Here is a 67486-nt window from a genome sequence, read left to right as displayed (position 1 = left end):
GGAGACATTTCTTCAGCCAGAGAGTGGTGGGTCTGTGGAATTCATTGCCACAGAGTACAGTGGAGGGCGGGATGCTGAATGTCATCAAGACAGAGATTGATAAATTCTTGATGTCACAAGGAATTAAGGGCTACGGGGAGAATGCGGGTAAGTGGAGTTGAAATGCCCATCAGCCATGATTGAATGGCGGAGTGGACTCGATGGGCCAAATGGCCTTACTTCCACTCCTATGTCTTATGGTCTTATTTTACTGAAGGCCATCTCTGCACCTTAATCTACAGACCCAAAGGATAGCACGGGTATTACTGCTCTAAATACAATGCCCTAGGATGGTACCTATGTTTTATATTTAAAAAGCTTCATCAAGAGACAGATATCAGAACAAAAATACTCTCACCCTACTCACTATTATGGATTTACAAAAAATAAAATAAAATTTTGAAGTTTTATTAGTATTAAAAACCACCACTTAGCTGCTTCGGCTCTGAAATCTTGACACTCCCAGCTATGAGCAGTTCCACTCATAAGGTGTCTCCACATTTCACTGTCTGCTTTTCTTGGATTCAACTCTGATTTCCAGAGATGTTTGCACTTACACAGTCAGTCATCTTTCTTTTTATGTTGAACCCCAGAGCTTTCTCAAGCCTCCCATGTGGTCTGTCCCCAAACTCCTGCTCTCTCTTTCCTCCTGTTTAAAGTATTGCTGGTTTTTGTTTAAAGACCGAAACGCAACACAAGAACTTATTAAAACTGCACAGGTATTTACTGCTCCAAGATATCATGGAACTCAGCTCCAGCACTGAAAGATACCGCAAAAAAGGACCAACTTTTGCAGTCATAATTCTCTCCCTTCCACCTTTCTTTTTCTTCTCCCTCAACATTTTCAAGAGGTACCAGGCCTCCAGTTGTAGATTAAGTGACATCATCCAAAGAATTCTCAACAGGCAGCAGGTCCCTGCTCTTGCCATAGAAGCCAGCCAGAGGTGGTGACCGATCCATCAGTGTATGGTGCTTTGGCATTTTCTGCAGAATATCAATCTGATTACAACAAGGTGGGGATTGTAAAATTGTTGTCATGTATTGTGAGTGGGTGTTTTGAAGATCCAGAATTTGGAGCGAGGAGCAAATAAATAATACTTTTACACTTGTAAAAAAACTTGTTACGCTTTTTTTGCAAAGAAAGTTGTTTCTTTTGTTGTCTAGCTCTGTATTAGTGTCTGGCATCAGCACTTCAATGAGATTATTTGGCGTTCTCCTGGAAAGACTCCACTGACACTGTGGTGAGAAGACTTTGTGTCCACCTGGAAAGATTTCACTTGAGCCCACTCTGAGAACCACTGACTGATTCATCTCAAACACCGTGAATGTGTGTAGATGGGACATGTTGCCCACATTGCAAAATGACACTTGCATACCCACATAGTCCAGGAAAACCCCAATTTTCTGGGGATTCACACCCAGGCTGATGGATGTCTGTAAGGGTGAGGGAGAGGCAAGATAGCCTCTTCTGGAGATCAACCCCAAAACCCAGTATCCGGTTGCTAACCCCTTTCTTCAGACCCTCAGCCCATTTCCAGAATCTACTCAGTCTTCTTCCCCACCTCCACCTCTCTGTAATGTCACCCTGATATAAATTTCTCTGATCTGTGGATATATAGCGAGGAATCAAATCTCTCCAGGAAGTCTGGGAGTGGTTGTGGTTTGTCTCCAAGTCTCACACTAGTCTGGTCCTCAGACAGGAGGAGTCAGGGATCCGCTGTGTTGGGATTCTGAGTTAGAGAGGCTGGAGCTGGGTGAGAGATAAAAAAACCCATCAGAGATTTACAGATAATCTGTAGGAAATGCATAGAGTTCAGTAAGCATTTCTGTAAGCAGAGTAGGAAAGATGGGCAGATGAGGGAACAGAGGGGGAGGGAGATTGAGGGGGAAGGGAGGTGAGGATAGGAGGGATGGAGAATAATAACCAATTGTTATGTCAAGGGGTAAACCCCTCAGCTAATTTAAACCAGCAACACAGAAAAGATTCACCCCATGCTGTAATAGGCGGTACGATGGTTAGCACTGCTACCTCACAGCGCCAGAGACCCGGGTTCAAATCCTGCCACAGGTGACTGACTGTGTGGAGTTTGCACATTCTCCCCGTGTCTGCGTGGGTTTCCTTCAGGTGCTCCAGTTTCCTCCCACAGTCCAAAGATGTGCAGGTTAGGTGAATTGGCCATGATAAATTGCCCATAGTGTGAGGTGCAGGGGTAAACATAGGGGTCTGGGTGGGTATGCTTCGGCAGGTCAGTGTGGACTAGTTGGGCCGAAGGGCCTGTTTCCACATTGTAAATAAGTAAGTAAGTAATCTGTTAAAATTCAAGAGGCAAAGACCTATCCCAGTGGTCCCTATTAAAAGTAAAAATTAACAACTTTATTCTTTAAGTCCAAACAGAGAATATTAAAACCAACAACTAGTTACAACACCTTTCTTTTAAGCCTATCTTTTCCTTCCCACTCTACAATACTCATCCATTAAAAAATCCCAGTCACTGTCGAATCTTCTCTTTTTATCTTCCTCTGCAGATTTTCCTTTGTTGTCTTTTTGATGTTGTTCATCATGTAGATAGGTACCTTTCAGAGAGCTGTTCTGCTGGCCGTCTGTACTTGTTGGTGGCTTGGCAGTTCTCTTAATAGTTGTTCAAAATGTCTGGTTTTATACCCCAAAACATCAGATCATTTAATATTATCAAACTAATTATTTTAAATTTGGTTGGACTTTGGTATCTTGGGGCATAATTTAAACTGATTAGCTGAATTTGAAGTTGTTCATGTTTCATGGCAACCCAGATGCTGCTATTTGTTTTGACCAAGTGTTACATTATTACCTTGTTCCAGACACTCTGTGCTTTGTCCTTGCTAGCTTTTCAACTCTCTTAAAGTTACAGTACCTCTACACCTTCATAGCACAATAGATTTAAAGAGACAGCTAAATGGGAGCAAGAGTGAATGTTGGAGCAGTGGAACGAGATTGAGAGTGGGAAAGTTGAGAGAGCATGAGAGGAAGGAGAGAAGAATGAGCTGAAAGGGGAGACTGAGTGTAGAGGATTATGATGGGTACAGGACAGGTGCCAAGTTGAAAAGGTAGAAGATAGATGGCAAATGGAGGGATTAAGAAATAAGTCAAAAATGATGACTCAGAGGAAAAAAAGTTTGGGAGTTGAGAGTGAGAGGTGAAGAAAAGAAAGGCTGTAATGGAGAGTGAGTGGGAAAGTAAGTAGAGGAGGAATGGAGACAGAAAAAGTAGGGGGAGGCCATATGTATAATAGGCGCAATGGAATGAGTGAGAATGTTTGGCTGAATTATAGCAACTACACATGTAAACATTTGCAACAGAGATGGATCAGAGCATGTGGGTGGATCTGTGGAGACAGAATGGCAGAGGAAGTGAAATGAAATAAGAAGTTCTGGAATAACTAGACAGAAGAACTGGAAAAGGATAGGTAGTAAATGAGAGTGAGGAGTGACATTGAGTACAGAGAGACAGTGTGCTCATGAACTGGTGATATAGAGTGAGCAAAGGTAGGAGATTTCTTGAGGAAGGTTTTATAGGGACCCTAACAATAGTTACACTGTAGAATAGAGCTTTCAGGAAGAAATAAATGGGGCAATTAAGAAATGCGCCACAATAATCAGGAGCGACTTTATGTGTAAGTTTTGGAGAATTAGTTTGTCATACATAGCCTGGAAAATTTGATCATTTAGTGATTTGATACAATGTCTTCGAGCAGTAATTTCTAGTGTCAATTAGGAGCAGGCTGTCCTACAACTGGAACTCTGCAACAAGACAGTACACTAAGTGGCAACAATTACAATGTGGTTTCATTTCATGTTGAGATTGAAAGGCAGAATTGTGGGTCAATGACGCGTGTTTTAAGTTAAAGGGAAATATGAGGGGTTTTTAAATTCATTTGAAGAATACAGGCATTGTTAGCTGGCCTGCATTTATTGCACACCCCTAGTTGCCCTTGAGAAGGTGAGGGTGAGCTGCCTTCTTGAACCAGTGTGGTCCACATGTTGTAGACTGATCCACAATGCTGTTAGGGAGGGAATTCCAGGATTTCAACCTTGAGATAGTAAAGGAATGGTGTTATATTCCGAAGTCAGGATGATGAGTGGCTTGGAGGGGAGCTTGCACATATTGGTGTACCTAGGTATCTGCTGCCCTTGTCCTTCTAGGCAGGAAGTGGTTATAGGTCTGGTAGGTGTCATTTAAGTACCTTTGGTAAATTTCTGCAGCTCATCTTGTGGATAGTGCAAGCTAATAAACATTGGAGGAAGTTGATGTTTATGGAAATGGTGGCTATCAATTGCACTGCTTTGTTGTGGGTGGTGTCAAGCTTTTTGAGTGTTGTAGGAGCTCCATCCATCCAGTCATGTGGGGAAAATTCCATCACATTCCTGAATTGTGTCTTGTGGACAAAGGTCAGGTTTTGGGAAGTCAGGGGCTAAGTTAACTCATCTACCTATTCCTAGCCTCTGACCTGCTCTTGTGATAATTGTGTTTAGTGATGAGTCTAGTTGAATTTATAGTCAATGGCAATTCCTAGGATCTTAATAGTGTTGGTAACGACATTGAATGCCAAGGAATAACAGTTAAGTTATCTCTTATTGGAGTGAAATTGTGATAAGCCAGAGTTGGTTTAAGTGAATTGGGAAACTAGTATAAAAAGCAGGTTAGCAAAATTGCATTGGTAGATGTTTAAGAAGATGTTTAATAATACTCAGAGAATTGGTCTTTATAAATTGGGTATCACACCCTTCAATCAGTACTTTGATCTGTTGATTATACAGATTCCTTCCCTGCATTGATATTCAATTGTCTTTGGGGTCAGCCATTTACCAGTTATGGGGCAAAAGTCAGGACTGCGGATGCTGGAAATCAGAGTCTAGATTAGAGTGGTGCTGGAAAAGCACAGCAGGTCAGGCAGCATCCGAGGAGCAGGAAAATCAATGTTTCAGGCAAAAGCCCTTCATCAAGTCCTTCATGAATGGCTTTTGCCTGGAATGTCAATTTTCCTGCTCCTCAGATGCTGCCTGACCTGCTGTGCTTTTCCAGCACCACTCTGATCTAGATAGAAAGCAAAATATGAGAATGTAGAGGTTCCTGGGATTAATAGTTAGCAATTTGAGTTTTAACCAAATAACTTGTACTCCCTTTAGTCCCTTCTCAACTAGCTTGATAATGAGAAATACTCATAACTGGAATTTTACTTGAGTTAATGATGTTTATCATTTCTCTCTACATTGTGTACTGTAAAGAATTGTTGAACTTTCTGACAGGTAAAATGGCATCAGCAATTGAGAATAGGTGAGAGTCCTCACTGAATCTGCAAATATTAAATTGTTTAATATAAATTCATTCTTTTATATGATTAAATAAACACACAGGCCAACATTCCTAACTTCCAGCACTTCCTGTTAGAACATTTGTCATAAAAAGAGAAATATTAATCTTTTTTCTATAACCGAAAAACATGTTGCTTGAAAGTGAAAGGACAGAGAATGTAAATGCAATTATGAAAATCAAGGCCCAAGGCCTGATAACAAATTAATTCTTGAGAAATTGACACAGCAGAGGAAAGGATAAACTTTTAACTATACATTTACCATTTTGTAAACAGATCTTGTAGAACAATGGCAAGGGCCAAAAATATTGGAAGCTGTATAAGTGTTAAAAAATCTGTGCAGCAACTTAATGTCAATTTACATGACAATGACTTTGATGAGGGGAGCAAGGGCACGGAAGCTAAATTCACAGAGGATACCAGATTTGGTTGGAAACTATGTTGTGAAGGAGGAACCAAGTGGTTGGAGATTGACATAGGTAGTTTGAATGGGAGGGTAAAGTCAGGCAGATAAAATATAATGTTGTAATTAGTGACTTCGTTCACTTTGACATGAAGATTGAAAAAAATATATATTAAATTAATGGAAAATGTCTACAGATTTCTGAGATGGTGATGGATTAAGATGCTGTCGTGCTTGAATTACAAAGTTACTATGCATGTACAGGATAAATACAGTAATGAAGAGGGTTAATGGAATGCCAGTTTTTTTTTACATGATGAATTAAACATGGATATAAAGATGTTATACTTCAGTTATATAAGACATTGTTGAGACCATATCTAAAATTATTTGTGCAATTGTAGCTCCTTAATTAAAAGAAGGATGCAACCCTACTGAGACAATTCAAAGAAGGTTAACTACATTGATGTTTGGAATGAATGGAGTTTCTAATAAGGATGGTTTGGGCAGGCTGTGCCTTCTTCCACTGGAGTTTAATAGAGTGTATGGTTAACTTTATTGAGTGTATTGAACTATTTACGTTTCTGACTTGCTTTGACAATGTGCATGTGGGAAGGATGTTTCCTCTTCTGGGGTCAATTCAAAGCAAAGTTTAAAGTTTGGTGTGGCCATTTCAGGACAGAGATAAAATCATACAGAATGGAAACAGATCCTTCTCTTCAACTTGTCTGCACCAAACCAAATACGCTAAACTGATTGAATCCAATTTGCCAGCATTTGGCTCATATCCCTCTAAACCCTTCCTATGCGTATACCCATCCAGATGTCCTTTAAAAATGTTGTAATTATACCCATCTCCATCCTTGAGAATGGAGGCCTGTGACCAGTAGTGTGCCACAAGGACTGGTGCTGGGTTGACTGTTTTTTTGCCATTTATATAAATAATTTGGATGTGAATATCAGAGGATTGATTAGTAAGTTTGCAGATGACATCAACATCAGTGATGTAGTGGAGGGTGAAGAAGGTTATCTCAGAGCACTTTGATCAGTTGGGCCAATGGGCTCAGGTGTGGCAGATGGTATTTAGTTTAGACAAATGTGAGATGTTGCATTTTGATAGGGCAAGCACAGGGCAGAACTTATAAGTTAATGATAGGCTCCTGGGGAGTGTTGCTGAACAAAGATTCCTTGAGATGCAGATTCCTGGTTCCTTGCATGTGGAGTCGCATGTAGACAGGGTAGTGAAGAAGGTGTTTGGTACTCTTGCCTTTACTGGTCAGCGCATTGAGTATATTAGTTGGGGTGTCATTTTGTGGCTGTACAAGAATGTGAGGTTTTGCGTTTTGGGAAAGCAAATATTAGCAGGACTTATAATCTTAATGGTAAGGTCCTAGGGAGTGTTGCTAAACAAGGAGACCTTGAAGTGCAGGATCATAGCTCCTTGAAAGTGGAGTCACAGGTAGATAGGATAGTGAAGAAGACGTTTGGTATGCTTTCTTTTATTGGTCAGAGTATTGAGTACAGGAGTTGGGAGGTCATGTTGCTGTACAGGACATTGATTAGGCCACTGTTGGAATATTGCATGCAATTCTGGTCTCCTTCCTATCGGAAAGATGTTGTGAAACTTGAAAGGGTTCAGGAAAGATTTACAAGGATGTTGCCAGGGTTGGAGGATTTGAGCTATAGGGAGAGACTGAACAGGCTGGGGCTGTTTTCCCTGGACCATCGGAGGCTGTGGGGTGACCTTATAGAGGTTTACAAAATGATGACAGGCATGGATAGGATAAATAGGCAAAATGTTTTCCCTGGAATCAGGGAGTCCAGAACTAGAGGGCATAGTTTTAGAGTGAGAGGGGAAAGATATAAAAGAGACCTAAGGGGCAACTTTTTCACACAGAGGGTGGTATGTGTATGGAATGAGCTACCAGACAAAGTGGTGGAGGCTAGTACAATTGCAACATGTAAGAGGCATTTGGGTGGGTATATGAATAGGAAGGGTTTGGAGGGATATGGGCTGGGTGCTGGCAAGTGGGACTAGATTGGTTTGGAATATCTGGTCGGCATGGACGAGTTGGACTAAAGGGTCTGTTTCCATGCTGTACATCTCTATGACTCTATGACATTGGTTAGACCAATTTTGGAATATCGTGTTTGATTCCTGCTATAGGATAGGTATTGTTAAACTTGAAAAGGTGCAGAAAAGATTTACAAGGATGTTGCTGGGGATGGAAGGATTGAGCTGTAGGGAGAGGCTGAATAGGCTGGGGCTATCATCCCTGCAATATCTGAAGCTGTTGGGTGACCTTATAAAGGTTTATAACATCGTGATGCTCATGGATAGGGGTAATCCACCTAACCTACATGTCTTTAGACGGTGGTAGGAAACCCATGCAGACACAGAAGGACCATTAATAGCTACGGTCTTTTCCCAGGTTAAAGGAGATGGTCCAAAACTAGAAGGCATACATTTAAGGTGAGAGGGGAAAGCTTTAAAAGGGACCCAAGGGGCAACCTTTTCATGTGGAAGGTGGCGTATGGAATAAGCTGCCAGAAGAAATCGTAAAGACTGGTACAACTACAACATTTAAATGGCATCTTGATGGTTACATGAACAGGAAGGCCATAGAGGGATATGGGCCAAATACTGGCAAATGGAACTACATTAATTTCGGACATGTGGTCAGTATGAATGAGTTGGACCAAAGTGTCAGTTTCCATGCAGTTCAACTCTATGAATCTATGACTTCCTCTGAATTATTCTTGGGTTAAAAGGACCAATGAGTACAGGCTGAAAGTGGGAACAAGATACTGAAGTGGAACATTAGTCATGATAATGTTAAATGGTGAAGCAGGTTTAGGAGCTGAATGTGCTACTCCTGCTGCTATTTTCAATGTTTCTATGATCTTCATTTGGGAGAACACTGTCTCACTGAGGGGGCATTTTTTTCTCTTGGAGGTTTTTGTGAACCTGGAACTTTCTGCCTCAGAAGACAAAGGTGGGTAGGTTCTTGGTGGACAAGACAGACAAATGTTATCACAGGTTGCTGGGAATCTGAAACAGATCAACTGTGATTTCATGGAATGATAGAACAGGCTCAAGGAGACAAATGATTCACTTTGGCTCCTATTTCTTACATTGGTATGTTAATTCAATGTTATGACATGTAACTAGAAAATAAATCTACCAATGACCATAAGAAGGCTTTTCTGAGATATTTTACCAAATGCTATGGAGACTTAGTAAATAGCATGACTTACCGTCTCTTCTGATGAAAGAAAGAAGTAAAGAAAGAGAGAAAGAGGGAAAGAGGGAAAGGGAAAGAGAGAAAGAGGGAAAGAGGGAAAGGAAAGAGGGAAAGAGGGAAAGAGAGAAATAAAAAAAGAAAGAAACAGTACTGCCACCAATCATCCTCCTCTATTATTCTCAGGGGCTATTCATTATAGAGTCATTGATACGTAAAACATGAAAATAGACCCTTCGGTCCCAATCGTCCATGCCGAACAGATATAATAATCTCATCTAGATTCATTTGGCAGCACTTGGCCCATATCCCTCGAAAACCTTCCTATTCACATACCCATCCAGATGCCTTTTAAATGTTGTAATTGTACCAGCCTCAGGTCCAGAAATAATTCACAGCAAAATAAGCTCTTCTCTAAGTGTTTTTTAAATTGCATATCAATAACTATATAAAAGTTACATTAACTCTTAAGCCGAGTCCCTGGTCCTCTACTCAAGGCTATGTGATGAGCCAGAGTTCACTGTAGTTTGAACAGTTACTCTTTCAGAACCATTAGTTTACTCAATAATAGTAACAGAATTCAGGGGCCATAGACTAATGCAATGTGAAAACGCAGGGATGGATCGGGTGGGAGTGCTCTGTTAATGATTGAACAGGCTGTGTGAAGTGTTGCACTTTGTAAGGAAGATTGTGAAGGAGCAAGACAAACTGGAATCACAATTTCCCTTCCAGGCACAATGACTCGCCCTCCAACAGACACAGTCCCAGACACACCCGCACAATCACAAAACGTCAAATTGTAATTCGAGCACAATGGAGGTTTGTGAAGAAAATTAAATTTGAGAAATGTGGAACTACTCACATGACATAAGCAAGGTTATAGCAACTAATTGCCTGCAAGTTTATACACTCTGGACAGCATAGTTTTCCTCCTCTCTCTACAAGACAGAGGAGTCTCTCTAGCTTATCTCTCCACGCTTCAGTCTCTCTGCCTTTATTCCTGATGAAGGGCTTTTGCCCGAAACGTCGATTTTGCCTGTCCTCGGATGCTGCCTGAATTGCTGTGCTCTTCCAGCATCACTGATCCAGAATCTGGTTTCTAGCATCTGCAGTCATTGTTTTTACCTCGTTGATTTTAACCCTACTGCGAATCCTCTTGCAAGGATGCCTGCCTTGAAGAAGTTTTCCTCCTCTCTCTACAAGAATCTCAGGGAGTCTCTCTAGCTTATCTCTCCACGCTTCAGTCTCTCTGCCTTTATTCCTGATGAAGGGCTTTTGCCCGAAACGTCGATTTTGCCTGTCCTCGGATGCTGCCTGAATTGCTGTGCTCTTCCAGCACCACTGATCCAGAATCTGGTTTCCAGCATCTGCAGTCATTATTTTTACCTTGTTGATTTTAACCCTACTGCGAATCCTCTTGCAAGGATGCCTGCCTTGAAGAAGTTTTCCTCCTCTCTCTACAAGAATCTCAGGGAGTCTCTCTAGCTTATCTCTCCACGCTTCAGTCTCTCTGCCTTTATTCCTGGTGAAGGGCTTTTGCCCGAAACGTCGATTTTGCCTGTCCTCGGATGCTGCCTGAATTGCTGTGCTCTTCCAGCACCACTGATCCAGAAGCATAGCAGCAGACCACTCGGCCCTCCGAGGAGCATCCCACCCCTTTCCTCTCATAATTCCCAGCGGTAATTCACCTGGTCCACACGACTTTGGACTGAGACAGGAAACCCACGGAGACACGGGAAGAGCATGCAAACTCCACAGTGACAATCACCCAAAGCTGCAATTGAACCCAAGACCCTAGCGCTGTGAGGCAGCAGTGCTAACTACTAAGCCACCTTTGGCGGCAGACAGCTTTGACCCTGTAGATCGAGTAAAAGCCGGATCATTCAGTGACAACAGAAACTCCTGAGAATACACAAAATTCTACTTCTATTCTCATAAATTGTAAAACTTTTCCCAGTAACTGCCGGTCATTTTATGGCTGAATGTTCAATGAACTAATCCACAATTCACCTTCAAAAATATCAGTTCATTTTCTTGCTCCATCTGTTTCTGTAACTTTGAGAGTTCCTCCTCAATAGAATTTAAATTCTCTTGAATCTCTCGAAGGTTTCTCTCCATTGGTTCTACAATCCTCTCCTCTTCTTCCCTGAGATCTCTGAGTAAACGCTGCTCTTTCTCAGTGAGAATCTGGTGCATTTTAGTGAACTCGGATGTGATGTGGGTCTGCAGACTGCTCGCCTGTTCCTACCAAATGAAATGTGAAACCTCATTAATGTCCCGCGATAAAGGAAACAAAACTAACCGAGATCCCAGAAAACCAGCACAGGGAGAGCTCACCCTCACTTCGGAAATCTTCCGTTTCTGCTTCAGTTTTGTCTCTAGAACTGCCGATTTTCTCTTGCTGTGAGAATCGAAGGAAGATTTCAGCTGACGCTGAAAATGGGAGAGAAAATTACAAAATAAAAGTCTGAATCCGTAAGGATGTGATCACATAATTAGCTGGTTCAGTCTTGATTTGGAGATGCCAGTGTTGGACTGGGGTGTACAAAGTTAAAAATCACACAACACCAGGTTATAGTCCAACAGGTTTAATTGGAAGCACACTAGCTTTTGGAGCGACGCTCCTTCTTCACGTGGTTGATGATGAAGGAGCAGCGCTCCGAAAGCTAGAGCTTCCAATTAAACCTGTTGGGACTATAACCTGGTGTTGTGTGTGATTTTTAACCTGCTTCAGTCTGTCTCCTTTTACCTAGGACATTTCAACAGCCTCTTTAATCGTGATGACGCGGTTTTCAGTGCGTTCCCGGGAATCTTTACAAATCACACAGAGCAATTTTTTGTCAGTTTCACAAAACAGCTTCAGATCTTCCTAATGTTCATCATAGCCGTCATCATGTTCCTTCTCTTTCAGCTTTAAGGTTCGGGTTTATTTTTGCCAGATTCGCTGAGGCCCGATTCACTCTGAAGTTTCTTTCCGTAAACTCCTCTCTACATTCCGGGCAGGAGTTTATCTCCTTTTTTTCCCAACTCTGGGTAACACAGGAGCGGCAGAAGTTGTGTCCACAGTCTAGTGTAACCGAATCGATGAAGAAATCCAAACAAATGGGACAAACTGTCTCCTCGGCAGAAGTAGGTACTGTAATGCTAGAGATCAGAGTCAAGATTAGAGTGATTCTGGAAAAGCACAGCAGGTCAGGCAGAATCCAAGGAGCAGGAAAATCGACATTTTAGGTAAAAGCCCTTCATCAAGAATGTGATCAAATTATCTCCTCAGTCATAGAGTCATAGAGATGTACAGCATGGAAACAGACCCTTTGGTCCAACCCGTCCATGCCGACCAGTTATCCCAACCCAATCTAGTCCCACCTGCCAGCACCCAGCCCCATATACCCATCCAAATGCCTCTTAAATGTTGCAATTGTACTAGCCTCCACCACTTCCTCTGGAAGCTCATTCCATACACGTACCACCCTCTGTGTGAAAAAGTTGCCCCTTAGGTCTCTTTTATATCTTTCCCCTCTCACCCTAAACCTATGCCCTCTAGTTCTAGACTCCCCGACCCCAGGGAAAAGACTTTGTCTATTTAGCCTATCCATGCCTCTCATGATTTTAAAACACTAAAGCTGCTGTTTGGAAGCCATTCAGCACTTCGTGACTCAACCCGGTTTACTTAGTGGTTACTGAGTTGCCGAACACCTTCAAAGTCTTGCTCACCACCCACTGCATTTTGTTACTTGGATGGCTGAATTGTCGGTTGCAGAGCAGTGTGATGCTAGCATCGTGGATTCAATTCCCATCACCGATTTGAGGTTACCATGAAAGACTCTCCTTCTTGACCTCTTCCCTCGCCTGAGATCTGGTGGCCCTCAGGTTAAATCACCGCTTGTCGCTTCTCTCAAATGAGAGAGCAGCCCCTTTGGTCTGGTAAGACTATGGTGACACAGTACAACAACTAGGGAGTGGGGTTGACATCGCAGTAATGTGTCTATGGGTTTGACATTTGGAGCACAGACTAAGATTCTGTGACATGGGACTGGATGGGAATGAAACTCAATTAATTAGTCTGGAATATATTTAGCCCCAATAATGGTGACCCAAACACTAATATTGTTTTTTTAAAGAAACACATCTGATTCACTGATATCTAAATGGTCGCAACACACACAATAATGTGGTTGACTCTGAACCCCTCGGACAATACTCCTCTTTGGATCAGCCAAAGGGAAGTTTGATACGGAGCAGGGAGGGAGGAGGTAGGAATTGAGATCTCATTGAAAACAACAAATGCTGGAGATCACAGTTTGTCAGACAGCATCCATGGAGAAAGAGCAGGCTAATGTTTCGAGTCACCGTGCCTCTTCATCAGTGCTGGAGTGAAGTGTGGAGGGGGCAGCATTTATGGTATATTTGAGGGGTGTGGAGATAATGGGGTGCCAGGTGCTGGTGGAGAAACAGATTCAGTGATTGGAATGTTATGACAGAACAATTATCTATCTCCTGCCAGGCTTGAAATGGAGCAGACTGGGGTGGGGAGAGGGGTAAGAGGACATGTTGACAGAGAATGTAACAAGTAAAACTAAAAGGGAAGAAATGGGAGTTGGTTCATGATTTGAAGGTGTTAAACTCAATATTATGTCCAGAAGGCTGTAGAGTCTGAAGATGAGATGTTGTTCCTCCAGTTTGCGCTGTGACTCACTGCAGCATACCGAGGACAGTCAAGTGGGGATGTGAACAGGAGACTGTGTTAAAATGACTGGCCATGGGTAGACTCGAAACATTAGCTTGCTCTCTCTCCATGGATGCTGTCTGACCCGCTGTGATCTCCAGCATTTGTTGTTTTCAGTACATATTCCAGCATCTGCAGTAATTTGCTCTGACATTGGGGTCCCTTTGCATGTTCCTCCATAGACTGCGCACTACTGATTACAGACTCCCTGGTTAAACACACTGATCTGGATCCATAAACTGAATTGTTTAATTCGAAGCGCCCCACCTGAACCACAAAGTATAAACATCAAAATAATTTTGAAAGGTATTTACAAAGAAGATGCTTACAGCAATGGGAGGAGTGACACTCGGTTTTTGTCCGCTCCAAAAAAAAGACCGAAATGCTTAGAAATTCCAAATCATAGAAATTTCACAGCACGTTTCCAAAGCCCGTCATTGTATTTTGTAAAACAAAATTTGAAAATTTGGCTCAATGGAATCATAGCCATCATGTCTGCAAATAAAACAAGTCAGGTGAAATATTCAAAGAAATTCACACTGGCAGAACAGCAATTTCTAACATTACTAATGAGTACATGCACATGCTTTTTTAAATTTCAAAATATACTTTATTCATTAAAAAAATCTCTTTGCATTTATATATTGTCACAACCACAGTTCAGTTCTGTATGGAGGCATATCAAGTAAACAAATATTTGAGTTTGACTCTATCCCAACAAACCAAACCTCCATACAGCAGCCATCCAAGGGTGGGATCAAACCCCGGCCCTAGCATTCTGAAGCAACCCTGTTAACCATGTTGTCTGTAATCTTTATGGGTTTGTGATTGGATTGATCTAGGGTGCAGTGAATTGGAGGTGAGGTGAATCAATAAAATTGTGTTGCAGATCAGTGAACATTTATATAATTCCAACAAATCACTAAATAATAGAATTGTAACAACAGAGAAAGACTGAGTGAAGTGAAAATTCTGAAGACAATTGTTAGATGTGTTTATAATTCTCAGGTGTCTGACCAGAATAGCGAGAGAGTGAGGATCTGTTCTGTTGGCAGAGAATCCATGACCAGAAGTGATTGGCAATATAATCAAAAGTGACAGGAAGAAATACATTTCTTAAACAAAGTTAAAAATCACACAACACCAGATTATAGTCCACAGGTTTATTTGGAAGCATTAAAATAAACAATATGGTGTTAAGTGATTTTTAACTTTTTACACCCCAGTCCAACACCAGCATCTCCAAATCATTTCTTAAACAGGTAGCATTATGATTCTGAAATCCACAGTCTGCTGCATGTAGATTTAATCAGAATGGTCTAAAAAGGACTGGATCATTATCTCAAGACAAAATGAAACAAAATCAGAACTGAAATGTTAGTAATGCAAATAAAACATTACACAGAGATATCCTATTGAGCATCTGCAAAGGTGCTACTGGAATAACTGTAAGAAAAAGAGAAATTGCTTGTGGGATGGCAGCATCTGTGAGAACTCTGAGGAGTTCTAAAGAAGGGTCTCTAGTTTGGAAGAGTTAACTCTGCTTTCTTCCCACAGATGCTGCAGACCCAGCTGAGTTTCACCAACAATTTCTGTTTTAGTTTCAGGTCTCCAACATGAACAGGCCTTTGTTTTATTAAACATAAATAACTGCTAATATCAGAATGTAAAGGAAGAGTTTACTGGGCTTACTGAGAATCAGATAATAGTTCCTCTTTGAGAAGTTAAAGACAGCGATGCAGCAGATTCGGAGCAGGAACAGCCTCCAAAATGCGGTGCAGCCATCCAGCATGCAGAATCAATATCGGACAGAGTCCACGAGGGTAGAAAATGCTAATGGATAGATCAAACCAAAATGATTTGCAATAGAAATGTCAGACCAGTGAGACTGGGTGAATTGTATCTGCATTTAGTCAAAACATACATTCCAAAGTGGATTGCTCAGAATTGGATTCATACCCCAATGGAGAGTAAATCAATTTTTTGGGGAATTCCAACGTAACGTCCTTGATCTTAGGCCTTTATTCAGATTTAAGACTCCATATATTTTCTAAATATATACCCACTGTGCCCTACCACCTTCACATCCAAATATTTTGCTTCCTCCATATATGTTTTCTTAATAATTGTACCATTTTGTTCATATTGCTTTTCTCTAGTCTTGACAAAATATATCACTTCACGCTTCCCTGCATTAAATTTCAGCTGTCACATTTCAGTTCAGTCCACCAAAATTTTTTAGGTCATCTTAGTTCATCACGTTTCTTTTCATTTTTAAAGTAAATCCAAATTTTACAGCATCTGTGTAATTTATAATTATGGACACTACACCATCAATACATGTGAGAAAAGCAATGATCCTGGAACTGTCTTCTACATAACATCATGGTGAATCTTATCCCCATCAAAAAAATAAAAATTCTCTGCAACTGTTTTATATCATCCAGCCAAATATATATTCAAGTCATCACTGTCATTCTTATTCTGTGGGCTGTGAAAACCTTTTTTTTGTGTGACACTTTTGTTAAATGTCTTTTGTAAGTCAATTAACAATTTATCCTAAAAATCCTAATGGTCAATTCAATTCTGTTATTTTAATATAAATTGTTTTTATCATACCATCTAGGTTCCCTAAATTAATCCACACTTGTATAACTGCATCTAAGATTATCCTAAAGTTTTCCCACCAAGTTAAACTCACTGGCCTGTCATTAATGAGTTTATTTGGCCAAAGGGCCTGTTTCCACACTGTAGGGATTTTATGATTCTATTCTTACATTTCTTTTGAACAAGTCAAAATATTTGCAATTGCCTAGGCTTCTGGCAGCTACTTTTAAGAGGGAATTGGATAAACACCTCAATGTAACAAAGAAATTGCAGCCCTATAGTGTGAAAGGCCCTGAATCTTCAATAGCTGAATAGCTTTACCCAGGCACCTCTCCAGCCTCAAGAGCTAACATAAGTGTATGTTCTGACTGTCTACAGCATACCTTATCTACACTGGCAATTATGGAAGTCCTGGAGTAGATCTTAGTATAATTTTGGAGCAACACCTTCTCTATTCATCCAAGCCAGAGGCATTTGGAATCAACCAGTTCTAAGAATAAAGAACAAAACCAAACAGGAACAGGCCCTTTGGCCCTCAAAGCTTGCACTGACAAATTTTGCCTAAGGATCCACAATCTAGAACGATTTATGAACCAAACAGGCAACATACTTTCATTTTTGCTTCGAAGACTTAACAATGAAATTTGTCATTTTTGTTAGAAGTTTCATCTGTTCCAGTGATTCTTGGATTGTACTGTTTGTAGAACCTATTTCCAAATGTAATCATAAACTCCAATATGAATTATAATTATAGCTATAATCTGAGCAGGTTACACACAAGTGTTGAATCATGCTTTTAATTGAAGAAAAGTCCTTTGCATTGTAGTGATTTAAGAATCATTTCAGGAACATGCAGAGTGTTAAAAAAAACTAAATCAGGAATAAATGACAAATCCAAGTTCACTTATATTCTAGTGTATGCAAATTGAGCTGTTTTAAAAGTGGTTAGAAATTATGTATCAATGATGTGGATGTGCAGGTGTTGGACTATGGTGGACAAAGTTAAAAATCACACAACACCAGGTTATATTCCCACAGGTTTATCTGGAAGTACAAGCTTTTGGAGTACTGTTCCTTCTTCAGGTAGCTAGTGGGTCAGGACCCAGAATTTACAGTAATATTTTGAACAAACCTAGATTGCTATTAAGTCTTTAATCACATAGAATGGGGGCACAGTTTTGATTGATTAATAGGTAAATCCTACCTATTAAGTAGGATTTCAAGTCACAATTCTGAGATAACAAAGTATTAATTTTTAAAAAAGGTGGCATCTCAGCTCAGACAATGCAGTAAAGATGTGAAGTTAGAGTCTGTCTATATCCTAATGTTGAGTCAGGTTCTATTTTCGAAGTAGGAATTTATAAAATGCAACATTGACTGACTGCATGCAGGTGGTGTGCTTTTTGAACAGAATAGAATGTATCTGCAAGTATATGTCTGCAAATGCAAATTTATTCCACATACTTATGTGTGTGTGTGCGCGTAGACGGAGGAGAGAGGTTGCCAGTGTGTGGGGGGAAGGGAGGGACATAGTGTGTGAGTGTGTGCATGTGAGTCTCATAAATTCTCTGGGGCAAATTTCCATTTGCAGATTTGTTTTCACAGAAACATTCACATTTGTTCAAAAAGCAATCTGTCAGAAGTCAATGTAACATTTTATAAATTCCTACTTTGGAAATAAAACCAAATGTTAGGACACAGACCTGTTCTAACCTCACATCTCTAATGCATTGGTTAAGCTGAGGTTTTTATAACACTTTAAGTTATCCCGGGACTGTGACTTGAAAGAAGGTCTGGGATTTACATAACAATCAATCAAAACCTCCATCCCTATTCTAAGTGATTAAAGACTCAACAGCAGTTACGTTTGTGGATACATCGCATCACCTTTTCCTCCGCTACATCGATGACTGTATTGGCGCTGCCTCGTGCTCCCACGAGGAGGTTGAACAGTTCATCCACTTTACTAACACCTTCCACCCCGACCTCAAATTTACCTGGACCGTCTCAGACTCCTCCCTCCCCTTCCTAGACCTCTCCATTTCTACCTCGGATGACCGAATCAACACGGACATTTACTATAAACCGACCGACTCCCACAGCTACCTCAACTACACCTCCTCCCACCCTGCCCCCTGTAAAAACACCATCCCATATTCCAAATTCCTTTGTCTCCGCCGCATCTGCTCCCAGGAGGACCAGTTCCAATACCAAACAACCCAGATGGCCTCCTTCTTCAAAGACCGCAATTTCCCCCCAGACGTGATCTTCGATGCCCTCCACCACGTCCCCGCTCCTCCGCCCTTGAGCCCCGCCCCTCCAATCACCACCAGGACAGAACCCCACTGGTCCTCACCTACCACCCCTCCAACCTCCATATACATCATATCATCCATCGTCATTCCTGCCACCTCCAAATGGACCCCACCACCAGGATATATTTCCCTCCCCTCCCCTATCAGTGTTCCGAAAAGACCACTCCCTCCGTGACTCCCTCGTCAGGTCAATACCCCCCACCAACCCAACCTCCACTCCTGGCACCTTCCCCTGCAACCGCAAGAAATGCAAAACTTGTGCCCACATCTCCCCCCTTACTTCCCTCCAAGGCCCCAAGGGATCCTTCCATATCTGCCACAAATTCACCTGCGCCTCCACACACATTATTTACTGTATCCGCTGCACCCGATGTGGCCTCCTCTATATTGGGGAGATAGGCCGCCTACTTGCGGAACGTTTCAGAGAACACCTCTGGGACACCCGGACCAATCAACCCAACCACCCCGTGGCTCAACACATCAACTACCCTTCCCACTCCACCAAGGACATGCAGGACCTTGGACTCCTCCATCGCCAGACCATATCAACACGACGGCTGGAGGAAGAGCGCCTCATCTTCCGCCGAGGAACCCTCCAACCACAAGGGATGAACTCAGATTTCTCCAGTTTCCTCATTTCCCCTCCCCCCACCTTGTCTCAGTCCCAACCCTCAAACTCAGCACCGCCTTCCTAACCTGCAATCTTCTTCCTGACCTCTCCGCCCCCACCCCCACTCCGGCCTATCACCCTCACTTTAACCTCCTTCAACCTATCGCATTTCCAACGCCCCTCCCCCAAGTCCCTCCTCCCTACTTTTTATCTTAGCCTGCTTGGCACACTCTCCTCATTCCTGAAGAAGGGCTCATGCCCGAAACGTCGATTCTCCTGCTCCTTGGATGCTGCCTGACCTGCTGCGCTTTTCCAACAACACATTTTCAGCTCTGATCTCCAGCATCTGCAGTCCTCACTTTCTCCTATAAATTCCGTGTCCTGTGATCCTGCCCACTAGCTACCTGACGAAGGAGCAGCGCTCCGAAAGCTTGCACTTCAAAATAAACCTGCTGGACTATCACCTGGTGTGTGATTTGGAACTTTGTCCATCCCAATCCAACACCGGTACCTCCACATCATGTAGGATTGACACTAACTGCTGATAATATAAACTTTGATGCTAGCTACTTTTTTTCCCGTCACTTCCACTCCCCACACACTTAATTCTATAGTGATCTGATCTGGTGTCTCCCTGGATAGACGCCAAGTGCACCGGCGGTGAAATGATTCGGTGTCCCCTTGGAAAGACTCCCCTGAGCCCAGTCTGAGACCCACTGACTGATTCATCTCCAACACCGTCTGGCAGCGCCACCTCCCGCCTGTGGAGCAACATTACAGGCAGGAAGGTCCCCGGGTTCCTGCAGCTCACAGCTCATTCTACCCAGTCAGTCCCTCACTGCAATTGAGCTTCTATTTGTTTCTTCTCTCCCCTGTCCTTCTTTCCCCTAACTCTACACAGCTCTTTGCAATTCTTTCAGTTCCCAGTTCTGATACAGGATTTATCCCCGTAATGTTAACCTGGCTTCTCTCTCCACCCGTCACTGAGACCGACCCCCATCAGTTTACAGCTGGCCGGACGCAGGGGGACGGGGTGAAATTATGGGATGGATTTATTAGGGGTTTTTACTACTGCAGATTGTCAGCGGGGCGGAGTTATTCCCATCAATATTCAGTCCTGGACTGAAGATGGGAAAGAGCCTCTCAGTGAAAGTGTGGGTGAAAGTGTGGAGATGGGACATGGTGCCTGCATTGTAAAATGACACCTGTCCGCCCTCATAGTCCAGGAAAACCCCGATCTTCCTGGGATTCACAGTCTGGATGAATGGTGTCGGTGAGGGGGAGGTGGCGGCAAAGTAACCACTCCCTGGAATCAGTCCCACAGTCCAGTTTCCGGACTCGGGGTTCAAGATATTGACTCTTTTCCTGTCCAAAGATTCTCGAGCCACTCCCAGACCCCATTCCGTCTTTCCTCCCACGTCCACCTCCCAGTAATGTCTCCCGGATGTAAATCCTTGTGATCCAAGAACAAAGGGTAGGGGATCAAATCTCTCCGGGGAGTCAGGGAACGGCTGCCGTTTGTCTCCGAGTCTCACACTGGTCCGGTCCTCAGACAGGATGAGCCAGGGATTCGCTGTGTTCGGATCCAGAGTCAGAGAGGCTGGAGCTGGGGGAGAGATCAAATAGCACCGTCAGAGACAGAGGGAGAGAGGAATCGAGAACGCGTGATGTGGGGGAGGGGGTTCAAAAAGGTGAGGAGGGCAGGAGAGAACATGAACACGTGTGTGTAGAAGGACAGGGTTATCATAGGGAGTAGAGTGAGTGGGTAAAGGGAAATTGAGAATAATGGGGAAAGGTAGGAGCAGACAGAGCATATGACAAGAAGAGAGAGGCAAAAGAATGATCGAATGTCGTTTAAGGGTCTTTATATTGAATGTGAAATCAAAGGTGCAGGACTGGAGGCGAGTGAATTGATGGTAGATGGCAGCGAGAGTTCTGGAAAGGATTACTGGAGGGGGAGTTCAGAGAGTGAGGGATAAAAAGGGAAATTATGTTAGAAGAGACTCAGGCAATGAGATTTTGGGGGAGTGGGGGGACTCGGAAAATGACAAGTAGAAATGGCAGTGTTAAGGATTTAGGTATTATGGGATGAGAGAGGGGATGGCATCATTGGTGTTCAGCTTTTCAGTTGCCAGAGTGTGAAGCTCTGAAATTCTCTATCACTCCACAGCACATTCATTCCCTATGAGACTCCTTAAAATCTATGCTTCCATGAAGATCTTGGTCACTTGAAATTATAGCTTGTTATGCGGCTGTATTGAATTATCAAATAATAGCTGCTGGGAAGTGTATTTGTGAGAGGATTATCACATTGTAAGTGCTAATGAAATATGAATTATGGAGCTATAGTCATAGAGTTGGACAATATGTTTTAGTCCAACTCGAGCATGCTGACCAGATATCCTAAACTGGTCTAGTCCTATTTGCCAGCATTTGGCCATATCCCCCAAACCCTTCTTTTTCATATTCCCTTTTAGATGCCTTTTAAATGTTATAATTGGACCAGCCTCCACCACTTCCTTTGGAAGCTCATTCCATACACGCATCACCAAGTGCATGAAAAAGTTATCCTTAGGTCCCTTTTAAATCTTTGCCTTCTCACCCCAAATCTGTGTCCCCTAGTTTAGAATCCTCTACCCTGGAAAAAAGGCTAATCACCCTATCCATGCCTGTCATGATTTTATAAACCTCTATAAGGTCACACCTCAGTGTCTGATGCTCCAGGAAAAATAGCCCCAGTCTTTTCAGCCTTTCCCTATTGCTCAAACTCTGCGTTCCTGGTAAGATCTTTGCTTTCCCTCAAACCTACCTGAATTAAAGTCAATGTGCCACTCCTCAGCCTATCAGCTGATCTGATCAAGGTCTCTGAAATAACCTTCTTCACTGTCCATGACATCAAATTGGTAAAAGGAGAGGGCAAAGATTTAAAAGGGACCTAAGGACAACTTTTTCATGCACTTGGTGATGCGTGTATGGAATGAGCTTCCAAAGGAAGTGGTGGAGGCTGGTACAATTATAACATTTAAAAGGCATCTAGAAGGGAATATGAAGAAGAAGGGTTTGGGGGATATGGTCAAATGCTGATGGAGTGTTAGTGGAGTGTGAGCAAGTATGAGGCTCAGGAGAGAGAGAAAAGGAAAAGGAAGTAGTAAGAAGAAAAAAAGAGCTAGGAGAAAAGTATGGGAAGAAGAGGCAAGAGGCAGATAGGGAGAGAATAGTAAGAGGTGAGAGAAAGAAGGAGAGCAAAAGAAGAGGGCTGTCCCACAAAATGTCATACTCGACTCACATTGTTAAATCTATTTCTCTCCAAAGTTACTGCCAGATATATAATTTTTTTACAGCACTTTGTTTTTAGATCAGAAGGTACATTCAGTAGAAGTGGCAATCTCAGCAAAAAGCTGCAACAAATCTGGAAATTTGTGGAAGACTATTGGAATTCAGCTCTTAGGAAGGGCAATTACTCAATTATTAAAGTTCTATATTCCACAGTTAGGACAGACCATAAGTAGTGGCATGTTGATATGAAGCAGTGAACAAGTCCCTGAGGCCTCAGCATTGACTCTGGAGACCAATAATGCAAAGGACAAAGCTGAAAAATATGCACCCATATAAGTAGATAATTTATCTTGGCCTTCTCATGAAATCCCCAACATCACTGATGTCAATCTTCAGTCAATTCTGTTGACTCTACATGATATCACAAAATGTTTGAAGGCGTGGAGTGCAACAGAATATATAGTTCCAAAATAGCCCAGAGGAATTGTGTTCCAAAATCAGATGCTGGTTTAGTTACAATACAGGTATTTGAGTCTCCATGTAGAAAATAGCTCATGTATGTCCTCTTTGCAAAAAGCAAGAACATTCAGTGTAGCCAATTACTGACCCAATGACTTACTCTCAATCACCAGCAGAAGTTGTTAAAAAGCAACATTTGCTAAAAAAAACTATCTATTTGGATTCTGTCACAGCCAATTGGCCCAAAATATCATACAGACATAGTTCACACATATGTGAAAAAGGCAGAAGATGCTAGTCAAGAATTTTTTTTATCCTTTAGTTGGATGTGACCAATGCTGGTTGGGACAGCTTTAATTTTTCATCCCCAATTAGTCTTGAATATCTTCTGAACTGTGCAGAAGGGAGTTCCAAAATTCTGATACAATGACGGTGTAGGGGTGACAATATATTACCCTATCAGGACAATGTGTGCCATAGATGGGACCTTACATATAGTGGAGTCTCCATGTATCTGATTTTTTTGTTCTTCTAGGTGGGTAAATGTTGAAGGTACTACTGTCTTCGATTTGCTGAGTTGTTGCATTGTCTCTTGTAGATGCTGAACACTGCTGCCACTGTGAGTAGGTTTTGAGTGAGTGAATATTTAAAGTGGTGAATGTAATGGTAATCAAATGAACTTTCCTGAATCTTTTTGAGCATCTCAAATGTTGGTGGAGCTGCAATCATCCAGGCAAGTTGAGAGTATGCCTTCAAACTCCTGACTTGTGGAATATGGATATGCAGGGAACTCAGGAGGTGAGTTACTTGCCACATGATTCCCAGCCTCTGACTTGCTGTTCCAGCCACAGGATTTACATAGCTGTCCAGTTTAGTTTCTGGCCATGACAACACCCAGGCTATTTATAGTGGAGCAGTCGTTTTCTTTCCAATGCATTTTTGTGTATTTATCATTTCTATATCTTTTAACCTAGAATGCGCATACATACCAGTCCTCTCTTGTGAAGAACAATGTCGCAACTTCAGTTGCTTGATCTCAGCAAACAGAATCATAGTTTAAACTCAGTCCCTTCAATATCTCTGTGTATCACAGAGATATTGCATTAAGAAAACTTACCTAATTCTCCACTGGAAATTCAATTTCAGTTCTGAAATCAGTGCTCTATTCCTTTGGTTCTACAGATCTTTTCACTGCTTTCAAAAAGCCAATGGTTCCAGGCACCCAGTGAAATTCAGAAAGCAAAATGTAAAAGCAGAGAGGCTTCAGAGGAGCAATCATCCAGTCACATAATTTGGGACCTTGGGTCCCCTTTTGTTAAAATCAAGTGAAATAATGTGAGTTTTACCCGGATTAATGCCGCGCATCAATTCTTTCCACGTTATGTACTGTAAGGGACCTTTGAAGTTTCCAATAGACAGAGCGGATTCTGCTGTTGAGGGTAGGTGACACTCATCGTTGATCCTGTGCATATTAAGCAATCGATTTTACAAATTCTGCTTTGATAGAAAATGCTATAAAATCCTCAAACAATCCTAACTTTCAATATGCTTAAGCATGAAGTACTATAAATCATTAGCAACATATTTCCGAGTGAATCGAACAAACTGCAAAATTTCAGTCTAAAACGTCTTACCTTTTCTTCAGGCGAGTTTCATTCTGAAAAGAAAATCGCAAATATTTAGGTTGATGGTAACACGTTTCGGTGGAGACAGACCGACTGCTGAAATCAACAGACACAGCACGGAAGTGTAAAGTGATCCATTTTGGAAGGAAGATTGAGGAGAGGGTACACTAAACTGGACTGGCCATCAGTCCCGTGCACAGACACAGTTACTCTCACACTCCCACTGTACCAGACACGCCTACACACTCTCCACATGGAACTGGAACTGGGTTACTATGGGAGTTCCAAGAGGTAATTTCGCTCGGGGAATATGGAACTAATGGCAAAGTATCAAGCTTCATCCCCGGGATTCTCCAAAAGAAGGTGGAAACCAATCCTTTGCTCACAAGTTGCACAGACGCCATTTTAATTCGGTTCCTACTTTTCAGTGAAAGTGCATGTGCACAGTTCACAGAGATTGCGGAAGTTTCATTGAACTAACCCAGAATATATTCCCTCACCTTCAGAAACATCAACTCGTCTTTTTGCTCCATCTGTTTCTGTACAATTGAGAGTTTCTCCTCAATAGAATTTAAATTCTCCTGAATCTCTCGAAGGTTTTTCTGCATTGATTCCACAATCCTCTCCTCTTCTTCCCTGAGATCTCTGAGTAAACGCTGCTCTTTCTCAGTGACAATCTGGTGTATTTTAGTGAACTCGGATGTGATGTGGGTCTGCAGACTGCTCGCCTGTTCCTACCAAATGAAATGTGAAACCTCATTAATGTCCCGCGATAAAGGGAACAAAACTAACCCAGATCCCAGAAAATCAGCACAGGGAGAGCTCACCCTCACTTCGGAAATCTTCCGTTTCTGGGTCAGTTCCATTTGTAGAGCTGTCGATTTCTTTTCTGTGAGAGAATTTAAGGAGGATTTCAACTGATCCTGGGAGTGACAGCGAAAAAAAAGCAGAAATTAGACCGTGAAAATGTGATAAGCACATCATCTTACAAAATATTTCCACTTTACCCTGTAGTATTTAATAGCTTCTTTAATCTGTATGAAGCGGTGCTCTCTGTGTTCCGGAGCAGTGACACAATCCACACAGATCAATTTCTTGTCAGTTTCACAAAACAGCTTCAGATCTTCCTGATGTACCTCACAGTGAGGTTTACTTTCCTTCTCTGTCGGATCCAGCTTTAATTTTCGAGCTTTCTCCGCCAGATTCGCTAAGGCCCGATTTACCCTGAGGTTTCTTTCCGTAAACTCCTCTCTACATTCCGGGCAGGAGTTTATCTCCTTCTTTTCCCAACTCTGGGTGATACATGAGCGGCAGAAGTTGTGTCCACATTCCAGGATAACCGGATCGGTGAAGAAATCCAGACAAATGGAACAAATTGCCTCTTCGGCCCAACTCTTAATCTGCTGCCTGGAAGCCATGTTCACACTGTAACTCAAACCGATTTGATTTTGGATTCCTTTAGCTCCCGATGACTTTTGCAGGGATTCTCGGAGAAATATTTATTTGCTCTGGAACTTCACACGAGGTTAACAGTGTGAAAGCTAAATAGGTTTAGAGCAAGACTGGCTGTGGTCGAATTATAAAACTCAGCCGGGTGTGGTTAAAGCTCCAGGGAACGTTGTCAGTTGAATTCGAGATTCCAAGTACTTTGGTCGTGTCTGAACTTGCTGCAGATCAAATTTTCGTGGTGTATTGCATAAGTAATTATCTGGTTTGCTCTGCTTCAAGTGTCAATAACTCAGCGGTTAGCGCTGCTGCCTTGCACCCCCAGGGACCCGGATTCAAATGACGATGTGGAGTTTGCAAAGTTAAAACTCACACAACATCGGGTTAGACTCCAACAGGTTTAATTGGAAGCACACTAGCTTTCGGAGCGAGGCTCCTTCATCAGGTGATAGTGGAGGGCTCAATCGTAACACAGAATTTATAGCAAAAATTTACAGTGTGATGTAACTGAAATTATACATTCAAAAATTGATTGTCTGTTAAGCCTTTCATCTGTTAGAATACAGTGATCGTTTCACTTCTTTCACGTGTAAATCACAAAACCTTTTGTTTAAAGTTGCATTCTCGGGTTAGCTGTTAACAATGGTGATAGCTAGACAATATGTTGAAGGTGTTAGCCCCCTGTGTTCTCTGTCTATGACCTGATGTTTAGATTGATTCTAATCTAAAAAGTGAGATAACAGAGTTTTACATAAATTCATGCAGTTTTTGAGCTCAGAGTTCTACATGAATGCAGGCAGCTTTTGAGCAAAGTACAATGTAAATCTGCAAGTACAAATTCACCCCACAAAATACACGTGTGCATGTGGGTCTTTGTCTGTGTGTGTGTCTGTCTGGGGTGGAGGTTGTGAGTGTGAGAAAGTGTGTGTGTAGTGAGTGCAGAGTGTCTTAAGTCTGTGAGGGGGTGCATTTGTGAATGTGGGAGTGTGTGTGTCTGTAAGGGTGTGTGTGGATGTCTGTGTGCGCGTCTGTGTATACCTGTGTCCATGTGTATGTGAGAGTGTGTGTGTAGAGGAATATCTGTGTGTGTGTGTAGTGCAATGGTGATCACCCATAATGTGACATGAACCCAAGGTCCCGGTTGAGGCCCTCCCTCTGGGTACCGAACTTAGCTATCAGCCTCTGCTCGGCCACTTTTCTCTGTGGAATTTGCATGTTCTCACCGTGTCTGCGTGAGTTTATTCCGGTTTCCTCCCACAGTCCAAAGATATGCAGGTTAGGTGAATTAGCCATGCTAAATTGCCCATAGTGTTCAGGGATGTGTTGATTAGGTGGATTATTCAGGGGGGAATGTACAGTAAAAAGGGAATAGGTCTGGGTGGGTTACTGTTCGGAGGGTCGGTGTGAACTTGCTGGGCCGAAGGGCCTGTTTCCACACTGTCAGAATTCTAAGTACAGTACACATGCTTATGCAGGTTGTATGTCTTGCCAATTTACTCGAAGAACAGTCATACTGGACTCGAAATGTTCATTTTATTCCTCTCTCCACAGAGGCTGCCAGACCTCTGGAGATGTTCCAGTACTTATTCTTCATTTTATTTTCACAGATGACATGATGGCTATATTTAGGGGATGATATTGCTGGGAATACGTCCAGCGAAGTTATTTGAGTGGGACTGAGAAATAAAGAATAGATTCGGATTGTATTATCGAACTCCCAGTCAGCAGGAAATTGAGAAACAGTTTTGTGTGGAGATCTGCTATCTGTAAGAATAATAGAGTGGTTACAGTAGAGGATTTTAACTTTCCAACCATGGACTGTGGGGATTAAGGGTTTAGGAGAGATACTTGTTAAGTGTGTACAAGAAAATTTTCTGATTCAGTAGGTGGATGTACCGACTAGAGAAGATGCAAAATTTGATCCACTCTTGGAAAATAAAGCAGGGCAGGTGATGAGGTGTCAGTGGGGAAGGACTTTGGGGCCTGTGACCATAGCTCTACTAATTTTAAAATGATGACGGAAGAGGATAGGCCAGTTCTAAAAGTTAAATTTCTAAATTGGAGTAAGGCCAATTTTGATGGTATTAGGCAAGAATTTCCAAATGTCGATTGGGGTGGATGTTCGCACAGAAAGGGATGGCTGGAAAATGGGAAATCTTTATAAAATGAGATAACAAGAATCCAGAGACAGTATATTCCTGTTAGGCTGAAGGGCAAGTCTGGTAGGTGGAGAGAATGCTGGATGACTAGAGAAATTGAGCTTTTAGTCAAGAATAAGAAGGAAGCATATAGCAAGTATAGAGAGCAGAGATTGAGAGAATCCCGAGAAGAGTATAAAAGCAGCAGGAGTATACTTAAGGGGAGATGAAATAGCTTTGGCAAATAGGGTTAAGGAGAATCCAAAGGGATTCTACAAATGCATTAAGGACAAAAGAGTAACTAGTGTGAGAATAGTGCCCCTTAAAGATCAACAAGGTCACTGATGTGAGGAACTGCAGGAGATGGGGCGATACTAAACAAATATTGGTCTTTACTGTGGAAAAGCTAAATAGGTTTAGAGGTAGGAGAGAATGTGGTGAAATAAATAGTCATATCTTGAAAAAGTCCATATTACAGAGGAGGTGGTGCTGGATGTCTTAAAATTGATAAATGTAGCTAAATCTCCGAAAGGTGATCTGGTGTACCCAAGAACTTTGTGGTAAGCTAGGGAAGAGATTGTTGGGCCCCTTGCTGAGATATTTGTATCATCAATAGTCACATGCAATGTGCCAGAAAACTAGAGGTTGGTTAAATTGGTGCCACTATTAAGGAAAGGTAAGGAAAAGGCAGGGAACTGTAGACGGGTGAGCCTACGTCAGTGGTGGGCAAGCTGTTGGAGGGACTCCTGAGAGACAGGATTTCTATATATTTGGAAAGGCAAGGACTGATTAGGGATCATCAACATGGCTTTGTACATGGGAAATCATGTGTCACAAACTTGACTGAGTTTTTTGAAGAAGTAACAAAAAGAATTGATGAGGGCAGACTGATAGACATAATCTATATGGACTTCAGTAAGACATTCAACAAGTTTCACCATGGTAGACTGGTTAGCAAGGTTAGATCACATGGAATTGAGGGAGAATTAATGACTTGAATACAGAACTGGCTCAAAGGTAGAAGACAGAAGGTAGTGGTGGAAGATTGCTTTTGAGTCCAGAGGCCTGAGACCAGTGGTGTACTAAAGGACCAGTGCTGGGTCCATTGCTTTTTGTCATTTATATACATGATTTGGATGTGAACATAGGAGGTATGTTTAGTAAGTTTGTAGATGACACCAAAATTGGACATGTAGTAGACAGTGAAGAAAGTTACATCAGAGTATCACCAGATCTTGATCAAATGGGCCAATGAGCTGAGGAGAACCAGATGGGGTTTAATTTAGATAAGGGTGAGGAAAACAAATCAGGGCAGGACTTATAGAGTCATAGAAATGTACAGCATGGAAACAGACCCTTTGGTCCAACTCGTTCATATCGACCAGTTATCCCAACCCAATCTAGTCCCACCTGCCAGCACCCAGCCCCATATCCCTCCAAACCCTTCCTATTCATATACCCATCCAGGTGCCTTTTAAATGTTGCAATTGTACTAGCCTCCACCACTTCCTCTGACAGCTCATTCCATACACATATCACCCTCTGCCCCTTAGGTCTCCTTTATATCTTTCCCCTCTCACCATAAGCCTCTGCCCTCTAGTTCTGGACTCCCCCACCCTAGGGCAGAGACTTTGTCTGTTTATCCTAACCATGCCCCTCATGATTTTATAAATCTCTATAAGGTCACCCCTCAGCCTCCGATGCTCCCCGGAATACAACCCTAGCCTATTCAACCTCTCTTTATAGCTCAAATCTTCCTGGCATATGGGTTTAGATTAATTTAGGATTTCTGGTCATCATGGATGAATTGAACCAAAGAGTCCATTTCCAAGCTGTACATCTTTATGACATTATGAAGAGTGGAAGAGTGTTTTGCCAACTGGAGGTCCATTACTAGTGATGTTCTGCTGCGATCCCTACTGGGACGTCTGCTATTTATGATATACATAAATGACTTAGATGAAAATGTAGATTGGTGGGTCAGTGAGTTTACAGACAATACAAAGTTCAGTGGAGTTGTGGATATTTTAGTAGCTTGTCAAAGGGTACAGTGGGATATAGATCATTGGCAGGTATGTGTGGAGAAATGGCAGATGGAGTTTAATCCAGGTGAGTGTGAGGTGCTACACCTTGGGAGATCAAATGTTAAGGAAAACTTTATAGTTAATGGCAGGTGCCTGTACAACATTTATGAACAGAGTGATCTTGGGGTTTAAGTCCATAGCTCTCTGAAAGTGGCCATGGAAATAGAGAGGGTGGAAGAGAAGGCATGTAGCATACCTGCCTTTATTGTTCAGGGAATTGAGTACAAGAATCAGGATGTCATTTTGCAGCTTTATAGGACTGTGGTTAGGCCATACTCAGAGTATTGCGTTCACTTCTGGTCCACACATTACGGATGTTGAGGCTTTGGAGAGGATGCAGAAAAGGTTTGCCAGGATGCTGCCTGAATTACAAGGTATGAGCTATGAGGAAAGTTTGCTTTCTCTGGAGCGGCAGAGGCTGATGTGAGGCTTGACAGAAGTCTATAAAGTTCTGAGGTGCATAGTTAGAGTTTACTGTCAGAATCTTTTTCCCAGAGTTGAAATGTCTATTACTAGAGAACCTGCATTTAAAGTGAGAAGGGGGAATGTGCAAAGGAGTTTTGAGGGCCAAGTTTTTTACACACAGTGGTTGTATTCTGGAATGAACTGCCATGGGTGCTGACGGATACAAAAGAGGTATTTAAGAGAGTTTTAGGTAAGCACATGTGTAAGCAAGGAATAGAGGGATATGGACCAATGGCTAGAAAAAGGGATTAGTTTAATTTGGCATCATGTATGGCATAGGATTGTGGGGTGAAGGGTCCATTCCTGTGCTATACTGTTCAATGTTCTATGACTCTATGGTATAATTCTAATTCGAAAGATTTTAATAACTAGTGTGTTTAATTATTAGTTTAAGAATACAAATAATTACATCATGATTTAAGGACAATTTCACTGATATAAACAGTGAGGAGGCCAATAAATGAGAGATAATCATAACATTGCCTCTGGTAACACTCTGGTGTGTAATGACTAAACTGCTTATGTGGTTAACCATTATACATTGATGGCATATGCAATAGATCAGTTCCTATATCACACTCACCACAGACAGATTGTCAAATCGCAGCTGTCTCACTTTATGTCGATGTTGAAATAACATCAGAATAGTTTCCTGTTTCATTGTATGAAAATATCTGAATTTGGACTGTATGGCATACAAATACAAAGTGAGGGATAAAATCAAGCAAAAGGATAAATGTGTTATGATTCTTAGGCTTAATTCAGTTTTGATGGTTCTCTGATTGTACTTTTGGTGAAGTATCCCAATTGCAGATTATTAACCAGACTTCTATCTCCAAATCTGACTGAGAATGCCACAAGCCCACATCATTTTACAGCTGGCAGAAGGCAGGGGGATGGGGTGAAATTATGGGATGAATCTGTCAGTGCCCTTTAATCCCGGAGATTGTCAGTGGGGTGGAATTTTTCCTGCCATCATTCCGTCTCGGATGGAAGAAGGGAAAGACCCTCTCAGTGAAAATGTGGGTGCAAGTGTGGAGATGGGACATGGTGTCTGCATTGTAAAATGAGACCTGTCCACTCTCATAGTCCAGGAAAACCGCAATCTTCCGGGGTTTCACACTCAGGAAGGGAAGGGTCTCAGAGGGGGAGGTGGCGGCAAAATAACCAATTCCAGGAAACAGCCCCATAATCCAGAATCCATTCTTTGGATCCAGGTCGATTCCCTCTTTCCTCTCCACAGACTCTCGGGCCATTCCCAGACTCCACTCAATCTTCTCCCACACCTCCACCTCCCAGTAATGTCTTCCTGTTGTGAATCCCTCTGATCCCAGGACACACGGACATGGATCAAATCTCTCCGGGGAGTCAGGCAGCAGCTGTGGTTTGTTTCCGAGTCTCAAACTTGTACAGTCCTCAGCTAGGATGAGTCTGAGATTTGCTGTGTTTGGATCCAGCGCCAGAGCAGCGGGAACTGGGGAAGAGAAAATAACACAATCAGAGATGGGAGAGGGTGAGGGGGAGTAGGGAGAGGCAGAAAGTTAGAGTAACAGCAAGTTATTTTGAGAGAAGGGTGGGGAACATTGTCAGGAGGGCATGGTGGGGCAGTTGCAGTAAGGGAGTGGAGGGCATTTGCGAGAAGAGACTGTGAGGGAAGGGATTCTGGGAAAGGAAGGCTCTTATGGGGGAGTCTATAGTGGGAGAAGAGATAGTGTGGGAGAAGATTGTTGGGGAGTAGTAAGATTTGTTAGGATAGGATTGGATATAGTTAGACGGGATAGTAAGGTAGGTGATTGTGGAGGAGGGGATAGTTGAGGCAGTGAGGGGTCTAGGAAAATGGCACAGTGATAGGATCGGGCCATGGTGGTGGGAGTGAGTGGGAGGGTGAGCGAGTGGATGGGAGTGTGTGAGAAGGAAAGGTTTCTGAGATTAAAGCTGAGCAGAGGAGGGAGTTGCAGGAGACAGAGTTGGAAAAGGAATGGGGCAGGAGCAAATCAGAGAATGGGGCAGTGAGGGGTAGTGGAGAGAGGGACTTAGGTTGAGTCGAGATCAGGGCACAAGGCAAGGGGTGAATAGGCAGTAGTGAGAGGGGAGTGAGTTTTAGAGAGTAGCAACCAGGATGGGAAGATTAGCTGGACAGAGATTGAGGGTTGGGCTAATGTGTTGGGCTAGTGCTGTCTGTTTGAGATGGTGAATGAAAAGGTTTGGGAAGAGCCAGGGTGGATGGGAATGTAAAGAAGCAGGAGGGACGGAGAGCATGAAGTGAGAAAGGTAACAAAATAAAAGATTTGAAAGAGTTTAGGGACAGTGTGTTGGTTGGAACAGGAAAGTGAAGGATTGGGGATAGGGTCTTGCAGGGAGAGTGTGGTGAGGAATGGAAACAAGATGCGAAGAGTGAGGTAAGGGATCAGTGTTAGGGAGGGGAGATTTTATGGTGTGGGTGACCGGAATGTTTGGGTGAGGCAGAATAATGAAGATGAGGGATTTGTACAATGATTTGGAGCGAAGGAAATCTGAGGGGAGATTGATGAGGTCTGAGCATTGTGAGGCATTAAGTAAATGGTGAACAGGAGGGGGAATGAGTGGACATAGAGATTGTTGTGGAATCTGGGGGTGGTGGTGAGAGTCATTGCAAAGGTCGTAAGAGTTGAGTGAGTATTCATATGAGGTGAAGGGTTTGAGGGAGAGTAACATGTTGGGGAAGCTCAGCTGGAGTGGACAGTGAGCAGGAGTGAAGAGTGAGCTGATTTTAAGAAGAGAGTGACTGTGAGGGGTAGAGTTTGATGAAGTGTGGGGGCATTGTTTGGGTGGGGAAATGAGCAAGATTGAAGAGTGATTATGGAGGATACAGTGGAGGAAGCTTGTGTGAGGAGGAGAGAGAAAGAAATATATGGGACAGGGGTCGGGAGAGATTGTGACGGAGAGAGAGGGGCATAGAGAAAAATATGGAAGCTGACAGTGAATTGGAAGACATTCTAAATGACATAAGCAAAAGGTTAGGGAACACAAATGCAGTCCTTTGTGAGTCTGAAATGGAGAATTGCTATTGGATAAAAAGGAGATGGCAGAATAAATACATTAGGACTATAGTTACACAAAAGTAAAAGGACAAACCTTTGGCAAATGCTAGGTCAGTAAAGGTCTCATGGGAATGAGGAATGGAGAACCATAATATGAGTTAAAAAGTGCTGGTCTAATTAATGGGATTGAAACTTGACACATACGTACATAGGAAATACAAAGAGAGGTAAACAATTTGGTCCCTTAAGCCTGCTCCACCATTTAATAAGAAAATGGCTCATCCTAACATCTGTCATCTGGAAGGCATTTAGAACGTATGCGAAAAGATAGGACACTTGGGAATCATTAACAGGATTAAGTAACATCAGAATAGGTCTATTAAATTCAATTCATGTTGAAATTAAGTAAAAGAAAGCTATACTGGTTTGAGGAATGAGCTTGCCTTGGTAAGTAGCAGAATGTTACTTAAAGGAAATGGCAATGGTGAACTTTTAAAGACAAATGGATAAACCGAAGCAATTATTCATTCTCATCTGGCATAAAAATAAACGGGTTACACCCGAAACATAGTCTACTACACCTCCTGATGCTGCCTGGCTTGCTGTATTTTCCAGCCTCCTGCCTATCTACAAGAAAAATAAATGAGCACAGCTGTCCACTCAGTGCCAGTAACAAGCTGTTATGACCAGCTTTTAGTGCCCTCTTGCTACCACCATAGTGCCATTTGTGAGTTTGCTATATATTAGCCTGTGTGCCATTCCCTGGAGGGTCAGAGGCTGAGGGGTGACCTTATAGAGGTTAATAAAATCATGAGGGGCATGGATAGAGTAAATAGACAAAGTCTTTTCCCTGGGGTGGGGGAGTCCAGAACTGGAAGGCATAGGTTTAGGGTGAGACAGGAAAAATATAAAAGAGACCTAAGAGGCAACTTTTACTCTCAGAGGCTGGTACGTGTATGGAATGAGCTTCCAGAGGAAGTGGTGGAGGCTACTAAAATAGCAACATTTGAAAAGCCTTTGGATGAGTATATGAATGGGAAGGGTTTGGAGGGATATGGGCCAGGTGTTGGCAGGTGGCACTAGATTGGATTGGGATATCTGGTTGGCATGGATGAGTTGGACCAAAGGGTCTGTTTCTGTGCTGTACATCTCTCTGACTCTATTTACCACAATGAGGTGAATTGTGCAACAGTTGTCTTGAAGTTTATTTGCAAAAGTGTTTAAAAGACTGCACCAGAACAGACTTATACACGTTGTTTGGTTTTTGTGTTACTGATGCGACTGGACATTAGCCAGTCAGAGCAGAGGCAGGACTGGAGCAGATTGAACCTGGGGGTTACCACCAGCAGGAAACTTTGGATAAAACCCTGAGGAGCAAAGCCTAGATCAAGGTCAGTTGAAATGGTGGTCAGAGCAGAACAGAGTTGGTAGAAATTTCATTGATTCCAGAAGTGGACCAGCTGAGGTTATGTTTGGGTTCAAAATGTTACACAGGGTTGACTTCTCAGGAACCGGATGTCAAGATTGCATGAGAAGTGCCTGGAGAGAGATTGCTTGTGTTGAATGTGTGGCCAAACAGCTGATATAGGAAGGAGGGCTTCAGACATCTGGGTCATTGGGTTCTCTTCCAGGGCAGTTGGGACTTAGTCAAGAAAGATACTAATACTGGAATATCCATGCAGAGAGGTTTGTGCTGCCACTCTAGAGAGTTTACTGAGGCAAAGGGGTGTGGAACAGAGCAGTAGGTAAGAACATGGAGTTGTAGAGGAGAAAGACAACATTATGTCAAATCTAATGGGAAGAACAGGCAAGGCTACGTTAATAAACACAAGATGATTGATAGTCAGATTCATTTTAATGCAAGGATTAGAACAGGTAAAGCAGATGAGTTTACAGCTGGGGTTAGTACATTGTGGTAGCCAATACCGAACCTTGGTTGAGAGAAGGACAGAACTGGCAAATACAGTGTTTTGATATTTTGTGTGAAATAGAGAGGGTTGTAAAAGTATGGAAGAGTCACATTCCTGATTAAGGAGAATGTCACAGCAACGTGAAGAGAGTACATGTTGGAGGGCTCAATAGAAAGGCCACATGGGGAGAACTTTTGAATAAGTAAGTGCAATCACTATGATGGGGTTACACTATAGGTTTTAAGATAGTTATGGGTAAAACTTAGAGTCACAGAGTCATCAAGATGTATAGCATAGAAACAGATCCTTCAGTTCACCTTGTCCATGCCAACCAGATATCCCTACCTAAGCTAGCTCCATCTGCCAGCACCCGGCCCATATCACTCCAAACCCTTCTTGTTCACATACTCATCCAGATGCCTTTTGAATGTTGCAATCATACTAGCCTCACCACTTCTGCTGGCAGCTCATTCCATACATGTACCACACTCTGCATGAAAACATTGCTCCTTAGAACTCTTTTTTATCTTTCCCCTCTCACCCTAAACCTACGCCCTCAAGTTCTGGAATCCTCCACCCCAGGGAAGAGAGTTTGTCTATTTATCTTATGCATGCCCCTCATGATTTTATATTCTTCTATAAGGTCACCCCTCAGCCTCTGCCACTCTGGGGAAAACAGCGCTAGCCTATTCAACTTCTTCCTATAGCTCAAATCCTCCAATCTTGGCAACATCCTTACAAATCTTTTCTGAACCGTTTCAAGTTTCACAACATCTTTCTGATAGGAAGGAGACCAGAATTACACACAATATTTCAAAAGTAGATTTAGCAATGTCCTCACTAACCACAACATGACTTCCCAACTCCTGTACTCAATACTCTGACCAATAAAGGAAAGCATATAAAACACCTTCTTCACTATCCTATCTACCTGTGATTCCAGTGCTGAACTGGAGTGGGAGCGGGTGAAGGCTATTTACTACAGTATTAGGCAGGAACTGGATAAACTAAATTGGGGCTGCCTTCTGAGGATAAATCCATGTCTTAACATATGGGAGTCTTTCAATGGCCAGTTAATAAGATTCAGACCAGCAAGTTCCTGTGAGGATGAAAGGTAACGATGAAAAGATTTGGGAATCTTGAATGACAAGAGATTTGAAAGTTTAGTCAAAAGTGAAAGGAAGCATATGTAAGGTTTAAGAAACTGGACATCAAACAAGATCCTTGAGGAATATAAAAGAAGCAGAAAATAACTTAATCAAGAAATTAGGATGGCTAGAAGGAGCCATGAAATGTCCTTGGCAAGTAAGATTAAGGAGAATCCCAAGGCATGTAAATATACACTAAGAACAAGAGGGTGGGTAAGGAAAGGATCAGACCAGTCAAGAAAAAAGGAGGATGTTTACGCAAGCAGCCAGAAGATAAAGGTGAGGTCCTTAATGAGTACTTCACATTGGTATCATCAACGAGAAGGACATGGATCACAGTAAAAATAAGGACGGTTATGTTGATATTCTAGATATGCCAATATTAAGAAGGAGGCGCTGTCAGGTGTCTTGAAAATAACTGAAGTAGACAAAATTTCCTGATGGGATCTATCTTGTGAAATGAAGGAGGCAAGGGAGATGAGTGCTAGGGTCTTCTTGGAGACCTTTGCATTCTCTTTAGCCACAGGTGAGGAGCCAGAAGACTGAGGAATAGCCAATATTGTTCCTTTATTGAAGAAGGGCATCAAGGATAATCCAGGAAAATTGTAGGCCAGTGAGCTTGATATTAGTGGTACATAAATTATTGCAGAAGATTCTTAGAGATAGGATTTACTTACAATTGGTAAAGAATGGGCTTTTTAGGCATAGTCAGCATGGATTTATGCGGAGAAGGTCTTGTCTCACAAAGTTAATTGAAGCTTTTGAGGAAGTGGTTGTGAGGGTAGGACAGTCGATTTGCTTGTATGGACCTTTCTAAAGCACTTGACAAGGTTACTCGTGGTAGGCTCGTCAAGAAGATGAAATCATGTGGGATCCATAGTGAGTTCACAAGCTGGATACAGAATTGACTTGCTTATAGAAGGCAGAGGGTAGTTTGGAAGGGTGTTTCTCTAATTGAAGATCTATGGTCAATGGTTCAGTGCAGGGACCTCTGTTGTTTGTGAAAATGTGGTGGTCTGATTAGTCAGTTTGCAGATGACATGAAAATTAGTGGAGTTATGTACAGTGATGGTAATCAAAGGATAGAGCAGGATATAGATCAGTTGGAAAGTTCGGTGGAGAAATGGGAAATGGAGTTAAATCCAGACAAGTGTGAGGTAATGAATTTTGGGAGGTTAAATACAATAGGAAAGTATACAGTAAATGATGGGACGCTTTGGAGTATTGATATACAGAGGGATTGTGGGGTCCAAGATCATAGTTCTCTGAAAATTGCAACTCAAGTAGATGAGGTGGTAAATATGGCATACAGCATAATTGCCTTAATCAGTCAGGGCACTAAGCAAAAAAGTTGGCAAGTTATGTTGCAGCTCTACAAGACTGTAGTTAGGCCATATTTAGAGTATTGTGCACAGTTCTGCTGGCCACATTATAGGAAGGATATGGAGGATCTGGAGAGAGTACAAAAGTGATTTATCAGGATGTTGCCTAGATTGGAGTGCATTAGCTATTAGGAAAAGTTGCATAAACTTGGATTGTTTTTGCTAGATAACCAGAAGCTGAAGGGCAAGCTGACAGAAGTATATAAAACTATGAAAGGGCATGGATTCTGTTGTTTGTTGGAGTCTTTCCCAGGAAGTGTGGAATCTCATTGAAATATAAAATTTAGTGAAGGGCCTTGATGGAGTGGATGTGGTGAAGCTGTTTCCATTAGTAGGAGACCCAATGGCATAGCCTCAGAATGAAGGGATAACTTTTAGAACTGAGGTGAGCAGGAATTTCTTCACCCAGAGAATGGTGATACTGTGGAACTCATTGCCACAGAAGGCTGTGGAGGTCAAGTCACTGACTGACAGAGAAAAATAGGCTTTTGATTAGTAAATTGATCAAATGTGAGGGGGAAAAGGCAGAATGAGATTAAGAAACCTATCAGCCATGTTCAAATGGCAGAGCAGAGTCAAAGGGAGGAAAGGCCTAATTCTGAACCCACATCATATAAGTCTATGTGTAGATGTTAGTTGCCTGGAGCATGCTACAAGAAGAATTGGTCGAAGTGGGTACATTAGAAAGTTTAAGAGGCATTTCAGCAAACACATGAACAAACAGGGAATAGTGTGATTGAAAATATGGCACAGAGGTTTGGGTCAGGCATGTGGCTTAATTTTGATTCCCTCCTCCTAACCTGATTTCGGCGAATATATTCATCATGATGGTGTTCAATATTTCATGAACATCCCTCTGATAGTGCTGCCCAATGATGCAGGTCTCCAACCTTCTGTCAAACACAGAGGTGATTGGAACCCTGAACAGCACATGGCTATCAGAAACTTTCCTGCTAGTTACAGTGCAGTGATTTCACATGATCAGACCTATCTCCAAATCTGACTCAATTGCTGATGAATTTGGACTAAATGCTTTACTCCACATTAAACACTGAAATGATGCAACTAATTCCAATTTCGACCCTCTCCCACTTCTACTTGTAAATGAGGATGATGATGCCTTTCCTCATAGATTGTCAATGTTGCCAGCAAGATGCAAACTGCCAGACAGTTCCAGAAGGTCCAAGCTGATCAAGTGCCACAAATTTGAATACAACTGGGTTGGAGAGCTGTCACTTTCAGGAATTTTATGTTTCTTTAAGATTGTGCCGATGCTGTTCCTTCAACAAGTTTTTGTTGTCCTTGTTTTCTTTCCAGAGAACTTGCAAAAGACACAAACATGTTGTAGAATTCTATGTTGTAGAACTTTTGGGCCAATGTGATTTTTGCCATCAGAGACTGCCTCAGGCAAAAGGCTTTTCATTTTTAAAAAAACAAAACACTTATACAACAAAAGGGGAGTGGCCAGTTCTTCCAGCTCAGTGTTTCTCTGGTTTGGTTTGGTTTTAGCACAGTAGAGTTGAAAAAGCTGCTGGACTCCAAAGAAGGAGGTCCAGGCTGACTGCTCTTTCTCTCTGGCTTCTTTCTTGTAAGACCCTGTCTTTGATTTTACGTTTTGTACCAAGGGATGTTAATGCGGATTGTTGCAAATATTTGGAACAGCATCACTACGTTAGGATAGTCCAATGGGTTTTCAGAGAGGTTAAATATTCTGTATTCTGTTCTCTATTATTTGTGTTTCACAGAGTCATAGAGATGTACAGCATGGAAACAGACCCTTTGTTCCATGCTGACTAGATATCCCAACCCAATCTAGTCCCACCTGCCAGCACCCGGCCCATATCCCTCCAAAACCTTCCTATTCATATACCCATCCAAATGCCTTTTAAATGTTGCAATTGTGCCAGCATCCACCACTTCCTTTAGCAACTCACTCCATACAAGTACCACACTCTGGGTGAAAACATTGCCCCTTAGGAATATTTTATATCTCTCCCCTCTCACCGAAACCTCGGCCTTCTAATTCTGGACTCCCCCACCCCTGGGAAAAGTCTTTGTCCATTCATAATTTTGTAAACCTCTATAAGGTCACCCCGCAGCCTCCAGGGAAAACAGCCCAACCCAATTCAAACTCTCCGTACAGCTCAAATCCTCCAACCCTGGCAACATCCTTGTAAATCTTTTTTGAACCCTTTCAAGTTTCACAACATCTTTCCGATAGGAAGGTGACCAGAATTGCATGCAATATTCCAACAGTGGCCTAACCAATGTAGTGTACAGTTGCAGCATGACCTCCCAGCTTCTGTACTCAATAAAGGAAAGCATACCAAATGCATTTTTCACTATCCTATCTACCTGCGATTCCACTTTCAAGGAGCTATGAACCTGCATTCCATGTCTCTTTGTTCAGCAGCACTCCCTCGGACCTTACCATTAAGTCTATAAGTCCTGTTAAGATTTGCTTTCCCAAAATGCAGCATCTCGCATTTATCTGAATTAAACTCCATCTGCCACTTCTCAGCCCATTGGCCCATCTGGTCAAGATCCTATTGTAATCTGACATAACCTTCTTCGATCTCCACTACACCTCCAATTTTGGTGTCATCTACAAACCGACTATGTCTCTTATGCGTGCATCCAAATCATTTATGTAAATGACAAAAAGTAGAGGACACAGCACCAATCCTTGTGGCACTCCACTGGTCACAGGCCTGCAGTCTAAAAAACAACCCTCCACCACCACCCACTGTCTTCTACCTTTGAGCCAGTTCTGTATCCAAATGGCTAGTTCTCATGTATTCTGTGAGATCTAACCTTGTTACCCAGTCTCCCATGGGGAACCTTGTTGAACGCCTTACTGAAGTTCACATAGATCACATCTACCACTCTGCCCTCATCAATCCTCTTTGATACTTCTTCAAAACACTCAATCAAGTTTATGAAGCATGATTTCCCATGCACACAGCCATGTTGACTGTCCCTAATCAGTCCTTGCCTTTCCAGGTACATGTACATCCTGTCCCTCAGGTTTCCTTCCAACAACTTGCCCACCACCGACATCAGGCTCGCTCATCTATAGTTCCCTGGCTTGTCCTTACCACCCATCTAAAACAGTGGCACCATGTTAGCCAACCTCCAGTCTTCCGTCACTTCACCTGTGATGATCAATGATATAAATATCTCAGCAAAAGGCCCAGCAAGCACCTCCCTAGCTTCCAACAGAGCTCTAGGGTGCACCTGATCAGGTTCTGGGGACTTAAACACTTTTATGTGTGTCAAAGCATCCAGCACCTCCTCCTCTGTATGATGGACATTTTTCAAGATGTCACCATCTATTTCCCTACATTCTATATCTTCCAGGTCCTTTTCCACAGTAATTACTGATGCAAAATATTCGTTTAGTATCTCCCGCATTTTCTGCGACTCCACACAAAGGCCACCTTGTTGATTTTTGAGGGGCCCTATTCTCTCCCTAGTTATCCTTTGGTCCTTAACGTATTTGTAAAAACTCTTTGCATTCTCCTTAATTCTATTTACCAAAGCTATCTCATGTCCCCTTTTTGCCTTCCTGATTTCCCTCGTAAGTATACTACTACTGTCTTTATATTCTTCTAAGGATTCACTTGATCTATCCTGTCTATACCTGACATATGTTTCCTTCTTTGTCTTAACCAAACCCTCAATTTCTTTGGTCATCCAGCATTCCCTATACCGACCAGACTTTCTTTCCTCCCTAACAGGAACATACTTGCTCTGGATTCTCGTTATCTCATTTCTAAAGTCTTCCCATTTTCCAGCCGTCCCTTTCGCTGCGAATATCTGTCCCCTATCAGCTTTTGAAAGTTCTTGCCTAATACCGTCAACACTGGCCTTTCTCCAATGTCGAACTTCAATTTTTAGATCTGGTCTATCCTTTTCTATCATTTTTAAAAATCTAATAGAATTATGGTCGCTGGCCCCAAAGTACTCCCCCACTGACACCTCAGTCACCTCAGCCATGCCTTATTTCTCAAGAGTAAGTCAAGTTTTGCACCTTCTCTAGTAGGTACATCCACATACTGAATCAGAAAATTGACTTGTATGCATTTAACAAATTCCTCTCGATCTAAACCCTTAACACTATGGCAGTCCTAGTCGATGTTTGGAAAGTTAAAATCTCCTACCACAACCACCTTATTATTCTTACAGACAGCTGGGATCTCCTTACAAATTTATTTCTCAATTTCCCTCTGACTATTTGGGGGTCTATAATAATAAACCAATAAGGTGATCTTCCCTTTCTTATTTCTCAGTTCCACCCAAATAACTTCCCTAGATGTATTTCCGGGAATATCCTCCCTAAGCACAACTGTATTGCTATCCCTTATCAAAAATGCCACTCCCCCTTCTCTCTTGCCTTCCTTTCTGTCCGTCCTGTAGCATTTTTATCCTGGAACATTAAGCTGCCAGTCCTGTCCATCCCTGAGCCATGTTTCTGTACTTGCTATGATATCCCAGTCCCATGTTACTAGCCATGCCCTGAGTTCATCTGTCTTCCCTGTTAGGCCCCATTGCATTGAAATAAATGCAGTTTAATTTATTAGTCCTGCCTTGTCCCTGCCTGTCCTGACTGTTTGACTCGTGTCTGTTCTCAATTGTACCGGTCTCAGATTGATCTCTTCCTCACTATCTCCCAAGGTCCCACCTCCCCCCACCCCAACCACCTTCCTAGTTTAAATCCTCCTGAGCAGCTCTAGCAAATCTCCGTGCCAGTATATTAGTCCCTTTCCAATTTAGGTGCAATCCATCCTTCTTGTACAGGTCACTTCAAACCAAAAGAAATTCATGTGGTAATCTTTTAAATAAATTCTGTTAAGCTTAAAACTAAGTGCTTGACTAGCTGCATCACTCCTGGGACTTCTGCATTGCACGTGCTTACAACAACACGCAAATTTAGGGTCTGGGCTACTTTCTTGAAGGGGTCTGGCAGATTTTGTCAGATTATCCAGTGTTAATGATTTACTCTGAATTTCCCATACACTCTTATCCAAAACCTCAGTGACAGAAGGCCAGTATGATGAGGAAGCTGTGCTGTCTTCGGGCTTCATATCATTCAATCCAACATAAAAGGATTCTTAATGTCAGTATCCAATTATGTTCCTGATCTGTCTTATACCTTCAGACTGCTAATCAGAGGTATCTCTCTCTCTCTCTCTCCCTGAATCTTTTGGAAGAAATGTGACCACATCTCATCCTGTTCCATGGAGCAGAGTCTGGATGAAGAGGTGATCTTGGATGCTTTCATGGTGTAGGCTGCTGAGTCCATCTTGTCAAGATACTCCTTGACACTGGCTTTGATTAACTGCAGCAGAAGCAGATACAAGATGATTTTCTGGAGTCGAGACATTTCATACCACCTCTCTTGCCTTCCGGAAACATTTAAGGATCAATAACTTTTTAATATTCATTCGACTGCTTCCTATCTTCTTTCCATTTTCCCAACCTTTGAGTTCCTCAACATTGAGTTCTTTAATTTTGTTTAGTGTCTGAATTGACAGTGTTGTCAAAGGTAGGGAGTGCTCAGCAGGGTTTGATCAATAGGGTCACTAAAAATATCAGCCTCATTATACCCAAACTGCATTCTGACCATCTATTCTGAAAGTTCATGAATATCAAAGTTCAGTGACGTTCAATGTATAATCTATGACCACGTTCAACCTATGGATGCTTATTTCCCTACTATTTGGAGATGTATACACTTTAATGTGATCACCACAATCCCTTGTTTATCCAGTATTGACACAGATTGCCTTTTCTATGAAATAAGTTGCCTAATTCGCAATATATTAGACATCTGTTAACATTGGGTCTGATACCTTTTTATCTTCCAGATAATTATTAGGATTATGTCATCCAAATATTACTCCAGATGAAGCTAATCATCTCTGAAGTAGAAATTTTGTTTCTCTGGTCATAGAGATGTACAGTATGGAAACAGATCCTTTGGTCCAACTCATCCACGCCTACCAAGTGACCTAAAGTAATCTAGTCCCATTTGGCCTCTATCCCTCAAAACCCTTCTTATTCATATATCCATCCAGATGCCTTTTAAATGTTGCAATTGTATCAACCTCTACCATTTCTTTGGGAGCTCATTCCATATACGCACCAGTCTCTGCCTAAAAAGGTTTCCCCTTAGGTTCGTTTTAAATCTTTCCCCTCTCACCTCTATCCCTATTGTTAGACAAATGTCTTCACTGATTTGACAGCAAGTGCTGATTGCTTCAGCCAGTTACTGAGATATATGCACTGGATAATACAAAAAGAAAGTCCTCCTGAGTGGCACGGTGGCACAATGGTTAGCACTGCTGCCTCACAGCGCTAGAGACCTGGGTTCAATTCCTGCCTCAGGCGACTGACTGTGTGGAGTCTGCACGTTCTCCCTGTGTCTGCGTGGGTTTGCTCCGGTTTCCTCCCACAGTCCAAAGATGTGCAGGGTCAGGTGAATTGGCCATGCTAAATTGCCTGTAGTGTTAGCTAAGGGGTAAATGTAGGAGTATGGGTGGGTTTCGCGTCGGTGTGGACTTGTTGGGCCGAAGGGCCTGTTTCCACGCTGTAATATAATCTAATCTGAGATTAGCTACAATAAACTGGGGCCTTGGAGTTCATTTAGTCCCCACACAACTTGATTTATCATCAGGAAAATTAATGTGAGTTTTACCTGGGTAAATGGCATTTAGGATTTCTCTCCACGCTGTATACTGTAAAGGACCTTTGAAATTTCCTATAGCCAGGCCAAACTCTGCTACTGACAGTTATTCAGATGGATCACTAATCCTGCAATTATTAAAATTATTATTAAACAAACTCCACTTTGTCAGAGTATTCAAAAGTGATTTAAATGATCAAGCTTTAAGTACTTTTTGTGTTTCAGCAAATGTGGTTCAAAATGAAACATTAATCTTGGTTTTATAACAGAGTAAGGGTAACTTTAATAATGAAAGGACATGGATTTAGGAGCATGCAGGTTAAGAAAAAGAGGTTTTAACCTGACAGTAGATTACATTCTAATACATCACTCACTTGAGCTTGTGGAACCGAAAATATCTAATAACCTCATATCCAACTGGTCAATCTGTGAGTTCCACAACCCTCCAACAGTTCTGAAGAAGGCTTGCTGAACCCAAAATGTTAACTTTGCTTCCTGTCCATAGATGCTCCCAGACCTGCTGAGATTCTCCAGCAATTTCTGTTTTTGACTTTGAGAATTCTGCTGTTCTACTTCGGGTCTCATGAACATCTCCCCCACTGGAGATTGGACCTTCAGCTGAAGAGGCCTTCAGCTCTGGAATTCCCTACCTAAACCTGTTTCCATTTTGATCATTACTAAAAGAAACTGTTACTGTTTCAACACTGCAATAAATTATGAAAAAATGCTTGAGTTTGAACCAAAACTGAATTATTGTCACTTTACACACTTTAAAGCAGTAGATTCGGAGATGCCGGTGTTGGACTGGGGTGTACAAAGTTAAAAATCACACAACACCAGGTTATAGTCCAACAGATTTAATTGGAAGCACACTAGCTTTTGGAGTGATGCTCCTTCATCAGGTGATTGTGTCCTGATGAAGGAGCGTCGCTCCGAAAGCTAGTGTGCTTCCAATTAAACCTGTTGGACTATAACATGGTGTTGTGTGTTTTTTAAAGCAATAGAGTCATTGTGTCATACAGCACGGAAACAGAACCTGCAGTCCATGCTCATTGTGTTCCTAAACTAAACCAGGCCAACCTGCCTGTTTTTGGCCCATATCCCTCCAAACTTTTCCTACTAACCTATCTATCGGAATGTCTTTTAAGCATTGTAACTATACTCGTATCCACTCTTGCCCAGCAAGTTCATTCCACTCATGAACCACACTCTGCATAAAATGTTGGCCTCATGTCCATTTTAAATCTTTCTCCTGTCACCTTAAAAATATGCCCACTAGTTTGAAATCCCCTTCCCTAGGGAAAAGACCATTATTATTCACCTTATCTATGCCCCTCATGATCTTATAAACCTTTATAAGGTCACCCTTCCTATGCTTCAGTGAAAGAAGTCCCAGCCTATCCAACCTGTTTTTATAACTCAAGCCCCCCACTCCCAGCAACACCTGGTAAATCTTTTCTGATCCCTCTCTCATTTAATAATATCCTTCCAATAACAGGACATTCAGAAATGGACACTGTACTCCAGAAGAAGCCTCACTAAGAGGACTCCTGTATAACTTCAACTTGATGTCCCAACTCCTATACCACTAACTGTCTCCATTCACAGCTATTCACTCTCCTAGCCAGATTGTTGTCCACTCCTTTGTCTATCCAATTCTTCCTCTCTCTCTTTGGGCACTATCCCCACCTATCATTTGCTCTTTACCCCCTCCCTCAAGCCTATCTTCTGCAAATAAACCAACATTTTCCTAGCTACCATCAGTTCTGAGGAAGGGTGTCTGGAACCAAACGTTAACTCTGATTTCTCTTCACAGATGCTGCCAGACCTGCTGAGCTTTTCCAACAACTTCTGTTTTGTTTCTGATTTATAGCATTTGCAATTCTTTCAGTTTCTTTACTCCAAGTCTGAGTCACTAAACCAAGCATGTTCAGCCCCTTCTTAGCTTCACTGTTTACCTGTGACACAAATTACAAAGAATTATGTACCTGAACCCCTAGATCTCTGTTTGATAGCACTACTTAGGGCCCTACCATTAATTGTAGAAATTTGCTTTGACAAAGGGTCAGTTAGATTTGAAACGTCAGCTCTTTTCTCTCCTTGCAGATGCTACCAGACCTGCTGAGATTTTCCAGCATTTTCTCTTTTGGTCATTAATTGTAGAAGTCTGCCCCTGGTTGTATTACCAAAATGCAACGCCCCACCTTTGTACAAATTAAACTCCATCTGGTACTCCTCAGCCCATTGACCCAATTGATCAAGATCTCTTTGTAATCTTAGGTAACCTTCTCCACTATGCACAAATTACAAGTCATTGAGTTATTTTGCAAACTGTGCTATCTTGGGAAAGCAACCAACATATTCAAAGACTCCTCTCACCCAAATATACTCACTTCCACCCTCTTCCGTCAGGCACAAGATGTAAAAATTTGAACAGATCTACGAACAGATTCAAGAATAGCTTTTTCCCAGCTATTATCAGACTTTTCAACAGAATTCTCAAATATTAATGTTGATCTCTCTCTCTCTCTCTCTCTCTGCACCTTCTCTGTAACTGTAATAATCTTTCCTGCACTGTGGTGTATTACCTTGATGCACTTTGTATGGTGTGATCTGCCTGTATTGTACACAAGCATTTCACTTTATCTCGGTACATGTGACAATAATAAATCAAAAATGAAATCAAATAAAGTGAATGTCCAACATTCTCTTCTGACAAGCTGCCTCCTGAAAGAAATGAATCACAAACGGTAAGGATGACAGTAACAGATTTCAGGAGGAGACAGACAGGCTGTTGAAATGAGCAGACACAACACGGAAGTGGAAAGTGATCCATTTTGGAAGGAAGATTGAGGAGAGGGGAAAATAAACTGGAACTGACCATCAGTCCTGCTCACAGACACAGTGACTCTCACACTCCCACTGTACCAGACACACCCACACACTCTCCACATGGGACTGGAACTGAATTACAATGGGAGTTCCACTAGATAATTAAACTTGAGGAACACAGAGAAAGGTACTTGGCAAATATTAATATTAGAATTCATGCGCGGGAGCTGGCCAGCATTTCCAAAATTCTGCAGTGTGCAAGCAATGAGTTCAGTGACAAGAGAAAAATGGTCCAATATACCACAATTTCAGATGAATTCAGATCATAGGTCTTGTCAGTTGGTGCGATGTTAAGAGTTATCGCCAATGATTTAAAATTTGTGTGCAAATTGACTGAACTGACCACCAATATATTTCCTCACCTTCAGAAATATCAGTTTGTCGTTTTGCTCCAACTGTTGCTGCAACTTTGAGAGTTCCTCCTCAATAGAATTTAAATTCTCCTGAATCTCTCGAAGGTTTTTCTCCATTGGTTCTACAATCCTCTCCTCTTCTTCCCTGAGATCTCTGAGTAAACGCTGCTCTTTCTCAGTGAGAATCTGGTGCATTTTAGTGAACTAGGATGTGATGTGGGTCTGCAGGCTGCTCGCCTGTTCCTACCAAATGAAATGTGAAACCTCATTAATATCCCACGGTAACGGGAACAAAACTAACCGAGATCCCAGAGAATCAGCACTGGGAGAGCTCACCCTCACTTCGGAAATCTTCCGTTTCTGGGTCAGCTCCATTTCCAAAACCATAAATTGTTTCTCTGCGAGAGAATCTAAGGAAGATTTTATCTTATCCTAAAATTGACAAAATATTATATAACTGAAGTGTTCAACTGTGAAAATGTGATAAATCTTTTAACGTGTAAAGTATTTCCCTTTACCTTGTAGATTTTAATAGCTTTTCCAGTCGGGATGAAGCGACGCTCTCTGTGTTCTGGAGCTTCGACACAATTTGAGCAGATCAATTTCCTGTCAGTTTCACAAAACAGTTTCAGATCTTCCTGATGTACCTCACAGTGAGGTTTACTTTCCTTCTCTTTCGGATCCAGCTTAAAATTTTGAGCCTCCTCGGCCAGATTCGCTAAGGCCCGATTTACCCTGAGGTTTCTTTCCGGAAACTCTTCTCGAATTTCCGGGCAGGAACTTATCTCCTTGTCTTCTGGGTGATACAGGAACAGCAGAAGTTGTGTCCACAATCCAGTGCAACCAGATCGGTGAAGAACTCCAGACAAATGGAGCAAATTGTCTCCTCCGTCAGCCTCTGGAGCTGCGGTTTGGAAGCCATGCTAAATCTCAGCACTTCCTGGTTCAAGCTCTGGGCAGCATCCCAGGAGGGACGAGACCAGATCACCATTGGGATGGCATATTATTCTGGAGAGGAAGAGTAGTTATCCCAGGCAAATGCTGCAGCCAGTTTTTGGCTCAATTCCACCAGAGTCATCCAGCGATTTCCATAATGAAAATGTTGGCGAGAAGTTATGTCTCATGGCCAAAACTGGATGCAGACATAGCCACATTTGTGGGGCAGTGCCCTGAGTGCCAACAAGGACAATTACCATAATCGGTTCCATCACGTTTGCGGAAATGGTCGGTTAAGCCCTGGACTTGGTCACATGTCAATATTGCAGTCTTTTCATCGGCTCAATGTTCTTAATTCATTGTGGATATGCCAACCCAAAGTGGTTTGATGATAGCAAATCCATGAGCATCTTTTGCAATGCACAGCCTCCCAGAAATGTTGGTCACAGACACAGGCCATCATTGATCAGCAGGGAATTTGCATATTTCCTAATGTCAAATAGCATTCAGCACATATAGTCCAATGACCTGGCAGAAAGAGGAGTCCAGACTTTGAAAGCAGATTACAGCTTGGCTCAATACCAGAAACTGTCCTGGTTTCTGTTTGATTACAGGACCACCCCTCACGCATCTACAGGTGTACCTCTAGAGCACAGTTGATAATGAGAAGACACTGCCCAATTTAAGCCAGATATTCCCAGAACTTTGAGGGGGGGGGGGGGGGGGGGGAGGTGGCGGGGTGTAACAGCTTCACAAATGCCAATGCCAGTCACCAGACTCCACTAATCCAGAGAGACAGTTGCTCGAGGCAATGAAGCTTGGTGTGGAAACCATGGAAATGACCTTGCATGGTCAACATGAAGTCAGTTCTCATGATGCAAACGGTTTGGACAGTGAGTAAGGCCTGAACAAGCATGTGGACCACATGAACATTGCAAACTCACAAATAGGGCAGGAGCGAAACATATTCAGCCCCTCAGAACAGCTGTCTGTTGGAACTCCTGGATTCTTCCCTTCCATCTGGCATCAAAGAAACCTTGGAGTCTGAGATGGACACTGTGGATGCTGCAACCTCTACACCATTACCACTTGAAGAAGAGGAACAAATTCTTCTCAGATGCTCTGGGCACAAGAGGTGGGCTACAGTCCCATACATGCTGCCAGTATCCGAGGCAGAGTCAGAGGAACCTGACCTGGTGAAAAAATGCTCCAGGACAAGCTATAAGAAAGAAAGGATGTAGTGATTGAAACAAGGTGAGTCAGTTGGACTTCATAGAATGTGGGTTCCCCTAACTGGAGCTGTTAGCCTGGTCCAGTCAGGGAATCCTGGCTAACAGATAGAAACAGGAATGTCAGGGGATCTGTTCATTCTGGGAGCTATTCCTAATGTGATTGGATCAGCGTCAAGAACTATGTGTGTATGTAAATAAAAGGTGACCTGGTGATGGTATACACATCCCCAACCCCCATTCACCCATTGCACTCTTTGTTATCTTCCTCCACCCTCCTTTCTGACCTATCACCTCCATCCTCACCCCCATTCACCTATTGTACCCTATGCTAATTTCTCCCCAGCCACACCCCCTCCCCCTCTCATTTATCTCTCCACTCTGCAGGCACCCTGCCTCAATTCCTGATGAAGGGCTTTTGCCCGAAACATCGATTTTCCTGCTCCTCGGATGCTGCCTGACTTGCTGTGCTTTTCCAGCACCACTCTAATCGAGACTCTGGTGATGGTATTGTGAGAAACGAAGCACACTCACTTCAATAATTTCAGTCCGAGACAAGATCTGAATCAGTAATGTCATTTATTTCGCTCTTGTAAGAGGGGTGTGGTGTTCACTGTCCACAAGGCAGGGACATACACACACTGAATTCAACTAGTACACAACATTTATGTAATTTGGTTCCTATTCTTTCACCCCATTGCTCCTCCCCTGTTTACATCTCCCACCTCTCTAAGACCGACGCCCATTACTCTTGTGTATCTCTTGCCTTATCCGGCCCTGTCTGTGATAAAATGCTTATTTCTGGCCTCACAAGGCCGTTTGACCACATCCTGTTGTGGTCCATTGTTAGGTATATCCTCCTTCACTACCATCTATTTCCCTCACTTGTTATGACCTTATGACCTTATGACTTCTTGATTGTGGTTTGTTCTTGCTTTTGCAGAAGTGGGAAATAGATGCTTATAACTATTGTTTGTACAGGCATATCTAGCTTAACCCCCTCTCCTCACAGCACCTTAGCTATTTGTCTGTAACATCTACCATCTATTTGCAGGCATATTTCATTCTTGCATGTGTATTTTAGCTAATACAAAAACAATTATGTATTTCCTTCACATAGTTTTCATTCTTGTTGACTCAGCTCTTGGCTGAAACAATTATACACTGGTGTGAGTTCATTTACCTTGCATAAGTAATTATGATTGCAGAAGTAACACTACTTTACCTATATCCCACAGTATACTGACCACCATGGAATAATTTAATTTTCAGCTTCCTTGCCATTGTGGTTCGGGGACAACGAAATGAGGAAAGAGTACAGACAGAGGACACATGTCTCCTCTCTAATCCATGTATTCACTGCTTTAAACCCATAAATTATGGATTATATTCTCTACACTATCCAATCCCTTTTACAGCCAGTTCCACATTCTCATGATCCTCTGTTAAAAAAAAAGCCTCTCAATGTTGGATGGAAGATTCCATTATGATCATCTTTCTTTATTTCTGAGCCAGTGTCAGTGGGAAGGTAAAGGTTACCTCCCTGTCTGGGAGGTAACAGCATCAACAGAAAATGCACTGCATCATCTCTGCAACCTTCTTCTGGAAAGCAACATTCCAGAAACGGGTGGGAAACTGTCTCAACTCCATTGATAGGTGTCAGTTTTGGTTCAGTGGGAGCACTCTGAACTCTGAGTCAGATCAGAGTATCGAGGCCTGGAGAACAATCCAGTTGGACCCTGCCATGTGAGATGTGGTGTTTTTCGGATGTACCAATAAACTGTCACCAAGTATGTTCTCCAAATTTTTGTGTTGATTATATTGTGACATTATTCTAGCCTGAGAATGGGAGTATATTCTGTCATAATGACTTACATTTCTCCTTAAATCAATATCCCCAAGCCATCTGTTCTGATCATTGGCTTCAGTGCTGTGCTCAAGATACCTGATGAACTTCCTACATCCCAACTGTAACTCCATTTCAGAAATGCCCAATGCGCTTTAAAGTGCTGTGGAACATCTCATCGTTGTGAATGGCGCTACATATATGTAAGAATCTTCCAGATCTATTCTCCAAAAAGATTTCAATGTCTCGCATTTAAAATAGATGTATTTTATATGGATTTCAGTAATGCCTTCAACAAGGTCCTAGATAGGAACTGATAATGAAGGTAAATGTACAGGATATCTAGGGTAACTTGGCAAGATGGAACCAAAATTGACTTAGTGGCAGGCGTCAATGGATAGCAGTGGAAGGCTGTTTGTGTCACAGCAGACTGGTGTCCAATGGCATACCAGAAGTATCAATGCTGGGTCCCTTATTGTGTGTGATGTACATGATAATATGAAGTGGGGGAGGGGTGACGACAAGTTCACAGCTTGGCCATGTGATTGAGTGTGAAGAGGAAGGTGTTGTGTTACAGGAGAATGTAGATGGATTGGTTAGATGAACAGATCAGTTGCAGATGGAATTTAAACCTGAAAGTGTGATGTGATGTACTTTGGAAAAAGTAACATAACAGAGCTGTACTCAATGAATGATAGGATCTTCGGAAGCTCAGAGGAACAGAGGGATCTGAGGGTGCTTGAATGTGATGTTAATAGAGTTCATTAATCTGGCTCAGTGGTTAGCTCAGCTGCCTTACAGCGCCAGAGACCTAGATTCACTTCACACCTCGGGCAACTGTCTGTGTGGAGTTTGCACATTCTCCCAGTGTCTGCGAGGGTATCCTCCGGGTGCTCTGTTTTCCTTCCACAGTCCAAAGATATACAGGTTAGGTGAATTGGCCATGCTAAATTGCCCGTAGTGTTAGGTACATTAGTCAGGGGTGAATGTAGTGAAATAGGTCTGGGTGGGTTGTGCTTCGGAGGGTCAGTGTGGACTTGTTGGGTGAAAGGACCTGGTTCCACACTGTATAGGGAATCTAATCTAATCATGCAATGCCGTCAACATCCAAATAATTTATAAAGTTGTATAATGATTCTTAATAGACAAAACTTGTAGAAGGGCTTATACCCGAAATGTTGAATCTCCTGCTCCTTGGATGCTGCCTGACCTGCTGCACTTTTCCAGCAACACATTTTAAAACTCGTAGAGTGTATTTTAATTGTAATTTTAATGATACATAATTACATTATGATTTTAGGATAGTTTTGCTGATGTGGATAGTAATACACAGACCAATAAATCAGAAATAAACCACACTTTTGACTGTAGTAACAGTCTGATGTAAAATAATCGACCTGATTTTATTTGTTTAAACTTTGCCTATTAATGGCATATGAAAACGATCAGTTCACACATGGCATTCACTACAGAATAGGCGAAAGTGGGTACTGCAGATGCTGGATACGCTCCCCCCACCCCCCCCCCCCCAACCGCCCACAGAAGCTCCATCTACACTTTTTTCTTTGACTACATTACATCCTAGTCAAGATTAGAGTAGTGCTGGAAAAGCACAGCAGGTCAGGTAGCATCCAAGGAACAGAAAAATCGACGTTTCTGGCAAAAGCCCCACACTACGGAATGTCAAGTCAGTCTTTGCAGCTGTGTTATCAAATACAGATTTTGAAATAATGTCAAGATCAGTTGTAAATTAAAATCTGATCTGAATTTGGAATGCACGGCATGCAAATATAAATTTTTGGGAATATCGAATAAAAGGACAAATGCGTTTATGATTTTAGCGAGTTTTGAGAAGATTGTTATACGTTTCTGATATTTGGATTTAATTCGGTTTTGATGAACACAGCCCCTGGTTGTCTGATTGTATTTTTATTGGAGAATTCCATTCTCAGAATGTTAACCTGGTTTCTCTCTCCACCTCTGACTGAAACTGACCCTCCCCCATCAGGTTACAGCTGGCAGGAGGCAGGGGGACGGGGTGAAACTATGGGATGGATCTGTCAGTGCCCTTTAATCCCGCAGATTGTCAGCGGAGCCGGGTTTTTTCCCGCCGTAATTCCCTCCCGGATGGAAAAAGGGAAAGACCCTCAGCGAAAGTGTGGATGAAAATTTGGAGATGGGACATGGTGTCCGCATTGTAAAATGACACCTGTCCACTCTCATAGTCCAGGAAAACCCCGATCTTCCGGGGATTCACACTCGGGGCAGGGGCCAGAGAGGGGGAAGTGGCAGCTAAATAACCTATTCGGCAAACTGCTGCACAATCCAGAATCCGCTCTCCGGGTTTGTGGTGATACCCCCCTTTCCCCTTCACAGACTCTCGGGCCGCTCCCAGGTTCCACCAGGTCTACCTCCCTTCCCCCCTCCCCCTGTCCATTATGTCTCCCTGATGTGAATCCCTCTGATCTCAGGTGACAACCAGAAATCAAATCTCTCCGGGGAGTCAGGGAGCGGCTGCTCTGTGTCTCCGAGTCTCACACTGGTCCAGTCCACAGCGGGGATGCGCTGTGTTCGGATCCGGAGTCAGAGAGGCTGGAGCTGGGGGAGAGATCAAATAACACCGTCAGAGAGAGGGGAAGGGTGCGAAGTGGAAAGTTAAAGTAACGGCAAGTTATTTAGAGAGAGAGAGAGAGAGAGAGACACACACACACAGGGTGGGGACGATGGTGAGGAGGGAATTTTGGGAGAGGAGAAAGGATCGTGAGAGAGAAGGGGAGGATATTACAGGAGCGGAGGGTAACATGTATGAAGAGACTGAAGGGAAAGGCGCAGCATAGGAGAATGTAGTCAATGGGTCGGGTTTGGAAATAGAGAGGAGCGTTGGGGAAGGCGAGTGTAGAAGGCCATTCGTTGTGAGCATGGGAAGGTGAGGGACGTGATGTGGAATGGGGTGGGGGGAGCAGATTGTGAGGGAGAAAGAATTGGATCATTTAGATTCAGGTTTTACTGAGATGTGTACTCAATTGCAGGATACAAGAGTGTAGTGAAAGGTGGACAATGTGGCCATGCACAGTGCCATCTTAGATACAAAGTACTAAGGTGCAGAATCTTAATTATAGAAATGCAGAACGAAAGCAGTAAGTTTTAACAAGTTCAGCACTGCAGTCTTCTGAGCATAAATGCATAAAAATAAAGAAATAAAGTTAAAATGTCAAACATTACAGTCCTTTCTTGAGCCACGGACCTGCAGGTGCTTCAAGCCTGGGCTTCCACAAGAGGGCTCACTGCCCCCCTCAGTAGGCTAAGACCCACCTGGCACACCAGGCCTTGCCACTGCCTCATTGCTAACTACCAACCCTCATGGCCAAACAGTTTAAGTATCCCTCCCACTCCACCAAGGACATGCAAGTCCTGGGCTTCCTCCACCGCCAGATTCTAGCCACCTGATGCCTGGAGGAAGAACACTTCAGCTTCTGCCTTGAGACCGTCCAACCACACGGATCAATGTTGAGTTCACGAGTTTCCTCATCTCCCTCCCCACTCTCCCTTATCTCTCATCCAACCCTCCAAACTGGCACTGCCCTCTTGAACTGTCCAACCTGTCCATCGTCTTTCCCACCTATCCACTCCACCCTCCGCTCTGACCTATCACCATCACCCCCACCTTCAACTACCTATCGCATACCCCCCCCAAGCCCCACACCCCTCCCATTTATCTTTCAGCCTCCCCCTTTGGGCCTCCCCCACATTTTTGATGAAGAGCTTATGCTCGAAATGTCGACTCACCTGCTCCTCAGATGCTGCCTGATTGGTTGTGCTTTTCCAGCACCACATGTTTTGACAGCCGCTGCTGTAATGCATTGCTGCTGCTGTCTCATCGCTGACCACCACTGTCGCCGTCCTTTGCTGCCAATCACTGCTCATTGCTCCCACTGCCATTGCTGGGAACCAACTGCTGCCACGTTTCATGGCCACCATTGCCTCCATGGCCCCAGTTTGGTGAATGATCAAGTTCCATGTTGGACCTCCTATCCCTTGTGCTGGGTTCATGCAAGGCCTGCTGCTGATGCCATCTGAGCTCAAGAGGTAAATAAGGAAAGCATAAGATGGAAAAAAAATAGAAAAAAATATAGAAAAAGAAGAACAGAAAAGCAATCAGAGTGGATGAGCTCCAGCTCAGGAGCCCTACTCCGCTGGCATCTTGCATGTGGCAAGAAGAAAGGGTGGCAAGTGCAAAGCAAAGGGTGATGCAAATTGGGTGGTGGAGAAGAAGGCACAAGAACAGAGGTGAATGTGCAGTTAAGAGACAGGGGCAAGTGGAGACTGAGTTTCTGGGAATAGCAACCAGGATGGGAAGATTAGCTGAAGAGAGGGTGAGGGGTTAATTTAGTGGTTGAGTGAGTGCTGTTTGAGACAGGGATTACAAAGTTTTGAGACAAGGCAGATGGATGGGATATGACGAAGCAGGAGAGACAGAGTATGAGGTGAGGAGAAAGTGAGGTCTGCAGATGCTGGAGATCAGAGCTGAAAATGTGTTGCTGGAAAAGCGCAGCAGGTCAGTCAGCATCCAGGGAACAGGAGAATCGATGTTTTGGGCATAAGCCCTGAAGAAGGGCTTATGCCCGAAACATCGATTCTCCTGTTCCCTGGATGCTGCCTGACCTGCTGCGCTTTTCCAGCAACACATTTTCAGAGTATGAGGTGAGATGGGTAGCGAGATGGAGAATTGGTAGAAATTTGGGGGCAGTGTGTTGGTTGAAATAGGAAAGTGAAGGATCAGAGAGAGGAGCGTGCAGGGAGAGTGCAGTGGGGAAAGGACATGAGGAGTGAAGAGTCAGGCAGGGAGGAGAGATTTTAAAATGTAGGTGACCAGAATGTTTGGGGAAACAAAATAATGGGGCGGAAGGATTGTGCAATGGTTTGGAGAGAATCAAATGTGAGGCGAGATTAATGGGGGCTGGCCAGTGTGAGGGATTAAGTAAATGGTGAGCAGGAGGAGGAATGAGTCTGCATAGAGAATGCTGTGAGAGAGGGGAAGAGGGAGTTCAATGGTGGTAAGGGTTGAGTGAGTATTTATGTGAGGTAGAAGGTGACAGGCAAATGAGTTTGAGGGAGAGTGATATGTTGGGGAAGCTGGAATGGACAATGAGCAGATTGAAGAAGGAGCTGATTGTGTGAAGAGAGTGATTGTGAGAGGGAAATATATGGGGAGTAGATAAGAGAATGGGTGACTAGAAGTGTGAAGGGAAGAGGGGAAATCCATTTTTTTGCCTAAGCCAGCATTTGTTGCCATTCCCTAACTACTCAGAGAACAGTTAAGTGTCAACCACATTCCTGTGGGTCTGGAGTCACATGTAGGCCAGACTTGATAAGGATGGCAGTTTCCTTCCCTAAAGGACATCAGTGAAACAGATAGGTTTTCCTGACAATCAAAAATGAATTAATGGTCATCATTAGACTCTTCATTCCAGATATTTTGAAAAAATATTGAATTCAAATTCCACCACCTTCCGTGGTGGGAGTCCAACCTTCACTTGTGTCTCTGAATTAATGCCACCAGGTCTGGGGTATGGGGGGAGTACTGCCTGGCATAAAGCATTTAAAAGTGAAAAGAGGCTGAAAAGGCTCTGGTTGTTTTTGTTGAAGCAGAGAAGGTGAGAGGGACCTGGTGGAGGCGTATAAATTATGAGGTACATGGACAGGGCAGACAGCAAGCAGCTGCTCCCATTAGCTGAAGGGTCAATAACAAGAGTGCACACTTTTACAGTTAAGAAAGGAGGTTTAGGGGAGACTTGAGAAAAATCAATTAACCTAGAAAGTGACAGGGATCTGGAATGAATTGTTTGGGGGCGATGGTTAGAATAGATGATAGGAGCAGGTAATAGGAGTCTGTTCTGCCATCCAGTTTGATCATGGGTGATTATCAAGAGCAGTTATGGTATCCCTACAGAAGACAGAGCAAGTGCACCAAAGGTTCACTTAGCTGTTACCTGGAGTGACAGGACTGCCATCTGAGGAGAGGTTGGTTTTCACTGGGTTTAGAAGAATGAGAAGATATCTAATTGTAACGCATAAAATTCTAAGAGGCCCCGTCAGACTAGATGCAAGGAGGATATTCACCCTCGTTGAGGAGTCGAGAACCAGGGTGCCTACCTAAACATACGGGTTAGGACTGAAATGAGGGAACATTACTTCAGGAAGTTTTAATCTGTGGAATTCACAAACGCAAGAGGCTGTAGAGGCTTGAACACTGAATATGTTTGGGGAAACAGTTATCATCTTTTAGCTATTGAAAGCATCAAAGGAAAAAGAGGAGGAATGTACCATTCAGCTAGAAATTTGCCATGATTATAGTAGAGCAGATTTGAAGGCCAAGTGGCCCACACTTGCTCCTAGTATCTATATTTCTCTAAAGGATGAGAAGCTGTTCCCAAAAGTCACATTGAACCTGACTAGAACAGTGCCACATGCCAAGCACAGACTGTTGACTGTCTTCAGGGGCACCTCTGCTCGACGCTGACATTTCTGTCCTTGGGTCGAGCACAGTGTCAGAGCAAGGCAATAAATTCAAATGACTGGCCACTGGAATGATGTTTAATGACAGAGCAGAGGTGTTTCTGAAGATAGTCACCAACCTGTGCACGGTATATACCCTGAAACTCTCATTATTGCTTCAGGGACAGAACTTTATCTTTCAAATAGAAACTGTGCAGTCTCTGGATTCAACTATTTCATTGCATAAACAAGCTCCTGTAATCAATTTGCATCATTTTTGTTTGCTTGGTTTGGTTTTGTTCTTTGAGTTGATGGCAGAGACATCATTGGGTTTGCTATTTCTTTGCTGCCTCCATTCCCTTTGGCCTGTGCAAGAGTTTATTAATAAGCAGATATATATCCTACAGATTATTATATTGAGAAAAGGGCCAGTAAACGTGAAACAGTCCTCGATATCATGTTGTGGAGGTGCAAGTGCTGGACTGGGGTGGACAGGGCCAAAACCACACAATACTGTGTTGTAGTCCAACAGGTTTATTTGAAACCGCAAGGTTTTTGACTTAGTTTTGGATGTGATAAACCATAAAAACCTATGTTGCTAATTGTGAATTCACTGGTCTCACAGAAGATGAGATGATTGAGCGTGACCATCCCACATATTGACCAATGAATTGTCCTCCCAAATGTGACAGTACTAGTGTGCAGTGAGTTGAGATAATTGCCTGACCTCAAACCTCAGTGACATCATCAGATTTGTTTTTGGTTGGAATGAACCCATGGCTGATACAATAATTAGCTGGTACTTTTAAATCTATATTTTCCTAGTTTCAACCCAGATTCAACAAATTGGGAGCTGGAGTCAACTTATTTTTTATTATTCAGTATCGATCATGGGCATTGCTGCGTGGAAGTTTGACTCTCAACTCCAGACCACACAAATTTCAGTTCAAAAGTAGATGCTTTATTTCTGGATAGCTGGTAAGGGATTCTGGGTGAAAACAAAGGAGTCTCATAGCCTTCTTGTGATGAATCTCTGATTAGCAAGGTTAGATCTCATAGAATACAGGGAGAACTAGCCATTTGGATACAGAACTGGCTCAAAGGTAGAAGACAGAGGGTGGTGGTGGAGGGTTGTTTTTCAGACTGCAGGCCTGTGATCAGTGGAATGCCACAAGGATCGGTGCTGGGCCATCTACTTTTTGACATTTACATAAATGATTTGGATGCGAGCATAAGAGGTACAGTTAGTAAGTTTGCAGATGACACCAAAATTGGAGGTATAGTGGACTGCGAAGAGGGTTACCTCAGATTACAACAGGATCTGGACCAGATGGGCCAATGGGCTGAGAAGTGGCGGATGGAGTTTAATTCAGGTAAATGCAAGGTGCTGCATTTTGGGAAAGCAAATCTTAGCAGGACTTATACACTTAATGGTAAGGTCCTAGGGAGTGTTGCTGAACAAAGAGACCTTGGAGTGCAGGTTCAAAGCTCCTTGGAAGTGGAGTCGCAGATAGATAGGATAGTGAAGAAGGCATTTGATATGCTTTCCTTTATTGGTCAGTGTATTGAGTACAGGAGTTGGGATGTCATGTTGCAGCTGTATAGGACATTGGTTAGGCCACTGTTGGAATATTGCGTGCAATTCTGGTCTCCTTCCTATCGGAAAGATGTTGTGAAACTTGAGAAGGTTCAGAAAAGATTTACAAGGATGTTGCCAGGGTTGGAGGGTCTGAACAACAGGGAGAGGCTGAACTGGCTGGGGCTGTTTTCCCTGGAGCGTCGGAGGCTGTGGAGTGACCTTATAGAGGTTTACAAAATGATGAGGGGCATGGATAGGATAAGTAGACAAAGCCTTTTCCCTGGGGTCAGGGAGTCCAGAACTGGAGGGCATAGGTTTAGAGTGAGAGGAGAAAGATATAAAAGAGACCTAAGGGGCAACGTTTTCACGCAGAGGGTGGTATGTGTATGGAATTAGCTGCCCGAGGATGTGGTGGAGGCTGTTACAATTGCAACATTTAAGAGGCATTTGGATGGGTATATGAATAGGAAGGGTTTGGAGGAATATGGGCCGGGTGCTGGCAGGTGGGACTAGATTGGGTTGGGATATCTGGTCGGCATGGACGGTTGGAGCGAAGGGTCTGTTTCCATGCTGTACATCTCTATGTTTCTATGTTTACATGCAAGCAGTGTATTTTATATCTTATTTGGATGTGACTAATACAGAAGTCTTAAAGTCACATGGCTGATTGCCATTATATTGTTCAAACAGATATTTCACAATGTTACAATGTCCGGTAATTGCTGACTTTCTGTGACAAATAGTGAATGGTTTACAGGAACTGGTTATTGTATTATAACAATTGTATGTTAATGGGTAAGGGTCTTAGATAATAGGATTTCTGTTTTGTTCCTATTGTTGGTCTTCACATGCCGTTGTTAATAGGTAAGGAGGTACGTTAATAGGAACAGAAGGCAGTTAATAAGATCAATAACCAAGGCTATCAGTTTTGTCCAGGGAGAACAAGCACCTTTGCCTGGCACATGTATAGCTCCAGAGCATTTTGACAGTTAGGAGACAGCAGCCAGATCCTCACTGTGATTTCCAGTCTCACTCTGTCAGAAGACAGACACGCAATCGAACCTGCAGTAAGTCACATTAATAGGGGATCTTTTAACCTTTGAGTTCCCAATACACCATCATAAGCAAGAGAATTTTTTTTCTTTTGTGGTTCTCAAACTTCATCAGCTGGGTGGGCCAGCATTTATTGTCTGTCCCTAGACACTCTTGAGAAGGCGGTGTTGAGTTTTTTCTTCTTGGGTGAAGTCTTCCTCATTCTTAATTACCATTGCCTTAGATCCTCCTTACACCCATCCTCAAAACTCTCCTTAACACATCCTCCTCTTCCTGACACCAGCCTCTCCTCCTCCACCTGTTCTTTGTCACCATCATACTCACCCTGATTCCACAATCCCTCCCCCTAAACTCTATCCATTCTGTCCATTATCAAATTTCTGTTCACTTCCTCAAATAAACTATCCACCTTACTCACCAACAATCTTCTCATCCTCCAACTTACTCCTCACTCCAGACCTTCCAGATACCCATTTTCCCCATCTCACTCTATTCTCCTCTTCATGCCTATATTTCTCATGTCCTTGTAAATCTATTACCCCCTCCTCCTTGTTAAAGTACAGATTTGAGTTGGCCTAGGAAATCCCTTGTGGACTCAACCCGTAAGTCTCTTTTGGTTTGTCCCCGAGATCGTACTCTTTGGTAGTTTGGAATAAAAAATCCTCTTCCAGACAATTTAGTTTAATTTTTGTCATCTCCTTTATTTACCAATAGCATCACTGTTATAACATAACACTGATACCATAAGCTAAACTAATTAGTCCTAATAACCCAGGAGAGTAGGATACTGCTCTTCCTTTAAGAGCCCTCGCACGCTACTCTGTCTTACTGTCACAAACTGGCTCCATTTACACAAAAAGTTTACAAAAACACTGCATGTTCGTAATTAGACAGAAAACAGTGAAGGACAATAATTCATAAGAGAGAGAAGTTAATTGACAAGTCAGTGTGCACTTGACTGATCACTGCTACAGGCCCATAGCCATTCATCAGGAGGGAAAAACAAATCCAGCCGAGTTAAGCATCTACTGGCGAGATAAGATAAGTTCCTATCAGAAAGAGGTACCAGTCTGAATTAAATGGGAGATATCATAAGGTAACCTTGCACAACTCGCATGTCAGATGCAATTGTTTTACAAAATGGCTTCTTATCAACGTGGGCAAATTTTTGACCTTAAAATGACACATTGTGCCAGAATCTCTTCAGTGATAGGTTTAGAATACTTTTTAGTCTAGGAGCAGACTCCTGCTTTTTATCTTAAGCACAGAATCATTCTGTACCTGAGGCTGAGACGTTACCGTAAGGTTGCATTTAAACTGATTCATTAGCCTCGAATTAAATTTGCTTTCTTTTCAGAGTTGTGATTCAAATTCAGATAAGACATAAGATCTGATTAGTTAGAATTGACAGTGGGGCAGTCATGGTATGCAAAAACAACAAGTACGTTAAAGCTTCATCAATATTACTTTTTACAGAGTTTGCATTTCATAACCAGTAATGGTTACTCATCATCATCATCATCAAGTGTCAAAATGCAATTAAGTTCAATCCATAGCAAGTAAGCACAAAGAGTTAATTTTCTACTTGCTTCGGCAGTCCCAGCACTAAAATGGTCTCTCTCTCTCTCTACTTTCTCTTTAGTCTCTCTCTCTTCTCTCTCTCTCTCTCTATTTCCTTCTTCCCAGCTTGTAAGGTTAATAAGAATCCATTATAATTGATAGGACCTGACTGTAAATTACAAGGCTTTTGATGATACTGAGTTTCGTTTTGAGGTCAGAATCAAACACCGTCATTGATTTAACAAGGGAACAGCCGTGAATGTTATCAGTCGGTGTCCTGTTTATACAGATTCACTGATGTTAAGGCAAATGTTCTTAATTGCCTTAGAGCATCCTGTTATCACTTGGTGTCTTTCTCTTCCACATAACTTGGGTTACCCCTTTTTTTGTCGTGGCCTGACCTTCCCTACCTGTCAATTTTCTAGTGTGCAGCAAATGTGCTCTACAATTCAGCATTATATTTTAGTCTAAATGTTTAGGGACAAGTTTTAAGGCTATAGACTTTCTAATCCTTACCCTCATCTTCCTCCTTTGGCTCAATTCCCTTCTTCCCTCCTCCCCACATCACTCCTCATTATTCCAATACTCCTTACCCCACCTTGCATTTTTCTCAACCAGTCATAACTTCTTCTCCTTAATTCCTCTCGCTAGCCCTATTCCTCCTCCTCACCCTTCATTCCGCCTCCTCTGGCCCACTGGTACTACCCAGTGTCTGATGGCTTTTTGAAGATTATATTCAGGGCCTCTACAGTTCATTGGTGGTTTAATGTGGTTAATTTGCAAAGCATGAAGAGTTTTGATAGAGTAACTAAGGAGAGACTGTATCCAGCAGTGGAGCAATCACCAACAGAAGGTTAAGATGTAATGTAGAAAAAGAAATGATTTGGAGATGCCGGTGTTGGACTGGGATGTACAAAGTTAAAAATCACACAATATCAGGTTATAGTCCAACAGGTTTAATTGGAAGCACTAGCTTTCGGAGCGATGCTCCTTCATCAGGTGATAGTGGAAGGGCTCAACCCTAACACAAATTTATAGCAAAAGTTTACAGTGCGTTGTAACTGAAATTATACAATCAATTTTTCAATGTATAATTTCAATTACATCACACTGTAAATTTTTGCTATAAATACTGTGTTAGGATTGAGCTCTTCACTATCACCTGATGAAGGAGCATCGCTCTGAAAGCTAGTGTGCTTCCAATTAAATCTGTTGGACTATAACCTGGTGTTGTGTGATTTTTAATATAGAAAAAGAAAGAGTGAGATTTAGGAGAAGTTGGTGGGGGGGGGGGGGGGGGGGGGAGCAATCTAAAGTGCAAATCCTCTCAGTTTGGGGAGGGAAGAATTGAGCAACAACTTTAGGTGAACACTTCAATAGAAAGAATATTCTAGAATGGTGTGTGAGTAGTAGTCATAGAGATGGGGCAAAGTGTTGGGAAAGGTACTGGACAGTGTACCTCAATCAATGCACCACTGCAGCCACAAAGGACCTATTGATAATGTTCTGTTCATTTTGATTTTAGGATCTTATGTTGCTTTCCACTTGATACAGGAGGGTGTTACCTCTACCCACCCAAGGTGGTACTGGCTGCTGTATCAGAGTGAATTGTAGCAATATTTCGAGGCAACCATCATTCCACTTAATCTGTCCTACACTCTCTTACATTATTCAGATGAATTTGGAATGAATGGTATACAAGTACAAAGTGTGGAGTAATAAGAAATAAAACAAAAATGTGTTGAGTTTATGACTCTTGATTTAATTAAGATGTGAATGGGGATTTGATGACCAAAGCCTTCCTTGCCCTAGGTCTTTATTTTTATTGAAGAATCCCTTTTCACATGAATTCGTGATCATGCACCACCAAATAATTTTAAATTTAAAAATCACATAACGCCAGGTTATCGTACAACCACCTGATGAAGGAGCGGTGCTCCGAAAGCTAGTGCTTCCAAAAAAACCCATTGGAATATAACCTGGTGTTGTGTAATTGTTAACTTTGTCAGCCCCAGGCCAACACCGGCACCTCCAAGTCATGGCAAATAATTTAAAATGTTGCATTGGAGTTGTTCTTGTACAGTGTGTCTTAAAACTAATTTCAATAACACATTGTAATTTAAAGACAATTTCACATATGTAGAGAGTGACGTGACAGACAGTAAACCAGAGATGAATGATAATTCTGATTCCACTAATATTCTTATGTACTTTATCTGAACTGTTTGTGTGGTTAAACATTATTTGCTAATGATGTACACAAATGATCAGTTCACACATCACATTCACTGTGAACAGTTTATCAATTCAGTTGTTGCAACAGTCTCATCCCATTATAGATATTTAAATAATCCATTTCAACGAGAAGTCTGCAAAAACACACAAGTTTCAATCCCTCACAAATTTATATTATTTTCCTTCACAGCTCACTCTACCCAGTCAGTCCCTATCTACAATTGAATTTCTATTTGTTTCTCTCTCCCCCTCCTTCTTTCCCTCAGACTGAGACCGACCCCCATCAGTTTACAGCTGGCAGGAGGCAGGGGGACTGGGTGAAATTATGGGATGGATCTGTCAGTGTCCTTTAATCCCGCAGATTGTCAGAGGGGTGGAGTTTTTCCCGCCAATATTCCATCCCGGACAGAAGAATGGAAAGATCCTCTCAGTGAAAGTGTGGGTGAAAGTGTGGAAATGGGACATGGTGTCCGCATTGTAAAATGACACCTGTCCATCTTCATAGTCCAGGAAAACCCCGATCTTCCGGGGATTCACACTCGGGGAGAGGGGGGTCCACGCAGGGGACGTGGCAGCAAGATAATAATTTACTGATGTCAACCACACAATGCAAAATCCGGTCTCCGGTTCTAGTTCGATTCCCCCTTTCCTCTTCACAGACTCTCGGGCCACTCCCAGACCCCATCGACTCTTCTCCCCCACCTCCACCTCCCAGTAATGTCTCCCTGATGTGAATCCCTCTGATCCCAGGACACAGAGCCGGGAATTAAACCTCTCTGGTGAGTCAGGGAGCGGCTGCCGTTTGTCTCCGAGTCTCACACTGGTCCGGTCCTCAGACAGGATGAGCCAGGGATTCGCTGTGTTCGGATCCAGAGTCAGAGAGGCTGGAGCTGGGGTAGAGATCAAATAACACTATTAGTGGTTTAGAGAGAAGAAGGTGAGTGGAGTATTAAAATGAGCGAATACGTGTGTGTGAAAGAGAGAGAGGCTTTTAGATTGTTGGGTAAAAACATTGAGGAGGGTTTGATTGAGGGGCTGGAATTGATGAGGAGAAAAGGGGCGAAGGGGAGGGGATTGTGGAGAGGGTAAATGCGAGGGATTTTTGTGGAAATTAGGGGACTTACGGGAAGTAGTGTGGTAGAATAGAGGAGGAGGGGTCCTGGGCAGTCAGGGTAATGGATTGTGGTACAGAGGATAATGCGGAAGGGAAATGGGTTGGGAGTGAAGGGGCAGTGGGGAAGGGCATTGAGGGGCTGATAGTGAAGAAAGAAAAGAGATTGTAATGGGTAGGGGAGCAGAGGTGACAACAGACAAGATGATCGGGGTAGGAGATACGAGAGTGGGTGAGGAAACTATGGAGAGGATAATTTGGGGCATTCTGAGAGAGAGAACTGTGCATGCAGGGTGGAATTGTGAGGAGGAGAATTGGGATGGATGGGGATGGAGCAGGCCAGTTATCGAGGGAGATGGCAGTGGAGAGTGGGAGAGACGATTGTGCTGGGGGCATAGTTGGAGAGGGGAGGAAATTATGCAGGATCGAATGGGATAGTGGGAGAGAGTACAGTGAGTGAGAGTACTATCTAGGTGGAGGATTGTGAGGCAGAGGAGGTTAGAGTAAGGGGGAGGGGATTGTAGATAGGGACAGGATCAATAAGATTTAGATGTATAATAACACGCTTTTAAAAATACAATGAAATAAAGATACAGTGTTTCTCATCTGTTAAAATTTGATGCAATCCAGTGGCATCTTGAAACGTTGAATATAATGCACGATTTTACTGCAATAGAGTTACCCTCCACTGCTCCTCCAGGTGCTGCTTGACATCCGTCAGGGTCACTGTAATGGGATCCGTGGTCCCGGTTAAGGACCCTTTTCAAGTGGACATAGACAAGTTGAGTGAATTTGCAAATGTGTGGTAGCTGCAATATAAAGTGGTAGTGTGCGTTGCTATCCACTTCAGTAGGAGAAACAGAAAGTCAAAGTATTATTCAAATGGTGATATATAAAGGAACATGAATGTCCTTGAGCACTGGTCACTGAAAGTAAGCTTGCAGATTTCAAGAGCAGTTAGGAAGGCAAATAATATGATGACTATCAGTGCAAGATGGTTTGAGTACAGGAACAAGAATATCTTCATAGAATCAGAAAATATTTACAAGGATATTGCCAGGGTTGGAGGATTTGAGCTACAGGGAGAGGCTGAATAGGTTGGGCTGTTTTCCCTGGTCATGAGGAGGGGAAGAAGTTGTTATGATTACAATCTGACCATCATGATCTTGTCAAATGACAGAAAAGGGACTGAATAACCTACCACTGCTCCAAGTTGTTTGTTCTTTTGTATCCTTGTGTCTTAATAACACCACTGGAAACCCCATC

General features: G+C 42.6%; 2 protein-coding genes and 1 pseudogene across 3 annotated transcripts in view; all 3 read right to left on the bottom strand.

The window, feature by feature from the left end:
* Positions 1-19460: 19460 nt before the first annotated feature.
* LOC122541439 (zinc-binding protein A33-like) lies at positions 19461-31710 on the bottom strand. The gene is made up of 6 exons (XM_043678215.2): positions 25658-31710; positions 25478-25573; positions 25151-25384; positions 24660-24682; positions 24372-24487; positions 19461-20896 (listed from the first exon to the last, which is right to left on the bottom strand). Exons 1-6 carry the CDS (start codon positions 26066-26068, stop codon positions 20346-20348), a joined length of 1431 nt encoding a protein of 476 aa, XP_043534150.2. The 5' UTR covers positions 26069-31710; the 3' UTR covers positions 19461-20345.
* A 411-nt stretch (positions 31711-32121) lies between these two features.
* On the bottom strand, positions 32122-52679 carry LOC122541540 (E3 ubiquitin-protein ligase TRIM21-like). Its single transcript, XM_087978701.1, has 5 exons — positions 52637-52679; positions 48695-48972; positions 48513-48608; positions 48186-48419; positions 32122-32257 (listed from the first exon to the last, which is right to left on the bottom strand). Exons 1-4 carry the CDS (start codon positions 52677-52679, stop codon positions 48381-48383), a joined length of 456 nt encoding a protein of 151 aa, XP_087834827.1. The 3' UTR covers positions 32122-32257; positions 48186-48380.
* Positions 52680-65397: 12718 nt separating this feature from the next.
* Positions 65398-67486, bottom strand: part of LOC122541435 (zinc-binding protein A33-like) — a 15157-nt pseudogene continuing 13068 nt past the window's right edge. Inside the window, exon 6 of the transcript XR_015753048.1 lies at positions 65398-65999. The product of XR_015753048.1 is annotated as a zinc-binding protein A33-like (transcript). The remainder of the gene's footprint in view (positions 66000-67486) is intronic.

The sequence above is a fragment of the Chiloscyllium plagiosum genome, unplaced genomic scaffold (genome assembly GCF_037043375.1).
Source record: "Chiloscyllium plagiosum isolate Xiang-an unplaced genomic scaffold, Cpla_swu_hap1 HiC_scaffold_35, whole genome shotgun sequence".
Taxonomy (NCBI): Eukaryota; Metazoa; Chordata; class Chondrichthyes; order Orectolobiformes; family Hemiscylliidae; genus Chiloscyllium; species Chiloscyllium plagiosum.
Note: the sequence above shows the minus strand (reverse complement) of the source record. Positions and strands in the feature narration are given on the sequence as shown.

Excerpts from the sequence above, each read along its gene's own strand:
- LOC122541439 (XM_043678215.2), bottom strand. The coding sequence starts at position 26,068 with ATGGCTTCCAGGCAGCAGATTAAGAGTTGGGCCGAAGAGGCAATTTGT. Across the intron at positions 24,683-25,150 it reads ACGAGTTGATGTTTCTGAAG|AATGAAACTCGCCTGAAGAA; the intron begins GTGAGGGAATAT and ends TTTTCTTTTCAG. Across the intron at positions 20,897-24,371 it reads GATGCGCGGCATTAATCCGG|CTCCAGCCTCTCTGACTCTG; the intron begins GTAAAACTCACA and ends TCTCTCCCCCAG.
- LOC122541540 (XM_087978701.1), bottom strand. The coding sequence starts at position 52,679 with ATGTACATCACACACAATAAGGGACCCAGCATTGATACTTCTG. Across the intron at positions 48,609-48,694 it reads AAGCTATTAAAATCTACAAG|GATAAGATAAAATCTTCCTT; the intron begins GTAAAGGGAAAT and ends TGTCAATTTTAG. Across the intron at positions 48,420-48,512 it reads GGAAGATTTCCGAAGTGAGG|GAACAGGCGAGCAGCCTGCA; the intron begins GTGAGCTCTCCC and ends TTCATTTGGTAG.